General features: G+C 44.3%; 2 protein-coding genes and 1 long non-coding RNA gene across 5 annotated transcripts; 1 reads left to right on the top strand and 2 right to left on the bottom strand.

Moving 5' to 3' along the window:
• Window positions 1–16669: 16669 nt before the first annotated feature.
• On the bottom strand, window positions 16670–30623 carry LOC134628803 (transcription initiation factor IIB-like). Its single transcript, XM_063475565.1, has 3 exons — window positions 30542–30623; window positions 30356–30431; window positions 16670–17309 (listed from the first exon to the last, which is right to left on the bottom strand). Exons 1-3 carry the CDS (start codon window positions 30621–30623, stop codon window positions 16670–16672), a joined length of 798 nt encoding a protein of 265 aa, XP_063331635.1.
• Window positions 30624–37947: 7324 nt separating this feature from the next.
• Window positions 37948–39404, top strand: LOC134628864 (uncharacterized). Its single transcript, XR_010094024.1, has 3 exons — window positions 37948–38062; window positions 39037–39125; window positions 39349–39404. It is a non-coding gene; the product is annotated as an uncharacterized LOC134628864 (long non-coding RNA).
• Window positions 39405–48779: 9375 nt separating this feature from the next.
• Window positions 48780–69953, bottom strand: adissp (adipose secreted signaling protein). Of its 3 annotated transcripts, none has more exons than XM_063475626.1 (6): window positions 69827–69953; window positions 68012–68089; window positions 66267–66403; window positions 65768–65921; window positions 59892–60017; window positions 48780–53709 (listed from the first exon to the last, which is right to left on the bottom strand). In XM_063475626.1, exons 2-6 carry the CDS (start codon window positions 68028–68030, stop codon window positions 53609–53611), a joined length of 537 nt encoding a protein of 178 aa, XP_063331696.1. In that variant the 5' UTR covers window positions 68031–68089; window positions 69827–69953; the 3' UTR covers window positions 48780–53608. The 3 variants fall into 3 exon arrangements, with proteins under 3 accessions (XP_063331696.1, XP_063331698.1, XP_063331697.1); XM_063475628.1 differs by having other exon boundaries at window positions 59917–60017; XM_063475627.1 differs by lacking the exon at window positions 69827–69953 and adding an exon at window positions 69720–69822.
• Between the last annotated feature and the right edge of the window lie 1743 nt (window positions 69954–71696).

Genomic DNA, 71696 nt, shown 5'->3' with positions numbered 1-71696 from the left:
CCTCCCCCCACTTTTAACATGACAGTAGCATTCGAATACAACAATTTAATCCAAGAAATAAAAATGTTCCCAAACCCAAAAGCTGCCAAAGTGTCAAACAAATAGTGGTGAGCAACTCGATCAAAGGCCTTCTCTTGATCCAGAGATAAAAACCCCACATCCAAGTCCTTGAACTTGGCCAGATCAACAATGTCTCGAATTAAAAACAAGTTGTCCATAATAGTTCTTTCAGGGACACAGTACGCTTGATCCACATCAACAATCATGTCAATACAGGTCTTCAACCTATTAGAAAGACATTTCGCAAGAATTTTGTAGTCCGTACAAAGCAAAGAGATAGGCCTCCAATTTTTGAGCAAGCCCAGGTCCCCTTTCTTTGGCAGTAAAGTCAAGACTGCCCTTGTGTAACTTGTTGGTAAGATCCCAGTGGTCATACAGTACGTGAAAACTTCATAAATGTCCTCTCCTATCAGCGACCAGAATTTTTGGTAAAATTCCGCAGGAAGACCATCAACTCCTGATGACCGACCACCGTTGAGTTGTCGAACCGCTGAAGACATCTCCACAAAAGAAATAGCAGACTCCAACACAGCCGATTCGGCCTCATCCAGCCGTGGCAGCCCCACCAGCATCTTCGTCAGCACTAAAGAGGCCGGCATAAAAGTCAATGGCGAGCTTCCTCATTGTCGCTGGGTCAGATGTCACCTTCCCATCTGGAAGCCTTAGGTGCAACATTTGGTGTGACTCTTGAACCCTTTTCTCCAGCCTAAAAAAGAACCTAGTCGGGGCATCTATTTCCTTAATAGTAGAAATCCGAGTCCTAATAAGAGCACCCTTTGCTCTCTCGTGAAGAAACTTACCCAAAGCCTTCCTCCTACTGTCCCAGGTATTATTTGTATTGTCCGTCCCACTTATAATCTCAGTCTCCAGCCTCTTGAGCTCTCGTTCTAAGTCCTCAAAGTAGTCTTTAACAGTGGCTGTTGCATGTGATGTGTATTGTTGACAAAAAAGCTTTATCTGTGTTTTCCCCACCTCCCACCATTGAGCCAAGTTGCAAAAGTCCGTTTTCTTTAGTTTCCAGTGGCACCAGAAGTCAGAAAAAGCTCGACAGAACTCTGTGTCATGAATCAGCTGCACGCTAAAGCGCCAGTGTGAACAGACATTAGAATGCATCAATAAAGAAATATCCGCAGTCACTAAATGATGATCAGAAAAACCAACAGGTGAAATCTCTGCGTCAACTAGCCTATTATTGTACGTCTGGTTGATATATAATCTATCAAGCCTAGCTGCCTTCACATTGCTCTCAGAGACCTTTACATATGTATACTGTCTGGTTGTAGGATGGAGCTTTCTCCACACATCAGTCAAACCATTCTGAAGAATGACTGTAGACAAAAGTGAGCCCGAAGGTGGATGAGGCTCTCCTGTGTTTCTGTCAACCGAAGGGTGGGTTGTGCAATTCCAGTCCCCTCCCACCACTATTATTGAACCACTGTTTAATTTTGATAACTCATCACTAATTTTGCGAAATAATCGCACACGACCCGCAGCTGAGTTATGGGCGTATACATTCAAAAAGCAAAAGATATTCCCTTGATGGTTGCTTTTACTACCTGTGCCCTTCCCTGCTCTATCTCACAGACAGAAACATGTGACAGGTGAAGGTGCCTAGAAAATAAAATTGCTACACCCGCACTAAGGTTGGTACCATGACTTAAAAAAGCCGGCCCACTCCAACTCATTCCCCATTCTGTCTCATTATCTACAGTGCTATGTGTTTCCTGTAAAAAGAACACATCAATGTTTTTGTTCTTGCTAAGCTCCACTAAGACTGCACGCCTTTCCCTATTCCTACCCCCATTAATGTTAAGTGTACCTACTCTCAAACTTGCCATAAAAGACAGAGAGAAGAGGAGGAGAAAAAGAGAAAAGACAGTGAGACGCTTCCAGAAAGACACCCATAGTGCTCCAAACATTTTACTATGCTTTTAAAGGAGTTTTCCCTCGTTTTTCCCTCCTCAACTTAGTCAAGATCTTTTTAAGACGGAATCTTTTTTGTTTGCTCAATTGTTCATAACCAACAACTCTTCTCAGTTTCAGAACAGATTTCATAAAAAGATCAACATCCGGAAAAAACTCTGCAACTTCCACGGACTGCATACCAAAAGTCTCATCCAAAAAGCGGTTTATATCTCCTAAGGAATACGACTGCTGATGGTCCTCTTGTGAAACAACATCAGAGCATTGTGACAGGGAATCATCTTCCAACAAGTCGTCTTCCTCATTTTCTGCGCTCAAAGAACCTGAAATTACATTCGCAACACCCACCTCACTTGCCGTTACTTTGGCCTGCCCACTGTCCCGATTTTCCTCCACACTTTCCCCGTCCTGTATGTTATCAAATCCATCCTCCACCTCATTGGTCCCCTGTACTACCCCCTGGTCTTCTAGCGCAGCCTGTGGAGCACTGGCTGCGACCTCCATTCTGTCACCCTGAGCCGCTAGCGGCTCGCCGATGACAGCGCTGCTCGTAGACGGCTGCTCGTCCGCACCGCTACAAGCCGGCTGTTCCCCCGTACCGGCAGCTACAGCGCGCTCCCGCTCACTTGCCCCACTAGCATGAGCCTCTTGCTCACCTGTGTCACCACGCACCTCCCGCTCTTTATGAGGGCAGGAAGAGCGTTTATGGCCAACATCACCACACTCAAAGCACTTCATGCTACCTGCACTTGCGTAAACAGTATATAAACCATTTTCATATCTCACTTTAAAGGACACCTCCAGTGTCTGCGATTCAGGTACATGAAAGCCTGCCTTCGCAGTGACTGAACGTGCTGCAGTCTGGCGTCTTTGCAGCCAAGACGAACAACCCTGAACCCGCTAGCAAACTTGCCAAAGCGGGTCAGTTCCTTTTCAAGTAGTTCATTCGGGATGAACGGCGGGACACCGGACACGGTGACCCGCGTAGACGGCACAAACAGTGGCAAAACAGCCACAAACAAATCATCCAGAATGATCCCCCTTTCAACCAACAGGTGAACCAAGCGCTCCTCACGGAGAAAAGCCACCACAGCCTTGTTCATCCGAGAGCCATAAGTTATGTTCTCATGGCCCACCTGTTCACCGACAGCCAGCAGAACCTGCTCCACGGTGTACTGCTGGGGGGCCACCACCCTGGCCCCATGTCTGATAGACAGGGGAGGCGAACCCTCACTGGAGAGGGACGCCATAACTCAAGGAAAAAAACGGCCAATTAGCTAAAATTCTTCACTCCACACAACACAATGAAATAAACTTGCCTTACCTGTTAACCACCCATAAAGCCCAAAGTTTCCCGGAAAAAAACAGTCCAAACGTCCCAAACTCACTCAGCGGCTCCACGCACTCACCACACACATTCACACACCCACTCACTCACACTCCCAGCATGCAGTGCAGGAAGGAGAGGAACAGAGAGAGAGAGAGAGAGGAACAGAGAGAGAGAGAGAGGGAGAGAGGAACAGAGAGAGAGAGAGAGAGGAACAGAGAGAGAGAGAGGAACAGAGAGAGAGAGAGAGGGAGAGAGAGGAACAGAGAGGGAGAGAGAGGAACAGAGAGGGAGGGAGAGGAGCAGAGAGGGAGAGAGAGGAACAGAGAGGGAGGGAGAGGAACAGAGAGGGAGAGAGAGGAGCAGAGAGGGAGAGAGAGGAACAGAGAGGGAGGGAGAGGAACAGAGAGGGAGAGAGAGGAACAGAGAGGGAGGGAGAGGAACAGAGAGGGAGAGAGAGGGAGAGAGGAACAGAGAGGGAGGGAGAGGAACAGAGAGGGAGAGAGAGGAGCAGAGAGGGAGAGAGAGGAACAGAGAGGGAGAGAGAGGAACAGAGAGGGAGGGAGAGGAACAGAGAGGGAGAGAGAGGAACAGAGAGGGAGGGAGAGGAACAGAGAGGGAGAGAGAGGGAGAGAGGAACAGAGAGAGAGAGAGAGAGGAACAGAGAGAGAGAGAGAGGGAGAGAGAGGAACAGAGAGGGAGAGAGAGGAACAGAGAGGGAGGGAGAGGGAGAGAGAGGAACAGAGAGGGAGGGAGAGGAGCAGAGAGGGAGGGAGAGGAACAGAAAGGGAGAGAGAGGAACAGAGAGGGAGAGAGAGGAACAGAGAGGGAGAGAGAGGAACAGAGAGAGAGAGGGAGAGAGAGGAACAGAGAGGGAGAGAGAGGAACAGAGAGGGAGAGAGAGGATCAGAGAGGGAGAGAGAGGAACAGAGAGGGAGAGAGAGGAGCAGAGAGGGAGAGAGAGGGAGAGAGAGAGAGAGAGGAGCAGAGAGGGAGAGAGAGGAGCAGAGAGGGAGAGAGAGGAACAGAGAGGGAGAGAGAGAGGAACAGAGAGAGAGAGAGAGGAGCAGAGAGGGAGGGAGAGGAACAGAGAGGGAGGGAGAGGAACAGAGAGGGAGAGAGAGGAACAGAGAGGGAGAGAGAGGAACAGAGAGGGAGAGAGGAACAGAGGAACAGAGAGAGAGAGGAACAGAGAGAGAGAGAGGGGAACAGAGAGAGAGAGAGAGAGAGAGAGAGAGGAACAGAGGAACAGAGAGAGAGAGGAACAGAGAGAGAGAGAGGGGAACAGAGAGAGAGAGAGAGAGGAACAGAGAGAGAGAGAGAGGGAGAGAGGAACAGAGAGAGAGAGAGAGAGGAACAGAGAGAGAGAGAGGAACAGAGAGAGAGAGAGAGAGGAACAGAGAGAGAGAGGGGGGAACAGAGAGAGAGAGAGAGAGGAACAGAGAGAGAGAGAGAGGAACAGAGAGAGAGAGAGAGAGAAACAGAGAGAGAGAGAGAGAGAGAGGAACAGAGAGAGAGAGAGAGGAACAGAGAGAGAGAGAGAGAGGAACAGAGAGAGAGAGAGAGGGAGAGAGAGAGAGAGAGGAACAGAGAGAGAGAGAGGGGAACAGAGAGAGAGAGAGGAACAGAGAGAGTGAGAGGGGAACAGAGAGGGAGAGAGGAACAGAGCGAGAGAGAGGGGAACAGAGAGAGAGAGAGAGGAACAGAGAGAGAGAGAGAGAGGAACAGAGAGGGAGAGAGAGAGGAACAGAGAGGGAGAGAGAGGAACAGAGAGAGAGAGAGAGGAACAGAGAGAGAGAGAGAGGGAGAGAGGAACAGAGAGAGCGAGAGAGAGGAACAGAGAGGGAGAGAGAGAGGAACAGAGAGGGAGAGAGAGGAACAGAGAGAGAGAGAGAGGGAGAGAGGAACAGAGAGAGTGAGAGAGGAACAGAGCGAGAGAGAGGAACAGAGAGAGAGAGAGGGGAACAGAGCGAGAGAGAGAGGAACAGAGAGGGAGAGAGAGAGGAACAGAGAGGGAGAGAGAGAGGAACAGAGAGGAAGAGAGAGGGAGAGAGAGGAACAGAGAGGGAGGGAGAGGAACAGAGAGGGAGAGAGAGGAACAGAGAGGGAGAGAGAGGAACAGAGAGGGAGAGAGAGGAACAGAGAGGGAGAGAGAGGAACAGAGAGGGAGAGAGAGGAACAGAGAGGGAGAGAGGAACAGAGGAACAGAGAGAGAGAGGAACAGAGAGAGAGAGAGGGGAACAGAGAGAGAGAGAGAGAGAGAGAGAGAGGAACAGAGGAACAGAGAGAGAGAGGAACAGAGAGAGAGAGAGGGGAACAGAGCGAGAGAGAGAGGAACAGAGAGAGAGAGAGAGAGGAACAGAGAGGGAGAGAGAGAGGAACAGAGAGGAAGAGAGAGGGAGAGAGAGGAACAGAGAGGGAGGGAGAGGAGCAGAGAGGGAGAGAGAGGAACAGAGAGGGAGAGAGAGGAACAGAGAGGGAGAGAGGAACAGAGGAACAGAGAGAGAGAGAGGGGAACAGAGAGAGAGAGAGAGAGAGAGAGAGAGGAACAGAGGAACAGAGAGAGAGAGGAACAGAGAGAGAGAGAGGGGAACAGAGAGAGAGAGAGAGAGGAACAGAGAGAGAGAGAGAGGGAGAGAGGAACAGAGAGAGAGAGAGAGAGGAACAGAGAGAGAGAGAGGAACAGAGAGAGAGAGAGAGAGGAACAGAGAGAGAGAGGGGGGAACAGAGAGAGAGAGAGAGAGGAACAGAGAGAGAGAGAGAGGAACAGAGAGAGAGAGAGAGAGAAACAGAGAGAGAGAGAGAGAGAGAGGAACAGAGAGAGAGAGAGGAACAGAGAGAGAGAGAGAGGAACAGAGAGAGAGAGAGAGAGGAACAGAGAGAGAGAGAGAGGGAGAGAGAGAGAGAGAGGAACAGAGAGAGAGAGAGGGGAACAGAGAGAGAGAGAGGAACAGAGAGAGTGAGAGGGGAACAGAGAGGGAGAGAGGAACAGAGCGAGAGAGAGGGGAACAGAGAGAGAGAGAGAGGAACAGAGAGAGAGAGAGAGAGGAACAGAGAGGGAGAGAGAGAGGAACAGAGAGGGAGAGAGAGGAACAGAGAGAGAGAGAGAGGGAGAGAGGAACAGAGAGAGCGAGAGAGAGGAACAGAGAGGGAGAGAGAGAGGAACAGAGAGGGAGAGAGAGGAACAGAGAGAGAGAGAGAGGGAGAGAGGAACAGAGAGAGTGAGAGAGGAACAGAGCGAGAGAGAGGAACAGAGAGAGAGAGAGGGGAACAGAGCGAGAGAGAGAGGAACAGAGAGGGAGAGAGGAACAGAGCGAGAGAGAGGAACAGAGAGAGTGAGAGAGGAACAGAGCGAGAGAGAGGAACAGAGAGAGTGAGAGAGGAACAGAGCGAGAGAGAGAGGAACAGAGAGGGAGAGAGGAACAGAGAGAGAGAGAGAGAGGAACAGAGAGAGAGAGAGAGGGAGAGAGGAACAGAGAGGGAGAGAGAGAGGAACAGAGAGGGAGAGAGAGGAACAGAGAGAGAGAGAGAGGAACAGAGAGAGAGAGAGAGGGAGAGAGGAACAGAGAGAGCGAGAGAGAGGAACAGAGAGGGAGAGAGAGGAACAGAGAGAGAGAGAGAGGGAGAGAGGAACAGAGAGGGAGAGAGAGGAACAGAGAGAGAGAGAGAGGGAGAGAGGAACAGAGAGAGAGGGAGAGAGGAACAGAGAGAGAGGGAGAGAGGAACAGAGAGAGTGAGAGAGGAACAGAGAGAGAGGGAGAGAGGAACAGAGAGAGAGGGAGAGAGGAACAGAGAGAGTGAGAGAGGAACAGAGCGAGAGAGAGAGGAACAGAGAGAGTGAGAGGGGAACAGAGAGGGAGAGAGAGGAACAGAGAGGGAGAGAGAGAGGAACAGAGAGGGAGAGAGAGGAACAGAGAGAGAGAGAGAGAGGAACAGAGAGAGAGAGAGAGGGAGAGAGAGAGAGAGAGAGGAACAGAGAGAGAGAGAGAGGGAGAGAGGAACAGAGAGGGAGAGAGAGGAACAGAGAGAGAGAGAGAGGAACAGAGAGAGAGAGAGAGGGAGAGAGGAACAGAGAGGGAGAGAGAGGAACAGAGAGAGAGAGAGAGGAACAGAGAGAGAGAGAGAGGGAGAGAGGAACAGAGAGAGCGAGAGAGAGGAACAGAGAGGGAGAGAGAGGAACAGAGAGAGAGAGAGAGGGAGAGAGGAACAGAGAGGGAGAGAGAGGAACAGAGAGAGAGAGAGAGGGAGAGAGGAACAGAGAGAGCGAGAGAGAGGAACAGAGAGGGAGAGAGAGAGGAACAGAGAGGGAGAGAGAGGAACAGAGAGAGAGAGAGGGAGAGAGGAACAGAGAGAGAGAGAGAGAGGAACAGAGAGAGAGAGGGGAACAGAGAGGGAGAGAGAGGAACAGAGAGAGAGAGAGGAACAGAGAGAGAGAGAGAGGAACAGAGAGAGAGAGAAAGAGGAACAGAGAGAGAGAGAGAGGGAGAGAGAGAGAGAGAGAGGAACAGAGAGAGTGAGAGGGGAACAGAGCGAGAGAGAGGAACAGAGAGAGTGAGAGGGGAACAGAGAGGGAGAGAGGAACAGAGAGAGTGAGAGAGGAACAGAGAGAGAGAGGGGGGAACAGAGAGAGAGAGAGGGGAACAGAGAGAGAGAGAGGAACAGAGAGAGTGAGAGGGGAACAGAGAGGGAGAGAGGAACAGAGAGAGTGAGAGAGGAACAGAGAGAGAGAGGGGGGAACAGAGAGAGAGAGAGGGGAACAGAGAGAGAGAGAGGAACAGAGAGAGTGAGAGGGGAACAGAGAGGGAGAGAGAGGAACAGAGAGAGAGAGGGGGGAACAGAGAGAGAGAGAGGGGAACAGAGAGAGAGAGAGGAACAGAGAGAGTGAGAGGGGAACAGAGAGGGAGAGAGAGGAACAGAGAGAGAGAGAGAGAGGAACAGAGAGAGAGAGAGGGGAACAGAGAGAGAGAGAGGAACAGAGAGAGTGAGAGGGGAACAGAGAGGGAGAGAGGAACAGAGAGAGTGAGAGAGGAACAGAGAGAGAGAGGGGGGAACAGAGAGAGAGAGAGGGGAACAGAGAGAGAGAGAGGAACAGAGAGAGTGAGAGGGGAACAGAGAGGGAGAGAGGAACAGAGAGAGTGAGAGAGGAACAGAGAGAGAGAGGGGGGAACAGAGAGAGAGAGAGGGGAACAGAGAGAGAGAGAGGAACAGAGAGAGTGAGAGGGGAACAGAGAGGGAGAGAGAGGAACAGAGAGAGAGAGAGAGAGGAACAGAGAGAGAGAGGGGGGAACAGAGAGAGAGAGGGGAACAGATGTTGATTTTTAAAAACACATTTATTCACTCAATAGTGAGCCATACAAACAGTCAGCTCAAACCAACACATTGCTAAACACAAGTTCAGAGTTGTTTAAAGCAAACAGACTGCCTTTATAATCCCAAAGATTTCGAAAAGCATCCAACCCATCCATATTGAAATAATATTTATATTCTAACATCACTCTGGCTCTCGACAAACCTCTGAAGAGCTCAACACAATCAGTATTTCGTCCATTATCAATGTTATACTTTCTACTCAAATAAATTGCCAACTTCGCTTGGCCCAAGAAAAAATTCAGCAATCGTCCCTTTTTCTTCTTCCCTTTATCATATGAAAACCCAAAAATAAAACACTGTTGTGTAAAACATTCTCCAAAGGATTCCCAAATACCAGTAAGTACCGAAAATAAATCAATCAACCTGAAGCATCGTACAAAACAATGAAAAACAGTTTCTCTCATTGAACAAAAAGGACATGCATCTGAAGACCCAGGCTTAATGATGGACACAAAAGCATTTACCGCAATGATACCAAGTAAAATCCGCCACTGTAAATCACCAGCGTTCTTGGTCAATGGTGGCTTGTACAGTGACCCCCATGCAGGGCCCACATCAAAACCAACCTTAAAATGTTCCCTCCAAGGCGTATCAGTTTTACCATTTAACTTTGCTTTGTTTATTGCCTTAACACGGCTTTTATACAACACCTTCCCGATTATAGAGTAATATCAAACAAGTCTACAAAGCAACACACCTCCTTCACCTAAGACAATCTGATAATTCTCTCTGCTCCTTATCCCTGCCGACACCCCCCTCAGGAAACTCCTCCAAGCACCCGGGTCGCTAAAACATGACCTGATGTTAGGTACCCAGGGTCCACTACTGAGAATAGGAAGGCTGCACAGAGGGTAATTAACACTGAAAAAAACAGGGGTGCCCTCTGTCACCCCTGGAGGCCATCACCAGCTCCTCCTGTCTTAGGAAAACCATGCCCATCACAGGTGACCCCTTGCACCCAGCCCACAACCTGTTTCATTTTCAGTTTCAATTTTATTTCTATAGCCCATTTAAAAGACCAAGGTACATCAAAGTGCTTCACACAAGTGCCACATTGCAGGATTACAACAATAGAAGAACAAAGAAAATACAGTTATCATTACAGAAAAGTTACAGGTAGTTGCGTGGCACAAGCGTGAACCGGGTAGAAGTTAAAATCTAATTTGTCTCGAAGGCTAGCTTAAACAGGTGCGTTTGTTAACGTGATTTGAAAGATTGAATGGACTCCGACGCACGGACTATTCCAAAGTTTAGGTGCGGCAATAGCAAAAGCACAATCCCCCCTAATCTTCCGTCGGGACATTGGTTGCACTATGAGCCATTGATTAGAGGATCTAAGTGCTCTCATGGGGGTATATAGGTCAAGGAGGTTGATTAAGTAGCTGGGCACCAAGTTATTTCAAATTTTAAAAGTGTAAAAACGATACGGTTTTTGACAGGAAGCCAGTGAAGGTTGGCTAAGACAGGTGTAATATGATCATGTTTTCTGGTGCTGCTTAAAATACGTGCTGCGGCATTTTAGACTAGTTGCAGGCGTTGGATGAGGGAAAGTTGGAGGCCTAGATAAGGAGATTTGCAATAGTCCAATCTCGAAGTAATAAGAGCATGAATTAGCTTTCCTAGGTCTTTATGTCGTATAAAGGGCTTTGCCTCGGAAATCTGGCGTTGGTAAAAGCTGGTTCTCACCACTGCAGCCACTTGCTTGTCTAATTTTATTGAGCTATCCAGAACTACTCCAAGATTTCTAACAGTATAGGAGAGATGACTGGCATGACTGTTTGACCTGTAATCTAATTTTGTTCACCCAATAGTAAAATTTAAAAGTCTCTGTTAAATGGCATAACACAGACTAAACTTGCTTACTCTGGGGTCGAACCCTAATGTCCCAATCAGTAATACATTAATTATATATTACACATACAAATAAAATTGATTAACTTAAGATAAAATAAGATAAGACTTTACTGATCCCACGGTGGGGAAATTTGTGCGTTACCTCAGCTCAGGTAGAGATAGCAGAAGAAACAAGTACAAAATAAATAAGATAATGCAATATAACAGTTTATTAATAATTTTGATTAGTCATTGGTTCTGTTGTTGATGATATTATTATAACAATATATGTTAAATAGGAATACTTTGAGCCCTTGAGTCACAGATTAACGGTCACAGGTTAAAATCTGACCACGCTTTGAACTCACTGATGGTGACTTTGGTGACGAGATCGACGGTCATGTTTCCTCCAGCCTTCCCCTCCAGCTTCAGAACCCGGTTCCACTTCAGCCCTTATCTTACTCGCTCTCCTTCCCTGTTCACACAGAAACCACCACACTATGGGTCAGCTGACACGGAGCAAACATCTGCAGCCACAGCTGCATGGAGAGCTGAATGTTTTCTGTCAGGACATTTCATGATCATATTGGATAATCAGATGGCCAGAGTCTCATCACGAGAAAAACAAAGACTTCCCCAGAGGTTTGAACGGCGCCCGGGGCACCGATGATAACGTACCTGTGATGAACTGCTGGCTTCTGCTTAACAGCTGAAGGTTTTCTCAGGTTCACAGCAGCACCAGCTCCACCTTCCAAAAGTCCATCACGCCGCCTCCATTCAACTCCTGGATGGCAACCCTTCAAACCCATTATCTCCAACCAGCTCTGTAAATTATATTTTATTATTTATTCTGTAGATATATTCCTGAAGGGAAATTGCACACACTGTGCTCGTCAAATAAGACTGTGTACTAAAAGCAAGCCACTTTACTACGTCTTAAAAAAAGTCCAGATCAACAAAATCCCAGCAAGGTTGCTATAGTTACCAAAAAGGTAACTGACATTAAAAAATGAAGAGCTGAATAAAATTAAAACTAACCTAAACAATTTTGTGAACTTGGAAAAGTAAAATCAAATGAAAACAGAGGAAAGCCTTTGGCTCTGTTGGTAAAATTTGTTATCACAACTTCCCTGATGAGGCGTGGACGGACATGTTTATTGAGTGTTTATTCTGTGTTTTTATTCTAATGTCTGAACTGATGTTACTGAACATTGCCTCCATATGCTGGAAAACTAACACTGAACTTTTTCAAATAAAACTACACTGAAATGAGCACATCGGAAAGTAAATGAAACAACGGCATTATTCCAAACATTTTTTACCACCTGCCCTCAGTATGTGAGGATCCAGAACTATGTGCCTGCCAGGGTCATCGGCAGTACAGGCACACAGTGAACGTTCCTGGCTCCATTTCTATTCACCATATACTCTGCAGACTTCTACAGCTCTGCTGACTGCTCCCTGCAAAAGTTCTCTTGTTCAGAAATTGTTGGCCTCATTGCCAATGGGAATAATGGGGAGAACTGGCTGACAACTTTGCCAGTTGATACCAACTGAATCACCTCCAGATAAACACTAAGATAAACAAGGAGCTGGTGGTGGACTTTCACATACAAAAACACCCACCACCTACACCATTAAACATCCAGGGCTTGAACATTGAGACAGTGGACTCATTTAAGTACCTGGGTCTTTATCTGACCAATAAAATGGACTAGACTAACAATTCAATTCAAATATGGGCCTGGAGCAAATTCTCTCATGACAACCTTCCCAAAGTGTAGGCTCATAAAGTATTCAGTTTCATTTTTCGCTGGGCTTGGACCTTGTTCAGTTTTCTTTAATAAGGTCCTATCTTACTGAATGAATCGTGGACTTTAAAGTTTTATTCAGCCGCAAATGGCAAATTATTCCATATTTTAGGAGGCAAAGACAGAAAAGGCTCCACCCCCTCTGAGCTTCCTCCTGGATCTCGGTACCTCCAGGAGCAGCTGGTCAGCTGACCTGAGAGACCGACAGGGTGTGTAGGGATGAAGAAGCTCAGAGAGGTAAGGCGGGGCAAGATTGTGAAAGCATTTAAAAACAAACAGAATTTTAAAATTAACTCTAAAAGACACAGGCAGCCAGTGCAGTGAGGCCAGCACAGGGGTTATATGCTGTCTTTACGAGTTCCTGTTTAACAGTCGTGCAGCTGCATTTTGAACCAGCTGCAGACGTGAGAGCAGCGACTGACTGACCCCCACATAAAGTGAGTTACAGTTGTCCAGATGGGAAGAAATAAAAGCATCACTGTTTCAAAGTGCTGCCTAGAAAGAAAAGATTTCACTCTCACCAGTCACCTTAAATGAGAAAACCTGGACTTGACCACTGCTCTGATTTGGCTGTCCAATTTAAAATCAACATCCAACTTAAAACCAAGGTCAGTAATAACAGGTTTAAAATAAAATTCCAGGGGTCCCAAATCTACAGAGGAGCACTCACATGGACCACTGGGTCCAAACAACAATATCTCTGTTTTCTTTTCATTACAATTTAAGTAGTTCAAAGCCAACCAAGCTTGAATGTCATCTAGAGCAGCGGTCCCCAACCTTTGTTGCTCCACGAACCGGTTTAATGTCAGACAGTATTTTCACGGACCGGCCTTTAACCCTAGAACACTATCGCTATAAATAGTAACACAATCACTAATGGCGGGTGATTTTTACCCGATATAATATGACCAACAAAAAGTACTTTTCATCAAAATATATCAAACACATGACAAATCAGAGTGGTCAGCTTTTACTTTCAACTGTGCCATGTCTAACAAAATGAAAAAAAGTGTCATGGGGGGATGCTAAAATAATGCTCCAAAATTACAGAAAAATCTGGAATTCAAGAACAAAAAATTTCAAAAAAAAAAAAAAATGACGCTGGAAAGCTGGTCTTTGATACACCCATTCCTGGGACATTTGAGACTTCCCTGGTGAAGGCACAATCTCCTCGACACACTAACAGCTGCAGGAGAGAGAAATCATGTAAATGTATTTGCTCGGGTGAAAATCACCCAGCGATAGTGTTCTAGGGTTAAGGTGTGGCGGATAAATACAACAAAATAAAGTGATACGACAGAAACTGTGGTATTTTGTAAATATAACAATAAACGTGAATTAACTGTGTAATTGTGTGACTTTATTAGCAGCGTCCTCCTGCAATGCGCCAACAACCTTGAGAGTAACATCCTCCTCTCTGCCCCTTAATGCTCTCTGGTCGCTATGGTAACGCGTAAACATTTCTTTCAAAATAAGACACACAACTACAACACAGGAAAAGACCCAGGGAAACTGAGTTAATGATAAAATCCCTGAAAACCATCAATTTCACACCTGAGCTTCAACTCTCACGGCCCGGTACCAAACGACTCACGGACTATGAAGGGTTTTAAAAACTGATTGAGAAACCTCAAGGATGCCGTTATCATCTAGAAAATATTCCAGGTGATGAAAAACAATTTTCTCTAAGCCCTTTGGAAGTAAAGGGAGTTTGGAAATAGGCCTATAATTTGCTAATACTGTGTGATCAAGGCCAGGTCTCTTAAGTAGTGGCTGCACTGCTGCATGTTTGAAATTTGCAGACACCACACCAGAGGACAGACTGTTGTTAATAATGTCAAGGACAGACTGCACTACACTAGGAAAAATCTCTTTAAAAAAATCATGGAGGAAAAGAATCCCGGGGGGAACCTGCAGGCATAATATGGCGAACCGCATCCTCTAAAGTGGAGAAGGTGACAAGATCAAACTGAGCAAAAACAGCAGTGCGAGGGACAGAGCCAGAGGGGTTGGAGTCAGGAGCTGTGATAAGAGCCCTGGTGGTGACAACTTTTTCAATAAAAAAGCTCAGAAAATTAGCCTGGGAGCGCATGGACAGAGCATCATCGAAGCCGACCATGGGCACCAAGCAGGCACCAACAGGATCCAGGAAACGCCGAGACAAAAACGATGATGCTTTCGCTGGGAAGGTAGCGCGGGAACCCAGTACAGGTAAGCCAGGATTTCCGATACAACTGGGGGCAAGGGTTGCTGCCCACCAGCTCCAAACGCCACAATATTTTCAACCAAAGGTTGGAGTTCCAGTAGTGTCTGGCGATCATACCTCAGGAGAGACTTTGTTTCATGAATGACGGAGGTCAGAAATAATACAAACAGAAACAAACTTGGGAGTGACAGACGAGCAGCGACAGACAAGCTGAGTGTGCAAGACATGAACAATGTGCCCTGGTCAGTCAGTATTTCTTTCGGAAACTGAACTCAAGAGAACACCTGAAATGGCAAAACGCTCTTTGCAGAAATGTCAATCTGGGGAGTAGTTACCCAAACTAAACTGGCAAAAGTGGAAAAGCGTTTTAGTTAACTGAGATAAAAAACTAGACTTCTGTCTTAAGTCTAGTTTTTTCGATATTATCCAATAAAACTACATGGATATTGGACTACCTCACTGACCAACCAAAGTATTTGAGAACTCGGGCTGTGTGTCAGACAGGGTCGTCTGGAGTACAGGGGACCCCACAGGGAACGGTTCTGGCACCGTTCCTCTTCACTATCTACACTGCAGACTTCTCCCACAACTCCACCCAGTGCTCCCTGCAGAAGTTCTCTGATGACTCTGCAATAGTCGGCCTCATCACTGATGGGGACGACAGGGAGTACAGAGAACTGACCCAAGACTTTGTGGACTGGTGCCAGCTGAACTACCTCCAGATCAACACTAGTAAAACCAAGGAGCTGGTGGTAGACTTCCACTGGAAGTCTACCACCAGCCTCCACTGCAACCACTAAACATTCAAGGTATGGACATTGAGGCTGAGGACAGCTACAGGTACCTTGGTGTTTATCTGAACAATAAACTGGACTAGACTCATAATTCAGGCGCCCTCTACAGGAAAGGGCAGAGCAGGCTGTACCTGCTGCAAGGACTCAGGTCTTTTGGAGTGAAGGGCCCTGTTGAGTCTGTTTCCACAGGCCCCGCTAGTTTAGAGACTTATTCCTCATGAAGAACGAAACCAAGACAGAACATCTTCAACCGGTCTTTAACTCGCTAACCAGGGAAGTTTTGGTCAGAAACAGGTGGTGGAGCATAATGCTCATCACCTGTCTCTAGCCCAAATCCTTCAAAGAGCAGCTCTCCTCGCAGCTATTTATTCCCATGACAGTTACAGTTTACACAATACAACACAACAGAAGCCCCTCCCAACGTAAAACCCCCCTTGGTTACAAAGACAAGGCACTGTGTGTGTGTGTGTGCATGTGTGTGCACGAACATGTGTGTGTGTGTGTGTGTGTGTGTGTGTGTGTGTGTGTGTGTGTGTATGGAGGTGCGTTTGTGTGACCTCCTGCTCACCAAAAGGATCATAAAAGCAGGAAGCTTACAACACAAGAAACAGATCTTTCAGATAGGATGTATCTACAATAAAACCCACATCAGCCTCCCCCAGCACCAAATTGGCTGGAGAGGTGGTCAGAGACAAAGGAAGGTCTTTGATCCTATAGTCTGAACTAAGACTTTACAAATTTAAGAAACACAATGACAACATTTGACAATTTGACAACATAAATGGTAAATGGACTGGTTCTTATATAGCGCTTTTCTACTCTTCTGAGCACTCATAGCGCTTTTTACAACTTGTGCATTCACCCATTCACACCCATTCGCACAAGCACATTTTTCCTAGGTGCTTTCTAACTGACATTCACACACATTCACACTCAGATGGATGCATCGGAGAGCAATTTGGGGTTAGTATCTTGCCCAAGGATATTTGGCATGCAAACTAGAGGAAGCCAGGAATCGAACCACCAACCTTCCAATCAGTAGATGACCTGCTCCTACCACCTGCAAATTGCAAGTATCAGTTACACTTCCCACTTGGACATATATACATTGTACAGTATATACACTCAAATGAAATACTGTAAGTGCAGTCTGCAAGCTGTTTATTTAAGCATTGGAATGTGTGTCCATTGCACCTGTCAGACTTTGGTGTCGTCCAAGGCAGGACAAGAAAAATCTTCCAAATCCAACACGCACCATTAAAAAAAAAAGAAAAAACAGCAATAATAATGGTGGTGATCTCGTAGGTACAGCCAAAATTTTTGTGCTGTACGAGAGGAGTATTCTTCACAGTTGGGGCAGTTTATCAACAGGTGTATCAAAATTTAAATCTGGGGGGAAAAGCTCTGCAGCATGTGGGTAGATGAGTCGATATGACTTTCTGATCGTCACATTTGCAACACCGGCGATGTCTCCGATTTCTTTCTGGGTCTTCTTCTTTGCAGAAGCGTTGGAAGCCATGTAGATGGCAGCTGCAGCTACAGAGATGGGGCTCCTGCCAGGCACCAAGTTGAGCTTCACAGCCTTCCTGGCGATGAAGGTGGCTGCCATTTGCACCTGTTTGGGTAAGCCGAGGTTGGAGCAGAAGCGGGGCATTAAGTCCCCGGGGGTGAGGAGGTCTACGCTGATCTCCAGTGCTTTCAGAATCAGCTTGGAGCACCTACCGATCTCTTTCTTTGAGATCCCGGACACAGCGCAGATCTCTTTAAAGGTTCGCGGCACACCCTCTTGTCTGCAGGCGATGTAGAGACAGGCTGACGCAATGGCATCATTGGCTCGGCCCTTCAGGCTCTTCTGTTCATAAACCTGCTTAAATAAGTTGTTTGTTCTGTCTACGATGATCCTCGGCAGGTGGATGCGATCCGCCATGGTGCTGATCTCATTGAAGGCGTTGAGCATGGCCCGGTCAGAGCTGCTCATGGTTCTCCTAGGAATGGAAAAAATGCATACAGCATACATAATTTTAATTTAAAAAAATGTATTCAAACCCGACGACAACATTGAAAAGATGAATAAAAATACTTAACAAAAAAATCCTGATTGAGGTTGTCATAATTCATGCATGAAAGGGTTAAATAACAATCATTACAATGAAACACGTCATACATCTATAGTAACATTAAACGACCAGTGGGTGGCAGAGTGTGGAGTGACACATCAGTGTTCAATGTAGTGGTTTATGTGCAAGTATACCATCAACACTGACACAAATACAAGAAAACAGCCTTTGAATCGCTGTCCACATAGTGACCACTATGTGTGAAAGAGTTAACTGGGTACTAAAAATGGAGAAGTTCCAAATTCCTGGAGGGAGGCTTTTATTTCAGTTATCCCCAAAGAAGGAAAGAATAAACTGGACTGCACAAATTACAGACAAATTAGCATCCTTAATAGGGCTGGGCCATATTATACCGTTCACGGTAATGCCGGTACAATGTTAGGGTAAAATATGGGTAAAACGCGCATGCGCAGTGCCTTTGTTTTCATACGCACATGGCTGAAAAAGCATGGCGGGAACGGAGAATGAGAAGGGGGAAAGCGGATTGTTGAGTGAAACGGATGAACCAGAATTGTTTTTTAAAAATGGTGCAACTTCACTGGTTTGGTGTTTGTCCGTCAGATACACAATAAAGCACATTTTTTTTGTAGAACATGCAAGCGGGCCGTTATTGCCGTATTTGTCGGACTAAGGTGCTCGTAAATCTGGGAGTAATCTGGGTCCTAAACTCTGTCTGCAGAGGTTAAAACTGTCTAAATTATTTCATCTTTAATAAAAAGATCAGCATTGGTGCTTTACCAGGTGTAACTATGAAATTTAACATCCAGGCATCCATGAAAACTGAATTTATTACATTTAACGGAGTTAGAACTTAGCAGGAAGTTAGCAGAAGTTAGCTCGATAGTTTCGCTAGTTACCTAAGCATGATATAGCATGTTCTGACTGAGACTGAAAAAATTCAAACGTACAGCTCTGCTATCACTTCCAACATAAATGAAGACAGGAAACTAAACAGCAGTGACATTTGTAGGGTTACTGAAGTTGGGCTAGGTGATATATAATGATGTGCTACGTTGTTGGGTCTGTATGGGTGAGTTTAGAGACTTATTCTCATTAACGACAAAAACAAGAAGAACATCTTTTACTTGCTAGCAAGGGAGGCCCCAGCCGGTGTCTCAGAAAGCATTCTGAATCCTACCGCAGACTGACCCCAACGACGGCCTCCGCTTGCTGCCTTTTATTGGGAAAACAGTTCACACAATACACATCACGAGAGCAGATGCTGCTGGTGCAATAAGCTGTACGTTTTACGTCCAATGGATGCATGATCTGATTAGTCGACTATCAAAATAATCGTTTGTGGCAGCCCTATTAGCGACACAGCTATGTCAACATAACTTAAACAGTGAAGCTGGAGGATGAACGCTAACACGTTTCCACTCAATAAAAGTTAACATGAAGGTTCCTGATGGTTAGAAATAGAGTTGGGCGATAGAACGATAACGATATGTATTGCGAAATAACTTTTTCTCGATAGAAAAATTAAACTATTGCGATAGGCCTCATCTCTCTTGTCCTCTTAAAAAAAAAAAAAAAAGAACAACCAATCCAAATTAAGTAGCGCAGAGCCGAACCAATCACAGCCGCAGCGTCACGTCACGTGACTTGTTACGTACAGCACAAGTGCCAAGGCGCACATGTGTATTTGTTTTTGCAGCCGGGCTGCCCGGGTAATGGAGGAAATGAGTTTGCCGACTAGAGAAAAATCAACCGAGAGCGTGAGCGAAGGTTACCGAAGAAAAAACCGATGATGGTTCCAATGCCGGAGAGATTGTCGAACGGAAGGGCCATAGAAGTTCTGTAGTGTGAAGGTATTTCGGCTATTTCAAGTCTGACAAAAAACAGAGTAGCGCGCACTGTAAATTGTGCTGAAAGCAAGTCTGGAAAGACAATAAACCGGTGCATGCTCAATCTCTGACTGAAAGCGCTAATTCGTCATTCGGCTTTTGTCAGACTAAAGTCACTGTTAAAACTGCTTGAAAAGCTAAGCTATACAACAAGGAGAGATTGAGAATTTCCTTTTAGTTCTCAGTTTATTTGATATTGACAAAAGTTAGTCAATTTTGTCTGTTCTTCTGTAAAACGAACTAAGATTTATTTTTAGAATTAAAATTTTGTTTCTAAGTGGAATTGACAATTTAGTAGTCTGTTTTGTTTGTTCTATTTTGAAACTTAAACGCTTTAGCAGCTGCCTTTTGTGTAGTTTGCAATATTTGCCTTTATTTATCTGAAACTGAAGTCTCATGTTCCTTAAGTACATCTACCCTGTTGAACTTATTATGGGAAATAAATATTTAAATCAAAACAAGCTGCTGATTATTTCACATTTTACTTGTGAGCAACGGCACATTTAAATCTTACAAATATAGTTATTTGGCTTATATCGTGATATATATCGTTATCGCCTGAAATGAAAAAAACATATCGTGATATGAAAAAATCTTATATCGCCCAGCTCTAGTTAGAAACAAATGCAATCGCATGGCAGGATGCTGTAAACGGACCAAACTTCAGTCAGGAGAACAACTGAGATAATCCATCCACAATACCAGGTTAGTCCCAACATGGGAATAGAGCAGCTGTGATAGAATACAGCATTAATGAATCAATGGTACAGAAGTGGAAGAGGCAAGAAGAATGAGTTGAGTAAAGTTTGATTTATCTGACTGCTTTGTTTTGCTTAATGTGTCTTATAATCCCGTGCACCTTATGGTCCGAAAAATACGTATTTGACTTTTTTATTTGGCACACTGCAGTTTAATGTTGCAAAGCACCTCTTTTTAACTTCAGTGGATATTATACATGGTTATGCTCAGGATATGTCAGCCCATTTCTACTGGAAATCCCTTTTGGTTAAACTTTCAGCAAGGAATTTGCATTTGCACTGTTAAATGTTTATATAGCTTTAATGCACATAAAAAAACAGCTGCTTGTTTAAGTGAAAATAAATGGATGGGGGCGGTTTTTTTGCGCTAGTAAAGTTGTGGAGTTATATTTTGTCTCGCAAATTTTCAAATATATATTGTGATATATATTTTTGGCCATATCGCCCTGCTCTAGTTAGGTGATATGTAAAAATTTTCCAATCGACAATCCTAAGTCCAATAATCAACGATGGGCGAAATATTCACACATGCACAGACTTTTTGGTGGGTGGAGCAATGTAATCATGCACGGACTGATTTGCGCGTTTACAACAGAAGAAGTCTAAACATGGACGAACTAATTGCCAAAAAAAAATATAGTCGACAATTTTGGATTTCTTTGGCTTTAAACCAGATGAAAGAAGTAAACCCAAGGATGTAACCAAAGCGGTGTGCCACTTGTGCAGACGTATAGTGCAAGCAAAGGACTCAAACTGTCAGGGTCATGGTTCTGAGCGACCCAGGGTCTCTGGGGAGTTCAGGACAAGTGTATTTTTGGTGCTGCGTTCCTGGTTTGTGGGTTTGTGTGTGTGTGTGTGGGTATGTGTGCTGAGCACTGGTCTACAGGAATCTTCAGGACTGGTGGGTGTGTCCTGACAGGTGGCTGGCCATGCTTAAGGACCTCACACACCTGCAGGTGATCTGGTTCATCCGGGGAGCTACATAGGAGTGTAGCGGGATCATTGAGTTACCCTCCAAGTTAGTGTGTGTATACGTATAGTATCTTGTGGAGCAGAAAAGAACAGCACGCACGGGGTGTGCGGAAACACGGGAGCGGAGAGCATGAGCACAGACTTTGGAGTGAGACACGACATAGGAGTCTAGGAAGCTACGGGAATTTATTGTGTACTTGTTATTTACTTCACTGTAAATAAACACACTGCCGTCATTAAAGAGTCCAGCATTTGGGGCCTCCTTCCTCACAGCCCCACGGTTGGCCAGCGCTAACTGTGACACAAACATGACTAACTTGCATGAGCATGTATGTGTCCACCATCCGAATGTTTTCTTCTGAACATAGGCTACTGCCTTTCTTTCTTTGTATTATGAGTTTGAGTAAATGAATCACTGCAATTGGCCGCACTCTGAGGACGGTGCATTTGCTTGCAGATGAAAGCAGGTGCTGTTAAAAGAGCACTATTTAGGGCTTCCGGTGTTCTGGGAATCCATCCTACCCGATAAACCATCCGAGCTCTTGTTTCTGCGCATGCGCACAACATGAAATTAAGTGGCGAACCGTACTACCTTTGTAAATATTAGCTAGAAAAATACTCTGATGGGTAAAATTAAGTGCCAAACCATCCTACCTTTGTGAATGTGACCTACAAGCTAAAATTAAGTGTCAAATTGTCCTACCTTGGTTAATCTGAGCTAGAAGTAGGGCTGGGCGATATATCAAGTTTTTTAAAAATATCGATATATTTTTATACGAGATATAAGATGTGACAATATCGTTTATATCGATATAGTCTATGTTACGTTATAATTATACTTGTGGAGCCACAAGTTTGCCTCTCTTTCGTCCACTTTTGTCTTTACGCAACGTTACTCGGCCTCGCCTCTCCTTCACTGAACACAACTCCCCCTCCTCCCCCATCACTTCACCTGCAGGCAGCGACAAAATGAACACGGCAAATCTCCGTTAACGAGTTACTGCGCATCGCCCCGTGTGTGGGGCTGGACGGCGTCAACGTATTAACAAGCTAACTGCGCTAACGAGCTAACCACGCTAACGCTATGCAGCCCAGAGGGGCTGCACAGCCTAAAATCCTTTCATTCTCTCAAAAGTTGACTGCGCGCCTTATGTATGAATTCTGGTTGTGCTTGATGACCGCGAACCGATTTTATGTGGTACACAGCGCTCCGCAATCTGTCAAAAAATGTTTTAGTACGACTTTGGTAAGCTACGGAGCTGCGCCGCTTGATGGATTGTCGGAGCATTACGGCTACCGAGGAGCCTCACTGTCAAACTCCAGGCTGTCAGTCACGCAGTAGAAGTTGGGAACAGAGCAGCTGTGAAATCTGTCTTTGTTATTATGCTCAGCGTCTGTTAGTTTACATTTTGACTGCACAATTGTGAGTTTTTTGTTATGCACAAAAACAACATTGTTTTAGTTTATTTATGGAGCATTATTATTTAATAAATGCTCATTTATTTTTGAGTAATTTCTTCATGTACATCTATGCTGTATGTTAATAAAAGTGCCTGTGTGACATCTGGGACACAGCTTTGACTAAGAACTCTCTTTTTGTTCTTACTTTATGGCTTTAAAAAAATATCGAGATATATATCTTATATCGCCATCCAGCTAAAAAATATCGAGATATGAATTTTGGGTCATATCGCCCAGCCCTAGCTAGAAGCATACTTTAACAGCTAAAATTCAGTTGCGAACCATCCTACCTTTGTTAATAAGAGCTAGAAACTTACTCTGACAGGTAAAATTAAGTGCCAAACCATGTTACCTACAAGCATACTTTAACGGGTAAAATGAAGTGGCAAACCGTCTTGGCTTTATGAATATGAGCTACAAGCACACTCTGATGGGCAAAGTTAGGTGGCAAACCGTCATATCTACTTAAATTTGTGCTGGAATTATTCTGTGACAGCAGAAATGTGCATAAACTACTTAAGGTAGGACGTTTTCCCAAAGTAGGATGGTTTGTCAGAACACCGGTGTGATGGTAGAGCAGTATTGTCACATAAGTACAGAGCTCCCGCAAGCCAACCAGATAAACTCAGCTAAAACACGAATTAAAGCTTGAGGCAAAACAACTTTGTAATATGAGGGGAGGGACAACAAAAGCAAAGAATAAAAAATCCCCAGAAGCCCAAGGTAAAGACATAAAACACCTGAACAACGAGGACAAGCTAGCACCCAAAGCTAATATGGCTACCTCTCAAAACGGACTAGACTGTACTAGCAAACAAATTCAGTCCCTCCAAAACAACCTGAAATCAGACTTCATAACATTCAAAGAAGAAATTACCGGTCAAATGAAACACGAACTGAATAAATTCAAAGAAGACATCGACCAGAAGTTTAAGAACATAACTACTGGGGCTGCCACAAACGACTATTTAGATAGTCGACTAGTCACCGATTATTTTTGCGATTAGTCGACTAATCAGATCATGCGTCCGTTGGACGTAAAATGTACAGCTTATTGCACCAGCATGCATCTGCTCTTATATAACTATCATTAGCTTAAAGCTTGAAGTCTTTAAGGTATGTGCTAACTAGGGCTGGGCCATATCATACCGTTCACGGTAATACCGGTATAATGTTGGGCAACGATAAGAAAATGAACTATTGTGATAGAATATGGGTAAAACGCGCATGCGCAGTGCCTTTGTTTTCATACGCATATGGCGGAAAAATCATGGTGGCGACGGAGAATGAGAAGGCCAAAAGCGGATCGTTGAATGAAACGATGAACCAGAACTGGTTTGTAAAAATGCTGCAACTTCAGTGGTGTGGAACTGGTTTAGCTTTCGTCCATCAGATACACAACAAAGCACTATTTTTGGTAGAGCAGGCTAGCAGGCCGTCGTTATTACCGTGTTTTTTGGAAAATACGGCACACTTAAAATCAATCCTTTGATTTTTCTGAAAATCGACAGTGCCCCTTATAATCCTGTGTGCCTTATGTATGAATTCTGGTTGTGTTTACTGACCTCGAAACGATTTTATGTGCTACACGGCGCTCGAAAATCTGTCAAATGATTTAGTACGACTTTGCTAAGCTACAACCCGCACCGCTTGATGGACTGTCGGAGCATTACGGCTATCGTAGGCAGGAGCCTCGCGGAGTGATACGTACTGTGCTTCAACATAATATTACCGTATTATGTGTGTATAACCTCTTTTTAAGTTTTGTGGATATTATACATGGTTATGCTGAGGATCAATGTTCCCTCTAAGCTGTGCACGTGCGCAATTGCGCACTGTTGGCACGGTCTCTGCGCAGAGAAAATCTGTGTTGCGCACACAAAAAGAATTCTAACCTGAATTGAAATTAAAGTAAATATGTGCCGACACCGGTGTTTTAGCTAGCAAAGCGGCGTGGCTGATGTGGAGTGAAGCCACGTTAATGACAACGTGTACAACCATTGGAGATGTGAGCAGGACAGATGGAACAATTGACGGAAAAAGTGTGGACTTTATACCAGCTTTTAAATTGTGTTGATAGGCCACGTAAAACCAGAGTTATGATAAAAATATCTGCAATGTTTGGTTTTCTTCCTGAATACTATCGTTGTTTATATTTACTGCGGGGAGAAACGGTAAAAACGGCGTTTTATAAGGAAAACGCTCGAAAGCACTCTCCGCCTGTGAGCAAAGACGAAACCAAAACACCCCACCCTTTCCTATTGGTCGAAAAATGTACCATGTCGACCAATCAAAACATGGCATTTAGTTGTTAAGAAACGGGAAGAAGTTTTAGGAGTGACGGCGTGTTTTGAGATGTGAGAGATTTGCAACGTTTAGCTCAAATCTTGTGTAGTTAGTGTGTAGTGTAGTCAATAGTTTTGTTGTGTGTGTCAGAACAATGAGGCGACTGCTGAATGTTACAGGTGTTACAGGAGTGATACATCTCCTGTTGTCAGGCCTGCAGGTATCAGGCTGTTGTTCTCCTTTATCTCATAGTGGACGGAAATTATTTTTTGGAGTGGCACAAATAATTTGTGTGGCATCAAATTTGATGCAGAACAGCTGATTGTTCTGTAAATAGTTTGAAATGTTTGTTTAAAAAAACGCCTTGGCTGCATTTTTAGGTAAACAGCTGCAAAAAACTTTGTTGTTTGCATAACTCAGTTACTTTTTTGAAGAAGTAACTATATAATTAATTACCCAACATTGGTCTTTATATACTGTATTTTGCAGACAGAGAGTTACAGGACTCTCTCCCAGACCACAGACTCATAATACAAGTCAGAGCTTTATTTAAAAAAAAAAAAAAAAAAAAAAAGAAAGTTGTGTTTTCAAAATTGGAGTTCAAGTTATTTTTACTTCCAATAGTGTTAACATACTACACAGGACATGAACAAGATTTTTTTTTAAATTTTCATTGTAAGTGAGCTAAAGCAGTTAATTAAAAGTAGTCTAATATAAATGTAAATGCTGTAATTTGATTATTTTAATAAACCATGTAACTTGGATGGATTCGACGCTGGCGTGACCACAGTGCACACGTCTGCTGTTGCTCACAGTGATCCAAGGGATCGCTCAGGGAGTTTGTGTGTTCGCTCAGACACATGAAAAATTAGAGGGAACATTGCTGAGGATATGTCGGCCAGTTTCCACTGGAAATGCCTTTTGGTTAAACTGTCAGCAAGGAATTTGCATTTGCACTGTTACATTTTTATATAACTTTAATGCACATAAAAAACAGCTGCTTGTTTAAGTGAAAATACATTGATGGTTTTTTTTTTTTTTTGCACTAATAAAGTTGTGGAGTTATAAAGTATTTTGTCTCGTGTCAATTATATCGTCAGTTATATCGTTATGGCAAATTTTCAAATGTATATCGTGATAAATATTTTTGGTCATATCGCCCTGCTCTAGTGCTAACTAAAAAACAGACGAGATGATGATTTGTTAAACTTTTAATGAAATTTGCAGATTTTCTCGGTGGAGTTTAATAAACTCGGCCGTCTGCTCCTTGCTATCTAAAATATAACAGGACACCGGAGTATATTCTCTACCATTTCACACTTTTGATAATCAGTTCTCTGTTTGACAATTATTCAGCTGTGTAAAAACTATAACTTTAATCTCAGCCAAATTTACTGAGGAACAAATAATACACTGAAAAAAGCCAAACAATAACATTTTTAAATTATATTATAACATATTTTAAATTAATATAACCTGAGTAACAAAAGACCGCGGGGGGTTTGAAAATGATGTGCCAGGAGTTTGCTGTTCTCGCCAGCTCTAGTGAGCCTTGAACCCTCTAGCTATCGAGCCGGTGGGTCTCCGAAAACGCCGGAGCACTTTTGCAAATGTGTAATGTCTTGATAAACCGAGTAAATATTTGAAGTTTACAGAGCTACATTCTCGCCTGAAAATATGTTGAAAGTTTTATTTTGTGACCCAGAAAGATTAATAAGAGTAATATTAAAGCTAAGTAGCTGCCGCCATTGTTGAAAACTGGAATTGGCTGGGCTGCGCTATGAATTCTGAGATAGGTTGGGCCATGAAGGATACACCCGACCCATCCTTAAAATTTGGGGTAATGAAGGATGCATTTTTCGGCCATGTTTGGGGGAGTCTTCGAATTTGGACAGGCTTTGCCGCGCCGCTGTAATGTAATTGGCCTACAAATGCGGCCTCCAAAGGATGCAACCGCCAAATTTGTACACAGCTATGAAACCGGAGACTGCTTCTTCTTCTTCAACGGCAGCTGGCATCCCTGGACATGCAGTGCTGCCATCTTCTGTTTCAGTCTGTACACTCTTAAATCCTACTACTTATTCCTGCGTTTTTCGGGATCTTACAAAGTTTCAAACGACGTGTCGACTATTAAATTAGTCCTCAACGATTTTAATAGTCAACGCAATCGTGACTAGTCGACTAGTCGTGGCAGTTCTAATAACTACAATTCAATTCAATTTTTTTTATATAGTGCCAAATCACAACAAAAGTCGCCTCAAGGCGCTTTATATTTTAAAGCCTGAAGCTCTGGTGCTTCCAGTTTGGGGTATTACTCAGACTACTGTGGCCGTTGACAATGTACAAGGTCTGACTCAATCATGCCAATCGACTAGAGAGGCTAGTGAGCTGCTACGCTAAGAAGTGGTTCGGACTTCCCAAATGCCTCAGCAGCATTGGATTCTAAAGCGACGGGATACTGTCATTGCCTATCCCTAGTCTGGTAGAGGAGTTTAAATGTGCAAAAGTGAGGCTTGAGATGTCACTCACAGACTCCCGGGACCCCATAGTGAAAGACACTGCTCCCACCCTAGCAACGGGGAGGAAGTGGACCCCAGCCACATCTGTGACACAGGCCAAATCTGCTCTTCAGCATTGTGACGTGGTGGGTCACATTCAACAAGGCAGAGGAGGATTTGGTCTTGGAGCAATAACACCTCCGTGGCAACAGGCATCTTTAACACTAGAAGTCCCAGGCTTTTCTAACCCTCTGTCAGCCAAGTGGAAGCTAACTTGGCTAGTCTGTTAGCATCAATTCATATGTAAATTGGGTCGTTACCTGAGAATTGTGGAGGGGAGTGGGGGTGTGTGAATGATTGCGGATTTCTAACTGCAAACTGCCTCTTTGTTTGTGTGTGGGGAGGGGGAACTGCTAAAAGCTGTGAACTTCATTTTGTGTTCGTCTTGATGCATTCTCAATCATCCAGGAAAATAAATCTCCAAAAGATTTATTGATAAAAACAGTACAAAAAAAACCAAAAAAAATTTCTACAAAAACAACCATTTGTACACATATTTACAGATAATAATAAAAAGTGAGTGAGTACATTTCAATCACTCACAATCCTGGCACTGCCATGGTATCTGTAGTCTGCATTTACCACATGTGTATCTGTAGCAGTGAACACATCGCACAGTGGCATGATTGTTCTTGCATTTGTGTTTGACCTGACACGTGGCTCTTTTTCCAGGGCTAGGTGTGGAGGGTTGTGTCCGAAGCAACTGTTCTTTTCTTGCCTTCTTCCCAGCCATATGAGAGTTAGCCAACTCTCTTGCAAACTCCACCAGGAAGTCCACCCGTCTTTCCTGCGTCCCGTTGCATGCTTGATACAGCACATGTGCATTCAGTGCTGCCATGTCAATCATGTTATAGGACCGTGTACTCCCGCACCATCTGGTCCATCACATCCACGCCACACTTTGTGGTGTTGTAAAGGGCGACAGTGTTTGGCTTCCTTTTGGTGGTGTTATCAGTCTGAACCACGCTGTGCATGCTGCTAAGAATATAGACTGTCTTCTTCCGTTTGGCTGCATACGCCGTCAGCGTGGCAGCAGAGGTTGAAAACACCTAAGAAATAAGATAAATTGTTATTTCCATAGCACTTTTACACACAATGAAACACATAAACATAGAACCACAAAAGACCTGCAGCCTACCTGAGTGGTGAATTCATTGCGATTTGTGTATCTAGCGGATTGAGGAATTTCCCGGCGAATCTTGCTGACTGTGCCGAGGATGGTGGTTTTCCGTCTAAGAAGTTTTTGCGCAAGTGAAAGTGATGTGAAGAAATTGTCCGTGGTAACATTTCTGCCCTTGTCTAGGAATGGTTCCATCAGCCTCATCACCCAAACTTGTCAGGTTTACTTGCAATATACTGCAGGAAACAGCACCTAGTCTTTGATCTTGATCTTGATCAAAGATCTTGATCTTGCGGGGGGTTACTAGGGTTCCATCACTACGTGACTGCTGGTCAGCAAACCGGGGAAACCCACAGATCATTGGAACTATGCCGCGTAACCGCTTCCAAGACATCATGCAACACCTACGCTTTGATGACAGGTCCACCCGCAGTGATCGAGCAAAGACTGATAAGTTCGCTGCAGTTTCCAGTGTGTGGGGATCATTTGTCACCAACTGCATCACGTGCTACAACCCTGGTCTACATATCACCTTTGATGAACAGCTCTTCCCATCAAAGACTCGGTGCTGTTTCCTGCAGTATATTGCAAGTAAACCTGACAGGTTTGGGATCAAGTTTTGGGTGGCCTGCGACCTAAAATCCAAGTACATTTGCAATGTCCTCCTATATCTTGGCAAGGACCCCAATCGTCCCAGTGGGGAGAGACTGTCTGAAAATGTAGTGATGAGGCTGATGGAACCATTCCTAGACAAGGGCAGAAATGTTACCACGGACAATTTCTTCACATCGCTTTCACTTGCGCAAAAACTTCTTAGACGGAAAACCACCATCCTTGGCACAGTCAACAAGATTCGCCGGGAAATTCCTCAATCCGCTAGATACACAAATCGCAATGAATTCACCACTCAGGTAGGCTGCAGGTCTTTTGTGGTTCTATGTTTATGTGTTTCATTGTGTGTAAAAGTGCTATGGAAATAACAATTTAACTTATTTCTTAGGTATTTTCAACCACTGCTGCCACGCTGACGGCGTATGCGGCCAAACGGAAGAAGACAGTCTATATTCTTAGCAGCATGCACAGCGTGGTTCAGACTGATAACACCACCAAAAGGAAGCCAAACACTGTCGCCCTTTACAACACCACAAAGTGTGGCGTGGATGTGATGGACCAGATGGTGCGGGAGTACACGGTCCGCAGAGGAACACGGCGCTGGCCAGTTGCCGTGTTCTATAACATGATTGACATGGCAGCACTGAATGCACATGTGCTGTATCAAGCATGCAACGGGACGCAGGAAAGACGGGTGGACTTCCTGGTGGAGCTTGCAAGAGAGTTGGCTAACTCTCATATGGCTGGGAAGAAGGCAAGAAAAGAACAGTTGCTTCGGACACAACCCTCCACACCTAGCCCTGGAAAAAGAGCCACGTGTCAGGTCAAACACAAATGCAAGAACAATCATGCCACTGTGCGATGTGTTCACTGCTACAGATACACATGTGGTAAATGCAGACTACAGATACCATAGCAGTGCCAGGATTGTGAGTGATTGCTGAAAATGTTGAAATGTACTCACTCACTTTTTATTGTTATTTGTAAATATGTGTACAAATGGTTGTTTTTTTATTTTTGTTTTTTTGTACTGTTTTATCAATAAATCTCAGCAACAAAGGAAATACACCCATGTGTGTTGATTTCTCCCTAAGGCAAACTGAAACACAAGTTTCCTTGTGGCTCAGGAAACTAACCACTCCAAGTGGTTCAGCATGGCCCCACCTTATTTACATAACAAAAGCAGCTGTTCACAGGTGATTAAGGATATTAGCTAAAAGCCTACCAGCCATTTGGCTCGACGGTGGGTTTTATAGGTAGAAAAGCCAAATGGCTCTTCTCTGGGACTTCTAGTGTTAACCGAACGTCGAAAAATGGTGGTGGAGGAGGTGTGTCGACAGGCATGCCAGAGCCGTAGCGCTGGCTAAGCAGGGTCGCTGAATGAATTGGGAGAGTGTGGAAAAGAGGAAACTCTCATGGAGTGACATCTGGGGAATTGAATCTAATAGATTAAGTTTCATAATCCAAGCGACATATGATGTGCTACCTTCCCCAATAAATCTGCAGCTTTGGTTTGGAAAGGACCCATCCTGCCCCCTGTGTACAGTCCCAGCCACACTCAAGCACATCTTGGTTGGTTGTAGGACTAGCCTTACTCAGGGCAGATACACATGGAGACACAACCAGGTCCTCAGGTGTCTAGCAGAGAAAGATGAGTGCAAAAGAAAATCCATCAATGCCGGACCTAGGCCCGCTGAAGGTTGCCAGGGATTGGCAGATGCAAGTGGACTTAGATCAGAGGCTATTTTTTCCCACAAAGATCGTAACAACTACTCTGCGACCAGACCTCGTCCTATGGTCTAACTCCCACAAACTTGCGTACGTCATTGAGCTGACGGTACTATGGGAGGAAGCAATTGAGGAAACAATTGAGGAAGCATTTGAGCGTAAGAAGCTGCGGTATGCCAACTTTGCAGCTGAGGCAGAGGACAGAGGCTGGAAGATCAAGGTGCGCCAGGTGGAAGTGGGGTGTAGGGGCTTTGTTGCCAGTACAACAGCAAAACTGCTTAGAGAGATTGGGATCAGAGGACAGGCGCAACGGCAGGCTATAAGAGAACTAGCTAACACTGCTGAGAGGACCAGTCACTGGCTATGATTAAAAAGGGCTGACATCACTTGGGCAGCTAAGGCAGTCAGCTAACCGCGAGAGAAAAGAAAATATTCCACTCTTCTTCCCTTTTCTGGGAGGCAGTGGGGAGGTAGAGCGTACAGCCTGATCCGGCGGGGAGGTGTGGGAAGCCAGATCGGGTTACATGTGTATTTTTGGTGCTGCACAGGGATAACTATGTATGAGGGTTGTATATGGAGATGCATAACAACAAGTTGGATTTAAGGTTTGTCTGGTAGGATTATATGGAAACCAAGTTGGCTAGGGATGGACTGTACATAATAACAAGGACTAGTATGAGTGTGACAATCTTTCGTGAGTCTCATTACTGGAGGGGAGCCCTTTCAATATGAGAGACATACCCCCCAAAAACAAAAAGAGGAACAACAGGCGAGGAAGGTGGCTGGTACCTCTTTATGGAAGTCCTCTTAATTTGTACATAGTTAAACTAAGTTGCAGTTTGTTAATGAAAATGTTTTGTTAAAACAAGGGTTCAGTGGAGTGCCTGTGGGGGTCTCAAAAGACAGTCAATAAATCACAGAGGAATAATGCATACTACACATGAAGAAATAAAGTGTGCCCTTAAATGTTAATGGCATTGGTAACCCAGTTAAAAGAACCAAGATCATCACTAAACTCAAAAAGGAGAAGACAGATAATTTTCCTACAAGAAACTCATTCATCAAAAATAGAACACGAAAAATTAAGGAAATTTGGGTTCAAAAATACCTTCTATAGCTCTCATACAAATTCTAGTAAAAGAGGGGTTGCAATTCTCCTAACTAATTCCCTTAAGTTTGAATCTCGCAATGAAATAAAGGATAAGGAAGCTAGATATGTTATAGTATAGCTTTGCATCTGCTACGGAGGAATTATAGTCATTATTCAGCAACACATTCTGTATATTCAAGAATAGATTACTAGATTACTTCTTCATGCAAAAAAGGGAATAGAGATTAGGGCTGGGCGATATGGCCTAAAATCCATATCGCGGTATAATTTGAAGCACGTGCGGTAACGATATATATCGCGATATGGTAAATGGTAAATGGCCTGTATTTGTATAGCGCTTTACTAGTCCCTAAGGACCCCAAAGCGCTTTACACATTCAGTCATCCACCCATTCACACATATTCTTTTCTTCTGTATAACGTATTTTCCACACTATAAGGCACAGTTAAAATCCTTTAATTTTCTCAAAAATCGAGAGTGTGCCTTATGTATGAATTCTGGTTGTGCTTACTAGGGCTGCCACAAACGATTATTTTGATAGTCGACTAGTCACCGATTATTTTTGCGATTAGTCGACTAATCAGATCATGCATCCATTGGACGTAAAAGGTACAGCTTATTGCACCAGCACGCATCTGCTCTTATATAACTATCATTAGCTTACAGCTTTAAGTGTTTAAGGTATGTGCTAACTAAAAATAAAGACAAGATGATAGTTTATCACATTTTACTGAAATTTGCAGATTGTTTCAGTGAAGCTTAATAAACTCAGCCGTCTGCTCATTGCTATCTAAAAGTGTATGAATGTGAGAGTGAATGAATAGTGGTATTGTAAAGCGCTTTGAGGGGTCCCGAAAAGCGCTATATAAAATGCAATCCATTATTATTATTATTATAAAATATAACAGGACACCGGAGTATATTCTCGAGCATCTCACACTTCTAATAATCAGCTGTCTGCTTGACGTTTATTCAGCTGTGTAAAAACTATAACTTTAATCTCAGCCAAACCGATTTACTCAGGAACAAACAAAATACTGAAAAAAGGCAAACAATAACATTTTTAAATTATCTAAGTGACTCATATATCATGTTTAACCTGAGTAGCGAAAGACGGCGGTGGGTTTGAAAATGGTTTGCCCGGAATCCGGTGTTCTGACTGGCTCAAGTGAGCGTTAAACCCCGTCTAGCTATCGTTCTACTGGGTAACAGATGTCTCCGAAAATGTCGGAGCGCTTTTGAAAATATGTGGTGTCTTGATAAACTGAGCAGATATTTGAGGTTTACACAGCTACATTCTCGTCTGAAAATATGTTAAACGTTTATTTTGTGACCCAGAAAGAGTAATAAGAGAAATATGAAAACTAACTAGCTGCCGCCATTGTTGGAAACTAAACTGGGCCGCGCTATGAATTCTGGGACACAGCTTCTTCTTCTTCGGGGTTTAACGGCAGCTGGCATCCTTGTACATGCACTGCTGCCATCTTCTGTTTAAGTCCGTTATTACACTCTTAAATCCTACTACTCCGTCTTTTGGGATCTTACAAAGCTTCAAATGACGTGTCGACTATTAAATTATTCGTCGACGATTTTGATAGTCGACGTAATCGTGACTAGTCGACTAATCGTGGCAGCCCTAGTGCTTACTGACCTCGAACCAATTTTGGCGTGCAGAAATCTGTTAAAAATGTTTTAGTACAACTTTGGTAAGCCGCACTGCTTGATGGATTGTCAGAGCATTACGGCTGCCGTAGTGAGGAGCTTCGTGGAGTAATCTGGGTCCAAAACTCCGTCCGCTTCAGGTCCCAAAGTCAAACGAACACTGAGAGTTAAAAACAGTCTAAATTCTTTCATCTTTAATTAAATCATCAGCGTTGCTGCTTTACCAGGTGTAACAATTAAGTTTAACATCCATGCATCCATGAAAACAGAATTTATTAAATTTAACAGAATTAGAAGTTAACAGGAAGTTAGCTCGCTAGTTTCCACCTAAACATGACATACCATGTTTAATTACCAAACTAATTAAAACGTACAGCTCTGCTACCACTTCCGACATAAATGAAGACAGAAAACTAAACAGCAGTGGCGTTTGCAGGGTTACTGAAGTTGGACTACCTGGTATATAATGTTGTGCTACGTGATTGCTAGCGACACAGCTATGTTAGCATAACATTAGCACAGTGAAGCTGGAGGATGAACGCCAACTTTTTTTCCACTCAATAAAAGTTAACGTGAGGGATTCTGGTGGTCAGGGACAAATGCAATCGCATAGCAGGATGCTATACACGGGCCAAACTTCAGTCAGGAGAACAACTGAGATTATTCATCCACAATACGAGGTTAGTTATTAATATACTGCAACAATGTGGGAATAGAACAGCTGCGAGAGAATTCAACATTAATGAATCAATGTTACGGAAGCGCAGTTAGCGCAGTTTTTGTCTTTCCCCGTATTTCAAAAGTGCTTCATCTCTTTGCTATGACTGTCCCCCAGCATAATTTGCAGATGATAATGGTTGTAGCCGCTGCGATGCTTTCGACCAAAACAGGCGCAGCTTGATGACATCATCAACATGCGCTATCGTGGTAGAGCGGTATAGTCAAAATCTCTATCGTTGGCCAGATTTATATCGTTTCTATCGTATATCGTTTATATCGCCCACCCCTAATAGAGATATAATACGAGATTGTTGGATTGGAGTGGCAGATGTATCAGATCATAGTGCTATCTATTTAAAAATTCATTTCGAAGTTAGACCAAAAAACACAATATGGAGACTGAATGTGTGACTATTTAACAATAAATCTGTGGTAGAACAAATACAAAAAGATGTCAAAACATATGTAGAAGAAAATGACAACGGTGAAATCGATCCAGTTATTCTATGGGATTCTTTGAAGGCAGTTATACGTGGGAAACTAATTGCAATATCAAGCAACCTTAAAAGAGAAAGGATGAAGCAATATAACAAATATGTAGCTGAATTGTCACAATTGGAGAATAAACACAAACGCAAGGTAGATGTCAAAATACAACAACAAATGAAAGATATTAATAAGAAAATTAATAATCTACTCTAATATGAAACAGAAATAAAGGCAAGGTATGTAAAACAGAGCTACTATCAATCAGTCCCTAAAGCCGCACGGCTATTGCCAAGACGTTTACGAAAACAACAGGCAGAAACAACAGTCAGTAAACTGCACAATCCCAAGACAGAACAAATGACACATAACCTAGAAGAGATAGAAAGTATTTTTACAGATTATTATAAGGACCTGTATACCCAAAATGCACTTACTAATAATGACTTAAATGATATTTAAACGTTTTTAGACTCCTTAGATGTACCCTCTGTTGGAACAATACAAAATTATCACATGACAGCACGGATAACAGTAGAGGAAATTCAGAAAGCGATTGCAAAGTTAAGAACAAACAAGGCGCCAGGCAGTGATGGGTTTCCTGCTGAATGGTATAAGAAATTTGAAAAAGAACTGATACCCTTACTCCACCTGACTTTTAATTGGATTCACACTAAACATGTGATTCCCCCCTCTTGGAGGGAGGCAATTATCACGGTACTACCAAAACCACAAAAACATATAGAATACTGCCAAAATTACAGGCCTATATCAGTGTTAAATGTTGATTATAAAATCTACGATACAATCTTATCAAATAGGCTCCAGTCGTTTATACCAGACCTGATAGATGAGGACCAAGCAGGTTTTGTCAAAAACAGACAGGCACAAGATAATATTAGAAACCCTTTGATCGAGTCAGCTGGGACTTCTTGTACCTAAGCATGGCAAAGTTTGGGTTCAATACAAAATCAATTCAATGTATCAAATCTCTCTATGACAAACCGACTGCAAGAATAAAAGTTAATGGCTCATTGACAAAGAGATTCCAACAAGAGAGAGGAACTTTGCTGTCTAAGTCCAACTTAATTTGCCTTGTAAATTGAGCCACTAGCGTAAATGATTAGACAAGACTCCCTGATAACAGGAATAGAAATTCCTGTTGTTTTATTTTGAATGTCTGTGTCTCATGTCAGTATTTCTACTTTTGCTTTCCTAGTCTCATTAGCCCTGATTTGTCCCAGCTGTGGTTCCCTCCTGTCTCCTATTCCCTTATTATTCCTGTGTATTTAAACACTGTTTTCCTTGGTCTGTGTCGCCATCTCCACCTTACCATGCTGTGTGTTCTGCTTGTCAACCTGTTTATGCTTAGTTTATATTTCCAGTTTAGTTAGTTCTCTTTTTTTCCTTTCCAGCAATAAAAGTTGTTTTGAATGCACTTTGGCCTGCCTCCCGCACACTGTACATGACAAGGTTACTCAGAGTTTAAAGGTGAAGCTGTTCAAATAACCTTTTGTATATCTGATTTCTTTTCTTTTTTTTTCCTCCCCCATAAATTAAAAGAGCTTGAGTTTACAATATTCATATTTATTTATTTATTCTGTTGCTCACTAAAACCCTTTAACATAAATTTTCTTGTGTGATTAAATGCGATTAATTGAGATTAATTAGAAAGCATCATTTTTTTAATCGAGTCATACCCTATATATGAGAGAGGTGTGTGTGCGTGTTTTTTTTAATGGATCGCGTCAATCACATCGCTGCATTTGGTAAGAAGTGTGTTCATAATTCAACTTAGGCACTGGTACTGAATGTACGATGACATCGTGAAATTATTCTGCTTGACCTCAAACACAGCTAGATGCTGCTCCAGGTCAGTCGGCTTTCTGCCTACTAGGTTTGTAGCAGAGACTCTTCAAATGAGTTTCAGTCAGGTTTCAGAGCCCATCACAGCAAAGAAACAGCTTTATTTAAAGTTACAAATGATCTTCTTATGGCCTCTGACAGTGGACTCATTTCTGTGCTTGTTCTGCTAGACTTCAGCGCAACATGCATTGACAGTGATCCCAGTAGGGGAAGAGCTTCTAACTCACTGTTGCTGAAGCAGCACATGCATTTTTTGTTCATAACACTAAAACTGACGGCGAAATGTCAGTTTAAAAACAGAAGATAAAAATTAACAGCAACTCAGACTCTAATTTGAAGTCAACATTTAGCGAGCGAAAGACCTTTGGTCTTCATTAACAGCAGTGAGATACAGGCCTACTCAGGTTTGGGGACTGTTCAGAGTATTAAGGCGTAATAATCTTATCCAGCAGCAAAATGTGAGATCAAATTCAGCTAGAGGCCTCTGGGCTTTCACCGCTGCTTTCCGTCACTGACTGACGGAAATATTACAGTGACATTACTTTGTTATATGCATAAACTTATCCATGTGACCAGCGGTTTATTAGGAGAAAATCTAAACAAGCAACATGTGTAGAAAGAACAACGGACAATAAAGTTAAGAGGCGAAATTTGCGTCTTCAAACAGGTTAAATCTGTTTTTGGCTAACAGACTGACAGTAACGAAAAAAGTTAGCTTACCTAACAGGTGAAAAATATCCGCGATATTATTAAATATCAGCGAGAGCGGTTATGCTAACACTGCCAGAACACCCACAGACAATAAAAACTTTATAAATAATAAGGTCCCTACTTTTTCCCGTTTCTCGCCGGGTTTAGTGGTCCGCAGTCCCACATGCGTCTTCGGCGCCCTTCTCTGTCCGGCCTCTGCCGATCGGGAGCTTTGATGCACAGGCGTGTCCGTTTGGGATCAGAACGATGCCAGCTTGAAATGAAACCGAAAAAAAATATTGTAACTGAAATAAATATACTGAAAAATCTTGTATTGAAACTGAAAAAAAATTGATAGTGAAAAACAGTTAATTGAAACTATAATTTTTTTGTTTTCGCTTATAATTTTTTTTCAGTTTCAACCCAGTTTTTTTTTTTTTCGGTTTCAATCCATTTTTAGGTTTCACTCTGCTGGCACTGTTTTAGCGTCCGGCGGCGCGCTGGGTATGGGGGATTCCGACCCACATGTATTTGCAGACATTATAATGCTGACCAATGACTGGAGAAAACACGGACGACGCGGCTGCGGTCACGGACAAGCTTGCATGTGTCTGTTCGGGAATGGCAGATGCTGAGAGCTCTAGCGTTTACATTACCGACTATTTCAAAGTGACAGCCTGAGGTGTTCTTCAGTAAATTGGACTACCGGACAGGAGAACCTGAGGCCCCAACGCAATATTTTCGGTAAATTAAATGTGTTTCTAAACTAATCCGTAATTTAGGTCCTTAGCTAGCTAGGTAGCTAGCTAAGGACCTAAATTACTAGCTACCTAGCTAGCTAGCTAAGATGAGCACTCGGCTGTAGGGCAAACTTGTTTTGTAAAGTTCGTTTAGCTAACCCGTGCAGGTGAATGAATTTACCCTGAATAAAGAAATCAAGAGCAACGCACCGGGCTGCTCAGTGACTAACCACGGTCACTGTACTTTTATATGAGTATTATACTGTATAATACTCATGTATCCCGATCCCCGGGCTCTCTGTCCTGGTCGTTGCGTCCTTGGGCAAGACACTTTACCCTACCGCCTACTGGTGTTGGCCAGAGGGGCCGCGATACGGCAGCCTCGCTTCTGTCAGTCTGCCACAGGGCAGCTGTGGCTACAACTACAAGGCTACAACTTGAGTGAATGAATAGTGGAATTGTAAAGCGCTTTGGGTGCCTTGAAAAGCGCTATATAAATGCAATCCATTATTACACTGTAAGAGCAACAGGCTGGACTCTGCTTCTGCTCCTGTGCAGAGCTAAAATATGTGCAAACAGCAGCGTGTTTTCTGTCGCTTGCCACATGTGGAAGGACATTAACACCAACTTTTAAAAAGCTGGCACTTCAGTAACCCCTCATTAGTCAATAACTACGGATTAAATTGCAAAGCCCGATATTTATGTACTGAAACCAACTACTTCCGCTTGGCAGCTTAAGTTAAAATGTTTAATTTTTCCTCTGATTGTTTTTTTTTTTTTAGCACGGACTGTATATTTTTTTTACTGAGTTTGTTGCAAATATTCAGGTTAAAAAACAGTCCGAATTATTGTTAATGCGTTATGTTCACAAAGTCACATGTGCAGTACTCTGTACGGCTTGCATCCTTTAAGACAAATAATTTGAAGCATTAATATTTCTTGTTCACTGCTGATAACACCTCTGTATGTTGTGACCAGGATGCAGCAGCAGACTGAACCAGGACTGAAACCTGCTCCATCATCTCATCTTTGCAGATGTCCATTTATAAAGCATCAACAACTCAAAGGTAAACATGATATTAGAAAATGTGTTAGTATATAAGGCCTTAAAAAAAAATAAGGCCTTAAAAAAAAAATAAACAGCTCATATGTCAGCTGTCAGCAGAACTGTAGGACTGAACAACTTCAGATCCCGAGTGTGTGAGGACATAGAAGGATCAGCTTTACTTCAAATTTGAGAGAAACTTTATATTTCAGTTTGTGATGGTTCTGTTCTGTTTGTGATTACAGGAGCTGCCCTCAGATTCTGACCTCAGCACCACCCAGTGACAGCAGACAGATCATCCTATATCTTCACTCTTTGGAGTAACTCCAAAATTAAGTGATGAAAACAGTACAAAGGTTAAAGTGCCACATGTGCTGTAGTGAAATCTGCAGCTGTTTTATTGATAAATTAAAAGACAAAAAGTCAAAAGGATGAATCACCCCTGTAACTGTGTCACTATACATCAGCATTAACAGGACCTCAGTTTGATCTTTCAGAAAACTGCTGATCTCAGACCTGCACAGCTTCTGTTATAAACACTGAATGTACTCAGCTACATGAAGAGCACGTGATGTTTTCTCTGACACAATTAAATAAAACCTGATTTAAGTCAAATGTTGTTACTTGTTTTTGAACTAAAAACTTGTGATCTGGAATTCTTTCACTGTTTTTTGTCAATAGTGTGTTATTTATCATAAAGTAATTCAGAGTCATTCATACCAGAGTAACCAGAGAGCACAACATATATTTAACTTTCTACAGGACTTAAAGATATTATATTATGTAAAAGTCCAGACCCTCTGAGGATTATCTGAGTACTTCTAACATTACTCAAAGCAAAGGTCTCCATCAGTGTTCATGAAATGCTGGGTTTATCCTTCTTGTGAGGGAGCTGCTGGTGAAGATCACGAGCCCTGCTTGATCCCGGCGATGAGTTTCAGTCTTCCTGGTGTTTCTGAAATGATGCCTCTCACTGTGGGTCAACAGAACATCTGGCACAGCACAGCTGTAATGAAATTAAGGGAAGAAGTTTTGAAAAAAAATGTTGGAAATGCCCTATATGTGAGAAGCAGATTTTTTATTTACTTTTTTTTTGCCAATCAAGATAACTAAAAGTATAATTTTCACCATACAATTACTAACCTTGTCACTCCTGCACTGTCTGTTTTGGGCTCTGGGCTTGTCCTTCCCAGCGCTCATGAGACTGCTTTCTCTGCACTGCGGTATGAGGTGCTAACCTGTTGACAGTGTTGGGAAGGTTACCTTTAAAAATGTATTCTGAATACTTTACAACTACATGGATGTGCTATTGCTGTGTGATTTATTACTATTACTGAAGGTTACTCGCCATATGAATACCAACTAGATGTTTAAATCTTAATATAAATGAGTAACAGTAGGTGGACATTAGGTAAGGCTGCACTTTTTGCAGCGATCTCGTGTAGAAAACTATTCCGTGCGTATATAAAACAGGTCCGCAGCTCCGAACCGTAGTAAAGGGACCTCTGGCTAATACGTCGGGTTCGTGTCGGGCTCGTAGCTGAAAACTAGCTTTACTTTGTTGTCTGGGTCAACTTTGCTAGCAGAGACAGAGAGAGGCGTTGAAAGGCTGCTCCAACCGAACTTATTGTTTCAGAGGAAAACACGAACACAGTGTACAGTCGAGTCTTAATAGCTTACTTACAACTGGGCTCTAAACTTGTATTCAATCCAATACAGTCAATGAACTACAATTACGTCATTTTCAAAAATTCATTAAAAATCAGCCTGAATAGTTGATGTCAAACTTTCAACAGATTCCTCCTCTGGGACACCTACTGTACCTCTGGGCCAAGTTTCATCCAGATTCACTGTAATATTCCTCTGAAATTACAGGAAACTTGTATTCAATGCAATACAGTTAATTAACTATAATTATGTCATTTTCAAAAATTCATTACAAATCATTCTTGAATAGTTGAGGTCCAACTTTCAACACATTCTTCCTCTGGGACACCTACTGTACCTCTGTGCCAGGTTTCATCTCAGTCTGCTGCATCAATAATTGTTTAATATTAATAGATCAAAAGTGCTGCTGAGAGAGTCATGACATGGACTATAAAGAGACAGCATATTTCACCCATATTTGCTTGTCTTCACTGGCTCACTTCACTCATGGCCATTGATCAGTGGTCTTTGATCAGTGGGTTTTGGTCAGTGGTTGTTGATCAATGGTCATGAGCATTTGCATAATTAAGATTAAGGAACTGACCTCCCAGCCCATTGTTCCTTCAGTGGGCTGGTTTCAGTCATTATGCAAATGTAAATTTGCTGCTGACTGCTTCTTCTCTCTCCAGCATGGCCCTTGCCCTCCAGCAGGCCTCGGGAACCCACACTTAAGCCCCCTCCCACTAACAAAGCAGAAAAACACTGGCAAAATCCTCGTGCCCCTGGTACTCCGGGAAGTTAATTCAAACATGCCCCTGGTACACTGGGAAGAAACAATTTGCCAAACACACTCCTCGTGCGTATGGTAGGGGTTAGGGGGTTAGGGGAAATCAAATTTGGGAGCTCGGACCCCAAAGGGGGCCGGGCTCCAATGCACAGACCGTACCCGTTCCCATCTCAGGTGTCCAGGATTCCCCCAGCATGACCCAGAGGAAGTTTAAAATGGGATCCCGTGGATGGGGTTAAAAAGATGAGGGGAGGAGGGGTAAAGAGGAGCAGGGAAAGGTTAGGATTAGGGTGCAAATCCCACCTTGCACAGGGTCTACTGAGATTAGGTTTAGGGCTCATTTCAGGGATGGGGGGCTACTCAGTCCTCATGTCCAATTAGGTATTAGAGTGGTTAGGTTTAGGGCCGAAATTGATCTTTGCATAGGGCCCACTGAGGTTAGGTTTAGGGCCAGTTTCCAGGGTGGGATGCTCCCCAGTTAGTTTTCACAAGGAGCTGACATGTACAGTATCCGGGACAGTAATAGCAAACTGAGAACAATAAAACAAGAATTATATACAATCTCTGGGATTAAGTTCTTCTAAATCCCTTTTCGTTGAGGCCTTTTGGATAAACTGTATGTAATTTGGCCATCCAAATGTTCTCAGCTCTCCTCCTCTGCTGTGCTGTCCACCTCGAATTCACCTGGATTGCCGTCGCTGTGACAGATTCCCAGCCATGGAGTAAAAAGTGCTTTACCAGGTAAGTGTGAGTGTTCTTTTTTTGTATAATATTGTACCTGTACTGGGTGAATCTAGTCAAAAGCGTGTTTCCTGTTTCTCCCACATACTGAATTCCACACCTCTTACACGTAATTAAGTATATGCAGTTCTTGGACCTCGGGGTCCCTTTGCACAAAGACAGAAAAACCTTACCATTGGAGTGACTGCGCACCAATTTGCGATGCTGGAAAAATTGCCCCTGGTCTCTGCACCTAGGCCCAGAGAGAGGCCAGACTTCGGCCCTAATGAGGAGGTCACCCAAGTGTTTATGTCTCCTGAAGGCTGCAATTACCTTGTGATTCTGAAGTGCCTGTACATTCTGAGCCAGTTTCTGGAAGTTGTTCCTAATAACTCTGACCATTTTACAGGTGCAAGGAGCATACGTGATGACCACTGGGAGCAGAGGGGAAACATCAATCTGTTTGGTATGTAGGAAGGAATTGAAGCATCTCCTTAAAAAAGACAGACAGTACCCCCTAGTGGAGAGAGCAGAAAACAAGATTTTAACAGCAGCTTCAAAATCAGTCCGTTGTGTTCAGATTCTGTGGAATCTCAATATTTGGGATTTGATTATTCCTGCAAATGTATGTTTAGGATGAAAGCTTGTTTTAAACAGCAGGGCATGTGTGTCTGTAGGTTTGAAAAAAACTTTTATGTCCAATTTGTGTTCATTTAGGAAATTTGGGCCCTTCAATGTGGTCGTATCAAGAAAATCAATGGAGGTCTTACTGATGGTTGATTTTAGCTTGATAGAGGCATTGTGGTTATTTAAAGTTTTCAAAAACATCTCAAAATCTCGCTCAGAATGTTGCCAGATTCCCCAGATGTCATCTAGGAATCGGTAGTAGTGCAGTGGTTTTTTCACACACTTATTTAAAGCAGAGGTTTCCCACTCTGCCATAAAAATATTGGCATACACCGGGGCAAACTTTTTCCCCATGGCAGTTCCCTTTGTCTGCAAATAGAAATCCCCGTTAAACTCAAAATCATTCCTCATAAGATGTATTTCCAATAGTTGTAATAATTCCTTATCTGGTCTTCTTTTATCTGGATATTTTTGGAAAATTCTCCTTATGGAGTTGATTCCCTCTCTGATGTCTGTGTTTGTATATAGGCTATCGATATCAAGGGAGAATAGAAAAGAGTCAACAGGCACCTCTATTTGTTTGACCTTCTCCACAAAGTCATACGTGTCCTTTATATAGCTTGCATGTCTTATGGACAAGGGATTCAAAAAGTGGTCCAAGTACTGGAACGGGCCTCCCCAGTCCTGTTTAGGGAACTCAGAAAGAGCTTTTATTTCCTTCTCTATGCTCTCAGTATAGTAGGGCTGGGCGATATGGCCTAAAATTCATATCACGATATAATTTGAAGCATGTGCGATAACGATATATATCACGATATATTCTTTTCTTCTGTATAACGTATTTTCCAAACTATAAGGCACACTTAAAATGCTTTAATTTTCTCAAAAATCGAGAGTGTGCCTTATGTATGAATTCTGGTTGTGCTCACTGACCTTGAACCGATTTTGGCGTGTAGAAATCTGTTAAAAAATGTTTTAGTACAACTTTGGTAAGCCTGCTGATGGACTGCTTGATGGATTGTCAGAGCATTACGGCTGCCGTAGTGAGGAGTAATCTGGGTCCAAAACTCCGTCCCCTTCAGGTCCAAAAGTCAAACGAACACTGAGAGTTAAAAACAGTCTAAATTCTTTCATCTTTAATTAAATCATCAGCGTTGCTGCTTTATCGGGTGTAACAATTAAGTTTAACATCCATGCATCCATGAAAACAGAATTTATTAAATTTAACGGAGTTAGAAGTTAACAGGAAGTTAGCTCGCTAGTTTACACCTAAACATTTCATACCATGTTCTGACAGAGATTTTTGAAACTAATTAAAACGTACAGCTCTGCTACCACTTACAACATAAATGAAGACAGAAACACTAAACAGCAGTGGCATTTGCAGGGTTACCGAAGTTGGACTACCTGGTATATAATGTTGTGCTACGTGATTGCTAGCGACACAGCTATGTTAGCATAACATTAGCACAGTGAAGCTGGTGGATGAACGACAACTTTTTTTCCACTCAATAAAAGTTAACGTGAGGGATTCTGGTGGTCAGGGACAAATGCAATCGCATAGCAGGATGCTATACACGGGCCAAACTTCAGTCAGGAGAACATAATTTACTGATGATAATGGTTGTAGCCGCTGTGATACTTTCTACCAAAACAGGCGCAGCTTGATGACATCATCAACATGCGCTATCGCGATAGAGCGATATAGTCAAAATCTCTATCGTTGGCCAAATCTATATCGTTTCTATCGTATATCGTTTATATCGCCCACCCCTACAGTATAGTGATCACGAAGGATCAAAATGGTTGTGTGAGCCAAGGGCGTAGATTTGGTTTTGGCGTTGGTGGGGACGGATGATTCAACCACTGAGCCCTGCCCTGTTTCTTTTTTTCCCCCTTTTTGTCTTTGCTTCTTGATAAAAAAGGAGAAATATACTTGCCTACATATGCTATTCTACATGCTTTTAAACCATTTAAAATCACAATTCATAGTTTTATATGTGAATTATATAATGTTAAATTACTAATAAACAAATGACTGACTAAGTATTTTAGACTTTAGTTTACTTCAGCCATATTCCATATAAATCAGGTATCATACAAACATAAAAATAGCTTCAAATACAGTCATGACAATAAAAGAATATGACTTTAAGGACTTAACAACATGACTTCAGTTATAGTACACCAACATCTCTGATACATTAGCACTAAGGGAACACTCAGTGACCTGGTGGGTTTTGTCCATAAAACTACTCAAGATCTCTCAGCAAAATGATGCAACATTTTAGGCTCTATTGCCCCGATCAAGTCAGCGAGCTGGGATTTTTATTCTAAACATGAACTACTGTTACAGCAACAGACATGAACTACTGGTGTCCCACACAACAACTCAATGTCCACTATGTGAAGGAGCCAAACACATGCCTGCTCCTCTCGTTAACAGAGATAAACTGCTGGCATATTGGTTTTACATCTATACTGTCCAGTCTCTCCTGGTGGACATGGCAACACGTTATTCGTGGTTACATACAACTTTAGACTGATGTGGGCCAAAGCCCAGCACCTACTTGCCAACGTTGAGGCCTCAGAATTAGGGAGACATTCAAAAGGGCTGTTGGTGGAGGGAGTGGTATACATATATACATATATATACAAAAAAACTTGAATCTTACAGTGTTTATTTATCGGATAAAATAAGTTAAATGTCACCGTTAATATTGTCCGGCCGGAGACAGGCCGGGGGTATCCGAATTCAGAGGCTGTATCCACCTGAGGACCTTGCCTTCGCGATCTAAGTGGGCCGGGTCCTCGGACGGGAGATTTTGGGAGGAGCAGTGAAATTCGGGATTCTCCCGGAAAAATCAGGTGTTGGCATGTATGGCCTAGCATAGCCTGTAACGTTATTATGACGGACGGATTTTATGAGTTAACTTGACTATAAGTGACTTACAGGTTTCTTTAAAAATACTTTCTTATATCCAGGTTCTTCCTTTTCGCTGCCATCCTCCTCTCCTCCTCGCAGCGCAGGCTTGCCGCTGCTAAAACTAAACAGAGAGTTCCCTGAAAGGCACAGCCAATCACATTGGCCATATTTGTCACATGACGTAGGACTCCAGTAGAGAACGTAATTTAACTCTTTGTGCACCGCTGGGTGAATGAGAGCTAGAAAGATCGTTTTTTTCTTTCTATCGGGTTTGATTTTCTTTACTCGAAGAGATCAAATTATTGGTGGGGACAATTCAATAATCGCTGGATATTGGTGGGGACATGTCCCTTCCGTCCCTGCCAAATCTACGCCCTTGGTGTGAGCCCAGTTTCTAGCGTTCCCCTCAATCACAGTCTGTGGTCTTTCTGTCGGGGATGGCTGGTGTAATGACAGTCATTAGATTGTGGGCTATCTTATTTAGAGAAGGAGGATAGATGTCTCTTGCCACATTTTTCAGGTGATGCACTGCTTTAATCAGTCTGTGAAAAATGCGGACCTTAGCAGAAAAGTCTGGATCATCTGATGGTATTTTGTTAACAGGAGGTCCAGCTCGATCAATTCGGGTGGGTCTTACGTGCCAATTGTCTTGAGCTGCTCTCCGTTCAAATCGTCGGTCCCGTCCGGTCCGACTTCTCTGTCGGGCTGCATAGCGGTCTGCCGCCGGCTGCTCTCTCCTCCGGCTCCGCTGTGGTGCGTGGAAGAGATCTGCCTCACCGTTGCGGTGTCCTCCTCTCACGACCGACGCGTAGGTTCTCCGCCTGTCCCGGGATGGAAAGCTGTTGCGTCGGGGCGATCTGCGTCCGCTCGTCCCGGCCGTCCAGCCGCGATCTCCTCTCCGGTCCCTGCGCCGTCGAACCACGGTCCACTGTTCATCCGTAGCAAACGTGGGCATGGTTGTGTGTCCACTAATGGCTTTAGCTGTATCGTGTGGTCACTCTTGACCGTGCTGATGATGCTAAGCGGTTCTGTGCTAACGGATTACTCGTACTACTGACTTATGATTACTGAGCGCTTTATTTATGCTCAAACTCAATAAATCATAAAACACATACATACAATACAAACCAAAGTCACGACGCTTCGGTTCCAGATGAACCTTCTTCAGGCTGGCTTGCGAAAGAAGCAGTAATGTTTAGGTTGCAACTTTCTTTATGATTACAGTAATTACAACAGCGAAACTTCAACATTTTAGCTGTAAAAGGCCACATGCAGTAGCTAATATTAAGAAATATGTTGTGCTTTTACGTAAAAAGGTTGGTAGTGTTACAGTTAATGCTTACAAACTTTGAAGATTTTAAATACAGAAGTTACATTTGTAATGGTTCATTTTCATTTAGATGTGGTATTATTTGTGCAGTAAGAGTAATTACTGTAATCAAGTAATAAATTCATTTTAAGACAGCATGGAATAGATTATATAGCATGCTATCTTGGAAGAAAACCTTTTTTTAAATCCATTCCATCATTTTCTTTTAGGTTGAGCTTAGACCGAGAGCAGGGAAAGACACACACTGCAGCTCAACTTTACATTTTTTTAAGCAACCCAAGTCAGACAGTCACAGCCAAGAGGTTTTTATTGCATTTCATCCTCAGAAAATTCAAGTTAATCTAGAATAATATATTTTTAATACAACATCTAGTCAACATCAGCACTGTTGCTATAATTTTTATGGTTTGATAGCATAAGCCGCAATTAAAGCCTTGTAATTTAATTGCTCATGCCAAGCATTATTGTTGCCAAGTTTCCGCACACCGATTACTTTGGGCCGGGCCCAGTCAAAGTCCAGGGCTGCTTTTTAGTCCCAGTCTGTCCCTGGCAGTGAGATCAAGCAGAACCAAGAGTTTCTCACTCTTCAGGTCACTTCAGTAAGACCTTTCTGTCCTGTGATTATATTGGGTTCATTCAGTTGCTGTTTTTTATATCTAATTAAAGATTAGATATAGGTCTGTAATGTATTACCACTGGATCTGAGTAGTGATGTGATTAGAGCAGAGTTTAGAGGGCGATAGCAGCCTGCAGGGAGCTGCTGATGAAATTCTTCTTGATTTTTAGGTTTTACAGGTGAAAATGTGGACGTGGTGCTTGTGGCAGTCATTTGTATGTATGGCAGAGAAATGACTAAATATTCCCTCTAATATTATAAACTTTGTTTATAACCACTCACTGAAATTAGTTGATAGAATAATTACAATGTTTAAATAGTTTATTGATGAATGAAAATAAAAAAGCATTTAGCTTAGTGAAGCAGTAAACTGCATTTTCATAGATTTCAAAATGAATTCATTGCTCCTTCTTGTATTCTCTCTCAGCTCTCCAGCAGATTCTTCTTCCCAGATGTTCATCATTTCTCCAGGATGATTTAGGTGGACCACGTTCTGTTCTGACAGGAGCAATATGATCAATAATTCAAGAAAGTGCATTAGAGAAATCATTTCATTTTATAATAACAGTACAGGTAAAGTGGAGCTTTAAAATGTACTAATGAGCGTTTAGATGGATGAACAAGACGCTTCTGAGAAAATGCTGTAATGATAAGAAATGGCAACATTTGTGATGTGATACTGATACATCTGGAAGATCAAGACTGTGGTTTTGTAAAAGGCCACTCCTGATTGGTTATTTGAGTTTATAGGCAGAGGATTTTAGTTCTGGGACATTATGAACCTTTTTTTAGTCATTTCTATCAGTAATAATGTTTGGACAGAATTTGCAGCGTTACACGATGTGGATGAGGGCCGTAGTTCAATTCTTTCTTCTTAAATTCCTTTACTGTGATTCACTCATAATTCCCTGCTGCATGTAAATGTCCTGCTATGATTCTTACCAACATTTACATGAATTTCATGTTTGTTTTCAGAACTACACCCACTACAACAGACTGGCAACAATAATAGTGATAAAGAAATCATTGAAATGTCATTTTAATGGCATGTGAGCAGTGCTTTATTCACATAAACAGACACATGATCAGGTCACCAATGCAAAGAAAGACATCATGTTAGTGACACCACAGAGCACCATAGTGTGCACACCAGAGGCCACACATTCAAAACCAACATGTTTATACAGATCACACATGTATGTGTGCCACGAGTATCATCATATTTACGACGTTAAGAAGACCGACCTGTTCAGTCTGTTTCTCAGCTGTATGTGCTAAAATGTCTGGAGCTCATGATCTACCATTATCAGTATATTCACATCAGCAGAACTTTCTATTCCTACTCATCGTCTGCTTCCAATACTATCCAATATTACTATGAAATGTAGTAATAGTAATTTTGTATTTTGCAGACCTGATTCAAAGTTATTACACATACTTTACCACACATATTTCCAAGTAATCATCACACTTCTTGAACTCTGATGAGGTTACCACCACAAGTCAATAAACAAAAAAGTCCACAGCACAGATATTTCCTTTTTTTTTGCTAACAGGTTACAAATATGTAAGACTGCTTTCTTCCATTTGTGCAACATCTCTAAAGTTAGAAATATCCTGTCTCAGAGTGATGCTGAAAAACTAGTTCATGCATTTATTACTTCCAGGCTGGACTACTGTAATTCATTATTATCAGGAAGTCCTAAAAACTCCCTGAAAAGCCTTCAGTTAATCCAAAATGCTGCAGCAAGAGTCCTGACAGGGACTAGAAAGAGAGAGCAGATTTCTCCTGTTTTGGCTTCCCTTCATTGGCTTCCTGTTAAATCCAGAATTCAAAATTCTGCTCCTCACATACAAGGTCTTAAATAATCAGGCCCCATCTTATCTTAATGACCTTGTAGTACCATATCACCCTATTAGAGCACTTGGCTCTCACACTGCAGGCTTACTTGTTGTTCCTAGAGTATTTAAAAGTAGAATGGGAGGCAGAGCCTTCAGTTTTCAGGCCCCTCTTCTGTGGAACCAGCTTCCAGTTTGGATTCAGGAGACAGACACTATCTCTACTTTTAAGATTAGGCTTCAAACTTTCCTTTTTGCTAAAGCATATAGTTAGGGCTGGACCAGGTGACCCTGAATCCTCCCTTAGTTATGCTGCAATAGGTGTAGGCTGCTGGGTGATTCCCATGATGCATTGAACGTTGCCCTCTCTCACTTGTAGAGTCTACCTTACAATATTAGCTCCTTGACATCACTGTTGTTGTGATTTGGTGCTATAAAAATAAAACTGAATTGAATTGAACTTAATTATAATATATAACCAATATATTGCTATAATATTATCATCACTTGGTGTCACAGCCACATGTATTTCCACATTATTACACTCAGTATCTGGTCTGTTAGAACTCAGTTATAAGAATTTCAGTGTAATGTTACGCAGCTACATTCACTGTTCATACGGGCTTATTACTTGGCTGTTATTTAAATGTTACTCTGTGAGTGGTAATAACTCACATTTCCATATGATTAGCTTGTTTCTACCTTATTACACAATTATTAGCATATCATTACTGAGCTGGAATAGAAAGTGTTAGCCTAAATTAATAAATCATTGCTCCAGCATTTAGCACAGCATTTCAGTTTACAGTATGATTAAATGGAGAGACAGATATCACCCAAATTCCATAAACAAAACAAACAGATCACATCAAAGTTATAAATAGATGTGCTTGTCACTGCGTGAAATAAGTATTTGAGCAAAATATGTCTTAGTGCATATCTGGAGAAACCTTGTTGACACAGCAGCAGTTAGACACCTGTAGCTGGTCCCCAGGTTTGCACAGATCACTCTCCTCTTTAAAGAAACTCTCTTAATCTTTCAGGTTTCTTGGCTGCCACCTGGAAACTAGAAGCTCCAGTTCACTCCACAAATGTTCTGTATGAAAACTGAGGCCTGAAGACATTAATGCGCTTCTTCTGTAACCACTTGATTGTGGCCTTGGTGGTATGTTTTGTGTCACTGTATCCACCCACAAACACAAACTGTGTTCTGGCTGATGGAAGGAGGCTCCTGTCCAAGATGTGATGGTTTAATGTCCTGGTGAAGTTGTTCTGCAGCTTTAGCAGAAAAACAGCCCAAAGAATAAAGTTTCCACCTCCGTGTTTGTGGGGTTGATGTTCTTTGGGGTTGAGATCAGTATTTTCCTTCAAACATGGCGGGTTTAGTTGATACCAAAAAGTTTGACTTTGGTTTCATCTGAACTAAAAACCTGGAAAATTTAAAAAACGTGGCTTCTTCAGCAGAGACCCTTAAATCCATGAAATGGTAAATGGCCTTTTTTATACAGCACGTGCTGAGTACTACAAGCATCATTCACCCATTTAACCGCCGGTATGCACAACATTCATTTAGTGGCTTGGTTACAAAGGATCAAACTATTTCACTCAATGACATGCAAATCAATTTATAACATTTATGTAAGGATTTTTGGTTGATACTCTTCATTAAAATAAAACTACCATGAAAATGAAGAGACTGTTCATTTCTTTCTGTGATCGTTTGAGTTCAGAGAAGAAAACGTCAAACTTGAGATTTGAGATTCAAACTTGTTCAGTATGTTTAGTAGATGCACCTGCGGAGTCATTCTAACAATTCTATGCTGCCTTGTTGTCAAGTTACTGCGTTCAGGAATTTGGGTGCCCACGCTGCCCACTGGGGAAAAAAGTACATTTCACAGCGTGGCAGGGGCGTGGTCTGTGGCTCTGCTGCAGTGCAGCTGCTGGCACTCAGCAATCACAGTCTCCCCTTTTTCAGGAACGCAGCAGGAAAGCTGACTGACCCGACATCGGAACCACAAAAAGCACAAAGAAAAACACTGAAACTGGGGGTCAGGATCGCTTCACACACGTGAACTTTTTAACATATCAAAACAAAACAGTGCCACAGGAAAAGGTTACATAAGACACATGTTTATAGCAATTAGAAAAACAGGTCAGCACAAAGGAAAAGGCAGTGAGCCTCTACTTCTATTACACATGTGTATTCTCCATGTCAGAATCAGGCTTGGTGCCAGTAATGTTGGGGATTTAAAAGGTCTACAGTACACACAGCTGTATGGTTACATGGATAACTTCAGAGTCTGTCATGATACAAGAAGAGTATACAGGTGAGTCGGTTAATTAAGCTGCTGTGCAACTACATGTGGTGTAAAAGTGTAAACGGTGTGGAACAGGTGAGTCCAACCTCACCGTCACCAGTAAAGGTAAAATGTCTGTCTTATCATTCATAAACCCTGTGAGTCTATTTTGGAATTTCACTCTAATTTCAGGTTTTCTACCTCCAGGTGCTCAACTTCAAAGAAGATACAGGGAAGGTGACACCAGGCCAGCTGGCTTTGTGTTTTTGTGACAGCTCATAACACCTCATGCAAGGCTCTACAACATGGTTACTGTGGTCATTACTATTACACAAGTGTGAGACTCACGCCAGTCACATTACATTTCCCTGTGCTGCATCCTAAAGAAGGCTTTAAGGGAACAGAGCTTTGGGAACAACATGAGACAGATTTCCTGCTGCTGTGAGATGACAGCGTGTGTTACACACTGTGTGTGTGCGCGTGTGTGTGTGTGTGTGTGTCTGTGTGTGTGTGCGTGTGTCTGTGTGTCTGTGTCTGTGTGTGTGTGTGTAAATGGTAAATGGACTGATTCTTATATAGCGCTTTTCTACTCTCCCGGAGTACTCAAAGCGCTCTATACAACATGCCTCATTCACCCAATCACACCCACTCGTACAAGCACTTCTAAACACAGTGCAAACTAACCTGCATTCACACACATTCGTACTCCGATGAACGCATCGGAGGGCAATTTGGGGTTAATATCTTGCCCAAGGATACTTGACATGCAGATCGGGGAAGCCAAGAATCGAACCACAGACCTTCCGATCAGTAGCTGATCTGCTCTACCACCTGAGCCACAGCCACCCTGTGTGTCTGTGTGTGTGTGTGTGTGTTTGTGTACGTGTGTCTGTGTGTGTGTGTGTGTGCGTGTGTCTGTGTCTGTGTCTGTGTGTGTCTGTGTGTGTGTGTGTGTGTGTGTGTCTGTGTCTGTGTGTGTCTGTGTGTGTGTGTGTGTGTGCGTGTGTCTGTGTCTGTGTGTGTCTGTGTGTGTGCGTGTGTGTGCGTGTGTCTGTGTCTGTGTGTGTGTGTGCGTCTTTGTGTGTGTGTGTGCGTGTGTGTGTGCGTGTGTCTGTGTGTGTGTGTGTCTGTGTGTGTGCGTGTGTGTGCGTGTGTCTGTGTGTGTGTGTGTGTGTCTGTGTGTGTGTGTGTGTGTGTGCGCGTATCTGTGTCTGTGTGTGTCTGTGTGTGTGTGTGTCTGTGTGTGTGTCTGTGTGTCTGTGTGTGTGTGTGTGTGTGTGTGTGTGCGCGTATCTGTGTCTGTGTGTGTGTGTGTTTGTGTACGTGTGTCTGTGTGTGTGTGTGTGTGTCTGTGTGTGTGTGTGTGTGTGTGTGTGTGTCTGTGTGTCTCTGTGTGTGTGTGTGTGTGTGTGTGTGTGTCTGTGTGTCTCTGTGTGTGTGTGTGTGTGTGTGTGTGCTGTAACACTGGTTTGACTGGCCTCAGCAGCAGAGGTATTATGGCTCTCTGGTATGGCAGCCTCATTAAAGCAAATGTAACTGTGGAAGCATGACTGTGACTGTGATGAAAAGCCTCGTCCGTTTTCAGGGCAGTTTGTTTGTCCTTCAGATGAATTCTACTTATTAATGTATGGATCCATGTTTCTCCCCACTACTGCACCCTGACCCAGTCACTGAGTGTGTTCAGGAGTTACACACAGACACGAGTAAATCACTTCATCATATCTTCTTACGATCACTGCTGTGCTTTGTGTGGGCATCTTTCCTGGCACCGAGACACCTCACCCCCTCCAGCAGCATGGGGGTGCCGTGATGTGGGTCTGGACAGAGGAAAAAAGGGGAAGATGTCAGAGTAGATGGAGAGATGCCGGCAGGGAAAACCAATGTGAGGTTCCATGAAATGCTTAGACAGCGTAGCAAAGCAGGCTGTAGTTACTGAAATAACTTTAGCTATTAGTAGCATAAAAATGGTTTCTTTTCTTTATGAGAACTTAATGAGCTCTTTCTTTTTCCTTTTTTTGTCTCTCGTATCCAGCACTGTAGCAATGCTAAAGCTTTATTTTCCCAAATGGATCATTACAGCTTTTGGTATACGGGTCCAATAGATTATGACAGTTTATTCAATCTTTACTTATTTATTTATTATATTTTTAAGTTATTACAATCAGAACGGACAGCACCACAGGACGGGAAAGACAAGGACAAGAGAAGTTGTGAAGAGACTCGACAGAAGGAGAAGGAAAGAAAAACAGATGAGAATAGAGACAGAGAGAAAAGGCCTGCTGAAAAAAAACAAGCAAAAAGAAAACAACACAGCAGGAAACCACGGCAACAGCCAACATCAGCATCAGTAACAGTAAATAATAAATACTGAATGTTACTGAGCAGCACGAAGGACTGATAATGCATGATGTTTAGAGGCAGAATAACAGCTCCTCGTCACTGAGTTCATGTTTGGAACTTTGATTTCTGTTTTGGGGGTTTACAGGTTTTTTTGGAGGTGTGGTCTTAAACTTTTGATCAGCTGTAAAACAGCCTGTTTCGGTCTAAGCGTTGTTTTCATTGAACTGCATGCTCAGAAAATTGTTTTGTCTCACTCCCATTTCTCCTTGTTCCATGTTGAAGCTACTTGGAACCTTGTTAAGATCCAAACGTGCAAAATATGATTTTGTGTCATTTTTCAGGTGGTCTTAAACTTTTGATCAGGACTGTAACATCACTCCAGATAAGAATCCTTTTTTCTTTCTCATCCTCTTGCGTTAACATCTGTTTAAATATTAATATCAATTAGTTGATTCAAGGTGATGCCATAGCTATTTCCTCACCCGTGTAAGCAACACGCGCAGCGTACAACATTAGCCATACACACATAACTATGGGCACACTAAGGTCACAGCTACACACGTGTTCTCAGCCTGCTATAACTCTAGACAAAGGGGAGTAGCAATTTTAATGCATAAAAATGTTAATTTTACAGTATTCAACATGGTTATAGACCCAGAGGGTAGAAGAAGAAAACAAAAATATTCAGGAACTCAAAAAAAACCATCAAATCCTTAGAAGAAGATTACGTGTCCCAGCAAGATCAGGAAATAATTAACAAAATATGCAAAACAAAACTAGAATTAAATGAAATTATTAATTTAAAAAAACCCTCAATTCTTAGTACAAAGACTTGGCTTGCAAACTTTTGAATACGCTAACAAATCCGGTCAATTCTTAGCTAACCAGTTAAATAATAAAGAAAGAGAAAAGAACTATATGTGCTGTTAAAGATTTATCTGGGAACATAATATATGACCCTGAAAGAATAAACAAAATTTTTAGAGTCTTTATATTTTCCACAGATAAACCCATCAAAAAATTGATAACGTCCCCCTTCCGAAACTACCAGACAGGTAAGTAATAGCACTGGATTCACCGCTGACATCAGGTGAACGCCAGGAAGTATGCCCAGCAGTGTTTTTAACATTTGTAATGTGTGTTTGCACCATTCAGCCTGAAGGTGGCGCTGCCACTGGCTTTTCTTAACCTTTCTCACTTTACTGCAAACAAAATAAAGTCGAGTGCAGCCTGAAAAAAGAAAGATACCACAGCGTCATTGAAACTCGCTCGAATGTTGGAGGGTCACATTGTCACGGTCCTGGGTCTTCGTGGCCCAGCAGTTTGAGTTCTTGTATTTTTATATTATGGTTTATGTTCTAAATCCTTGGTTGCACGGTTTTGATTATTGTCATTTCCCTAGGTTTCAGTTATGGTTGTCAAGATAAGATAAGATAACCTTTATTAGTCCCACACGTGGGAAATTTGGGTTTAGTTCTTAGGTTTAGTTCTTAGGTTTTGTGTGATGGCTTCTCTGTTCCGTGTTGTGTCTACTGTGCCTTTCTGTCCCATGTTTCAGGTCCCTATGTTCTGTCTCCCCAGTCTGTTAAGTTTACATGTCTTGAGTTCAGTCAGTGTGTTTCCTGTTTTACGCTGAAGGTCTGTGTCCCATGTCAGTGTTTCTAGTTTTGCTTTCCTTGTCTCGTTCAGTCTAATCACTCCCAGCTGTGCTCTCCTTCTGTGTCTCCTTACCCTCAGTGTATTTAAGCCTTGTGTTTCTCTTTGTTAGTGTCGCGTCCTCCCTCATAGCTGTGTGTGATTCTCCCTGTGTCTCCTCGTGTATTAGTTTTTCCCAGTTTAGTTTTCATTGTTTTGTATCACCTTTATTTCTGTTCAGCAATTAAAGCTGCATTTTTGAGTTAAGTTCCCGTTCTGGTGAGTTTGGGTCCTTCTCCTGCTTGCACACAGCCGTTTTATGACACACATTTACCCAAAACTTCTTTTCAAATGGGCCCTGTTGCCAACTGATCGAAGTGAGTACTCCCGAACATTAAGCACGTCTGGGTCCGCACAAGGGTTCCATCAGCACAGTGTGCAGTGACCAGCAGCCCAACAATGGCAGCTATGCCAGCAGGAGGGTCTCTAGTGGCAGCCACCAACTACTATCAAAGGTGCATCAACTCTACGTCCAGCAGCAGCTCAGGTGGTGAGGTCATCCCTCACCATCCAGGACTGCAGCACCTGGTAGTCCAGCTTCTTCTTTGATAAGCAGCCGGGGATGACCCCACTGACTGAGGAGGCACAGCACAAGGCGGGGGTCTTGGGTGTGGTGACGAACAGTCAGATCACCTGTGTTTCCCGGGAGATGGTGATGTAGCAGCAGGCGAGTGAGAGCATTGATGCGGGTAGCCCCACCTCCTTGTGATCCTGTGGTCTCTCTTGGTCCACGCCACCACACTTGATGGGGAATTGAACCATCAGCCAATGCTAGGTGACGAGAGGAAGTCACGTTTGCAGCCTTAGTTTCTGTCTGATCTAGTATAAGAGCCAGTTCTGAGTCAATGGTTTGCCACTCTCTTTTTTCACTGGATCTGGGCCACAGAATCTGATCTTTCCTACCTTCCATCTTCCTTTCCCTTGCTGGTAGTGGTTGGCTAGATTCAGTGTTGGAAGACTCTGTTAGCTGTTTCTGGATGAGCTCTGGGCTGGTTGATGGTGTTGATTGTGGATGGCTTACATCTGTACGCAAATGTGTTGCTAGCTGTTGGTGGTTAAACTCCAAGCTAGGGGCTGATAATAAATGGCCAGGCACTGAGCTAGAATCTAATATTGGGTGTGGCTGGCTAAGCTCTAGACTGGGAACTGCTACTGGCTGGATTTAACTGAGTTCCAATCTGGAGACTATGGGGGAGTCTGTACGACAATGAACTTCGATTGGGGTGCTGATACCCTGAGGACTGTGGGGATTCTCCTGCCTCTGGGATTCACTCGACTGATTTGACTCACTTCTTAAAAAGTATGTGTCAATGCGAGGCCCCTTTCTCAGCTCACTGAGGCACTTCTTCTTGCCTTGGTGGATTTTAAGACCCATGTCAGTTGTTAGTTTTGAGATTTCTGTAGCAATAATGGGTGTACCCAAGTACGCTAAAAAGCGCTGGGTCCTGCTGGTATGAGGCACTAACCCACACCAGCCCCATTTGGGTCTATTCCCTCCTGTCAGCAGTCTTTCCAGGCTGTCATCTGGTCTTTCCCTGATTGTCAGCTGCCCGTTTGCAGCAGTCACTGGATCACTCCAGAGTTCTGATTCAGTAAAAGGACCAGATGTTGTAGTCCCTGATAATACTTTGCTTTAAAAGGAGAGAATCTTGAGGGATGGCTGTTATGAGGAAAGGCAGCCCAGAAACTTTACCAGCAGCACACATCGTTGTGTGCCTCAACTTTCGGTCTTTTACCCAGGCTAATCTGCCATTTTGGGGGGGGGGGGGGGGGATTAGAGATCTGATCTAGGTTATGGGACACATCGTCAGTAGTGGACCTTGGATTCATTGGGTGTTTCGGCCATTATCACTAGACACCCTCATCCAAGGAGGCCCTGCCAGGGCTGATCAGGCCCCGGAGTGTGTCACTGGTTTGCGTTAAATTGTTATTTCTCTTCTTCTTTCTTCTGTTTAGTTTTCTACAGTTTATTTTCTTCTATCTATTCACTGCAACTGAGAAATAATTCTTACCTCTTTAACATTTATGGAGCCTCACTTCTTCAAAATGATAGAAAAGGTGACAGAGAGAAGTAACACAAAAGGGACACGATAGGAGAAAGCAGAGAGGAGAGCCGGAAGGGGGGCGCCCGATCTGGCTTCCCACACATTCCCGCCGGATGGGGCTGTACGCTCTACCTCCCCACTGCCTCCCAGAAAAGGGAAGAAGAGCAGAGGGGAGAAGAGCGGAAGATTTTCTTTTCTCTCGTGGTTAGCTGACTGCCTTAGCTGCCCAAGTGATGTCAGCCCTTTTTAATCATAGCCAGCGACTGGTCCTCTCAGCAGTGTTAGCTAGTTCTCTTATAGCCTGCCGTTGCGCCTGTCCTCTGATCCCAATCTCTCTAAGCAGTTTTGCTGTTGTACTGGCAACAAAGCCCCTGCACCCCACTTCCACTGGGCGCACCTTAATCTTCCAGCCTCTGTCCTCTGCCTCAACTGCCAAGTTGGCATACCGCAGCTTCTTACGCTCAAATGCTTCCTCAATTGTTTCCTCAATTGCTCCCTCCCATAGTACCGTCAGCTCAATGACGTACGCAAGTTTGTGGGAATTAGACCATAGGACGAGGTCTGGTCGCAGAGTAGTTGCTACGATCTCTGTGGGAAAAAATAGCCTCTGATCTAAGTTCACCTGCATCTGCCAATCCCTGGCAACCTTCAGTGGGCCCAGGTCCGGGATTGAGGGGCTCGTCCTCCACTTGTCTCCCTCCCGGACAAATGTTGATGGAAGCCGACGGATCCTCTTGGTTCATGAAAGGTTGAGTGTTGATGGATTTTCTTTTGCACTCATCTTTCTCTGCTAGACACCTGAGGACCTGGTTGTGTCTCCATGTGTATCTGCCCGGAGTAAAGCTAGTCCTACAACCAACCAAGATGTGCTTGAGTGTGGCTGGGACTGTACACAGGGGGCAGGAGGACTTAGAGTTTAATCCTTTTTAAATTAAGGCTGTAACATGACAAAAAGTAGAAGAAGTGAAGCACTGTGAATACTTTCTAGATCTACTGTACAAATAGAAACTTTCAACTTCTCCCTCAGGAGGTCACTAACTAATTGTTTGTTTAGCTTTGTCCTTTGCTTCTCTGTTTAGCCACCACCCAGCCCTTGTCCTCACACACCAACATGTTCAGCAGATGTCTACGACCCCTGAACTAGCCTGGCTCTGCCAGAAGTCTTTTCTTGTTAAAAGGCCACCAGCGCCAGTGCTGCTCATCAGGGATTGCTTAATCATTACTGTTGCTGGTCTTTTTCTTATTATATAAAGTCCCTTAAAATGGTCTAAATTAAACTGTATGGTAAGAAACTTACAAATGTGCTGGGCTCTCCAGTATCCAGCCAGTTCAACAGATGCATTTTAACTATCTTCTAAATTGCAGAAATCCAACTATACAGACGATGACAAAATTATTAGCCCTCATTATGAAAAACAAAAAATTCCCCAAGAGCTGTAAAACATAGAAAGTTCCTCCAGGTTTGCTGGTCCTTGGTCTTCAGTTCACCCCACAGTTTTTCCATGGGGGTCAAGTCGAGGTGTTGTGAAGGCCAATCACTGATGTTTCCTTTGGTCTTCGGGATGCAGTTCTTCACCAGAAGCTGCATCAGCTTTGGACTATTGGAGGTCAAAGCAACGATCCAGACCCAGGTTTTCTTTAAAATCTCCACATATCCTTTCTTCAGGACTCCTTCCACCTTAACAAGAATCTCAGTTCCAGATGTACTGAAGCATAATACTCAGACTATAATATTTCACTGTGCTGCACTGTATCTGTGTACAGTCAACAAGGTAATAAAGATGCAGTCCTGTATGATTAGGACCTGTTTACTCTGTCTGTGTGTGTGTGTGTGTGTGTGTGTGTGTGTGTGTGTGTGTGTGTGTGTGTGTGTGTGTGTGTGTGTGTGTGTGTGTATCTGTCGGTGCACAAGCACCTACCAATGACCCTGGCCTGGAGTCTGACCTTTAGACTGCTGTCTTTTCTCCCTCTGGTTACCATGGTGATCTCCTCCTGTTGCACCCCCTCCTGGTGAGTTCTGTACTCACATGTTACCTTTACACCTCCTAAAGAGAACGAGGGAGTGAGGAAGGAGACAAGTTATTCATATGCAGTTTGTACCATGCTGAGTCCAATGAACTTTATAAACATCATCAATGCAGTTAAAGGAATACTTTAGCCCCAGATGTACCAACCCTGTGCTGCAGCATATCTATGTCTAATGTATCAAAGACTGCGTTTAACTCGAGCAGCAAAGAACAGAACATTCAGCACTTCCTAAAACATCACTCCTAACTCTAACAAGCACAGACTCAACTGTGATGCCATCTTAACCCTGAGTGAAACTTTTCAAAGACGATGCTCTAGTGTAATGCTTAAATAAGTTGTAGACAGTGTTCTTCAAACGTTTTGCTATAAAAGGAAACTTTGAGATTGGTATTCGGCTCGACGGCTGTCTGTTTTTTTTTTAGGTGTGGTTGCACAAAAGCTGTCCTGAAGTATTCTGGGACACAGCCAGAGGACAGACAGTTGGTAAGTGCAGAAACCAACAGTGACATCCAAAGCTTGAAGAACGTTTCCGTTGCACCACAGATCTTTAAAGCTCGTCCTCAGAGACTCAGTCTGTTCACTGAAAGCCATCAGTGCTTTCATTTCTTGTTATTGTACCTGAACACTCTTCTCCTTACCCCCCCCCCCCCCCCCCCCCCCCCTTGTCTTTTATGATTGAAAATGTCTTTATTCATCCAGGGTCTATTACACACTTAGCTGTGACAGTGGGTTGAACGTCCACACTCATCTGTTGGTATCTTCCCCTCTAATTACAACCCAGTTCTTGCTTATCCAGGACACTGAAGCTGTTCCTGGATGGGGAATTTCAGGAATGAGGTTGATTTTTTTTTTTTTTTTTTGTGGCTGTTCCTTTGAAGACTAGATCAATGCAGCTGCAATGAAGGAGAGCTGACTGGTTTGTTTGATTTAGCTCCTTAGTGCTAAACCAAGCCTGGGAGGTGTTGAGCTGCTGGAGAGATGAATCCAGCTGTTTCTGCTGAGACACTGGCAGCAGCAGTCAGCTGACTCTTGATCTCAAACCTGCTCGAGAGCAGAGATCTGTTATTGCAGTACTGAGATGCTTGGGTCAGGCAGAGACAGCTGTCACAGCTGTATGGAGAGCTGAGCTTTGACATATTTTTGTGAAAAATACAGACGAGAGCTCAAATACTGGGCCTGCTGACACGAGGCAGACTCGAGTTTTGCTCCACGTAGGCTTCCAGGATCGCTTTTAACCCAAGATGGCTTATGCTCAATTTATTCACACGGGCTAATCGGTGTAATGTAATACAATCATTCAGTTACTCAGGGTTTTAATTTAGGTTCGTACTTTCAAAATAGCGAGGTGTTACCAATATTCTCAGCACAGAGACGCAGAGGCTGCCACAGACAGTAGCCTGACACTAATGCCATATTTTGGTTTCGTTTTTAGGTTTTCACTTCCTGGTGTTGGGAAATGTGACCATGCATATACATTTTCCTTAGGGTGTCTTTTTTCCCCTCTTTCTCTTCTAACCCCAATCAGTCGCAGCAGATGGCCCCGCCCCTCCCTGAGCCTGGTTCTGCCGGAGGTTTCTTCCTGGTAAAAGGGAGTTTTTCCTTTTACCTTTTTTTGCTCGCTCAAAGGCGGTCATATGATTATTGTGGGGTCTTTACCTTATAATATAAAGCGCCTTGAGGCGACGGTCGCGATTTGGTGATACATAAATTTGAATTTCAAAACACATTTCTTGGTTACAGACTTGTGTTGTGTTCGTGTGAAAAGATTCCACGGAAAGAGGAAACATTAGTCCCAAAAAGTAATAACAAAAGTGAGGACGCTGCTGGACAGAGTCTAAGGAGCTCCTTAGACTAGCATGACTGGATTACTGAGAACCTACTGTCAGGGTCCTGGGACTGGGCGACCCAGGACCCCTGGGCAGTCATGGACCTATTATATTATTATGTATTTTTGGTGTTGCTCCCCCTTCTCTGTTTGTGCATATGTGTCTGTGTGTGTATGTGTCTCTGTGGGCGCCTTCAGGCCAGGTGGGTGTGGCCCTGCTGGCGGACTGGCCACACCCAAAGCCACACACCTGCTGCTGATCAGGCCTCGTCGGGGGAGCTACTTAAGAGAGTCTTGGAGCTCCCACCGACGCGGGATCATTGCGTGAGACTCCATGTTAGTCACCCAGTTTAGGTCCAGTTGTTAAGTGCATGCCTGCCATTGTTGAGTGTCCTGACAGCTGCCACTATTGTTTCCCGCAGGAGGAGCGTGGAAGGTCTGAGGAGCAGCGAGCACTGGGAGTGCAGACACGGGAGCAGAGAGCACTAGGAGAACACGACACGGGAGTCCGGGGAAAACACGGGGATTTATTGTTGTTATTTCCACCACTGTAAATAAACGCACTGTTTATACACAGAGCACCGCGCCTGGGTCCTCCTCATTCCCTACACCCCCACGGTCCGCCATGCCATACCGTGACAGAATGATCCCGCCAGACATGGACCCAGCGGTCTCTGAGGAGAGGCTCAGGAGGGAGGTATCGGACAAAGTTTACAGACTTTGTGAGTTATGGTGGGAGAAGGAGGGGTTGCGTCGCACCGTGGAGAAGCGGCTGCAGGAGACGCTGTTTAAATTCCCCTGGCTGGTGGACTCCCTAAATTCAGTAGTCCTGGACTTCTTGCTCTCAACCCTCCACCTCCACTCTCCTCCTCAGGCTGCTCACCGGCTCGGACAGCTGGTGGATTCGCAGCCTGACACGCCGGCCCCGACGTCTACACGGAATCGACGTTCGCGCCGTCGGCGTTCCTCACCGCAGCCTAATCCACGGACATCTCAAGAGCCGGCTGTGGTGAGTAGTACGGACAACTTTCCATTTCCCTCACCATCTGTGTTTGTGTCTGCAGTGGATGAGCCGTCAGCGCAGGTAACATCGCCTCGGTCAGTGGTCTCCACACCACTCGCTGCTTCACCATCTGCAGCTGTAGGACCGCCGTCGTCTCATCTGCCTGCAGCCACCACTCCGCCATCTTCTTCACCGGCTGCTACGTCGCCACCCGGACCTGCGCTGCCCGAGCAGGAGCTCAGCGTGCCAGAGGAGCTCGCGCTGCCCGAGCAGGAGCTCAGCATGCCGGAGCAGGAACTCAGAGAGCGGGAGAAGCCCGCGCCGCTGGCTGCGGAGCCCTGCGAGCCGGAGCAGCTCAGCGAGCCGGAGCCGCCCGAGCAGGAGCTCAGCGAGCCGGAGCAGCTCAGCGAGCCGGAGCCGCCCGAGCAGGAGCTCAGCGAGCCGCAGCAGCTCAGCGAGCTAGAGCCGCCCGAGCTGGAGCTCAGCGAGCCGAAGAAGCCCGCGCCGCCAGCTGCAAAGCCCTGCGAGCCGGAGCAGGAGCTCGGAGAGCGGGAGGAGCCCACGCCGCCAGCTGAGGAGCTCAGCGAGCCGCCAGCTGACGAGCCGCCAGCTGAGGAGCAGGAGCAGCTCAGCGAGCCGCCAGCTGAGGAGCAGGAGCAGCTCAGCGAGCCGCCGGCTGGGGAGCCGCCAGCTGAGGAGCAGGAGCAGCTCAGCGAGCCGCCAGCTGACGAGCCGCCAGCTGAGGAGCAGGAGCAGCTCAGCGAGCCGCCAGCTGAGGAGCAGGAGCAGCTCAGCGAGCCGCCGGCTGGGGGGCCGCCAGCTGAGGAGCAGGAGCAGCTCAGCGAGCCGCCGGCTGGGGGGCCGCCAGCTGAGGAGCAGGAGCCGGAGCTCAGCGTGCCGGAGGAGCCAGCGCCGCTGCCGGAGGAGCTCAGCGTGCCGGAGAAGCCAGCGCCACTGCCGGAGGAGCTCAGCGAGCCCGAGCTGGAGCTCAGCGGGCCGGAGGAGCCAGCACCGCTAGCTGAGGAGCTCGGCGAGCGGAAGGAGCAAGAGGAGCCGGAGCATGAGCAGCTCGGCGAGTGGGAGATCGGCGAGCGGGAGGAGCTCAGCGAGCCTGTCAAGCCCAAGCTGCCACCGGAGGAGCTCGGAGGTCCGGAGGGATCCGCTCAACCGGGACTGGAGGTCAGTGTGCCGGAGGGACCTCCACGTCTAGCGCGCCCTCTACGCCGCCCACGTCTAGCGCGCCCTCCACGCCGCCCACGTCTAGCGCGCCCTCCACGCCGCCCACGTCTAGCGCGCCCTCCACGCCGCCCACGTCTAGCGCGCCCTCCACGCCATCGACGTCCAGCGCGTCCACGTCAGCGACCAGCGCTTCGTGGGCCACATGCCACTCCTCGCTGTTGCTCATCGGAGCAACTTCGCCGTCACTGGACCCGGGGCAAGCCGCCGGAGGAGCAGCAGCAGCGCCGCCGTCACTGGACCCGGGGCAAGCCGCCGGAAGAGCAGCAGCAGCAGCGCCGCCGCCGCCGTCACTGGACCCGGGGCAAGCCGCCGGAAAAGCAGCAGCGCCGCCGCCGCCGTCACTGGACCCGGGGCAAGCCGCCGGAAGAGCAGCAGCAGCGCCGCCGTCACTGGACCCGGGGCAAGCCGCCGGAAGAGCAGCAGCAGCAGCGCCGCCGCCGCCGTCACTGGACCCGGGGCAAGCCGCCGGAAAAGCAGCAGCAGCAGCGCCGCCGTCACTGGACCCGGGGCAAGCCTCCGGAACCGTTTCGCCGCTGCTACCGGACCTGTGGCAGACCACCGGAGCTGCAGCTCCGCCGCCACTGGATCAGTGGCAGGCCCCCGGAACCGTTTTGCAGCTGCTGCCGGACCCATGGCCGTCCGCCAGAGCTGCTGTGTTTCCACCTTGGGGTTAGAGGTAGGCCACCTGAACTGTTTTGCCGCCACTGCCTAACCCACAGTAGGTCCCGCTGGTCTTGCCGTCCTCCGGGTCGGCCGCCAGAACTGTGTTTGCTGCCACCGGACCAGGGATTGGACTTTTGAACTGGGTTTTTCTTTTGTTGTTTTATGGTGGCTGTTTCACGGAGAGGTTTTGGGGCCCTCCGTCCTGGACCCCCCGCCACCCGCCCTGGGTTGGTTGTGCTGTACTTTTTGGTTTGTTTTGTTTTAGGGTCGTCAGGAGCCGACCCTTAGAGGGGGGGTACTGTCAGGGTCCTGGGACTGGGCGACCCAGGACCCCTGGGCAGTCATGGACCTATTATATTATTATGTATTTTTGGTGTTGCTCCCCCTTCTCTGTTTGTGCATATGTGTCTGTGTGTGTATGTGTCTCTGTGGGCGCCTTCAGGCCAGGTGGGTGTGGCCCTGCTGGCGGACTGGCCACACCCAAAGCCACACACCTGCTGCTGATCAGGCCTCGTCGGGGGAGCTACTTAAGAGAGTCTTGGAGCTCCCACCGACGCGGGATCATTGCGTGAGACTCCATGTTAGTCACCCAGTTTAGGTCCAGTTGTTAAGTGCATGCCTGCCATTGTTGAGTGTCCTGACAGCTGCCACTATTGTTTCCCGCAGGAGGAGCGTGGAAGGTCTGAGGAGCAGCGAGCACTGGGAGTGCAGACACGGGAGCAGAGAGCACTAGGAGAACACGACACGGGAGTCCGGGGAAAACACGGGGATTTATTGTTGTTATTTCCACCACTGTAAATAAACGCACTGTTTATACACAGAGCACCGCGCCTGGGTCCTCCTCATTCCCTACACCCCCACGGTCCGCCATGCCATACCGTGACACCTACAGACTTACTGCTGGGCAGAGAACCTATCCCACCGTGGTCACCTGCCCTGTGCAGCATTTGAAATAGCCCAACAGTCTGCTCCACAACACTGCAGGTTAGAAATATGTGCAAGCATGTCCTGAAGTATTCCTGTACACCTATACTTACCCTCCAGTGTGGAGTTAATACGCTGGACCCGCAGGCTGGGCGACCTCCGAGATGGAGAAGAGGAGGGAAGACATGAGAGCTCTTTGCCCAGTGTGGGGACATCTGGGACAGTGAAGACAATCTCATAACAGTGGTGGCTCTTCAGGAAACCAGCCTTGACAGAGGAGCGACGTGTTAGAGGCAAAGAGTAGAAAACATTGGATCAAATAGCTCAGAAGGATGTGGGCTAACACAGCTCGTGGTGTCACATTTTCATGGCTCAGTTTAATGTTGTTTTGTTGCTCCAGCATTCCTCAGTCGGACTTTACATTTTACAAATGTATCTGGATGAAACATCCATGAACACGTGGAAATCAATCAAATTGTAAACCAGGCGACTTTTTCTACTCATTCATGAAAACACCTTGTGGTCATTTTATCAACACTTCACCTGAAAAATCGCTTACAATGATGAAATCATGACGAACAACTGTGTTCGTTTGACGGTGTGCAGACACACCTTCACCAAGTAGCTGCCATCCTTCTCTGAGACAGCAATGAGCGTAGCGACGTTTGACTGGTCATCTCTCCGTGTTGGAGAGCCAGGGGGCTCGTCATCGTCAGGGAAACGCACCCCACCTGCTTTGGACGTAGAGCCTGGGGACAGACAGGTAACATGAAACCATGGCAGCCATAGAAATGAACACAACTGCTGTCAACGTGTTTGCTGTGATGGAGAAAAGTAAACCGATACAATCTGAGAGCATAACACCAACTACTGTACTGTCACATTATTAGGTACACCTGTTCCACTGCTCCTCACAGCAATCCAAACATCTAATCAGCCTTTGACATCAGCAGGAATTTAAAGCATTTAGACAAGACAGCCTGCTGGAGCTCAAACTGAGCATCAAAGTAAGGAAGAAAGATGAACGTGTCATGGTTCATGACGTCAGGCGGGCTGCTGTGAGTATTTCAGACATTGTCGATGGGCTGGGATTATCCTGCACAATCATCTCTACAATCACCAAAGTTAGACAAGAGGAGACGGAGTCCAACGGCCTCGACAGTCACCAGATTTCAGTCCAGCACAGCATCCTTAGGATGTGCATGAAAGGGAAATTTGGATGAGCAGGAATTTGATTGAAAGCATAAATGCAATGCTGGATAGTATTCAGGAAAGTGAGCGATCTGGAGCTGTGGCTGACAAAAGTACAAACTGCTCAAGTGAGAAGTGCATCAACACAGTAACAAATGAAAATCTTTAGTAGTGAAGCATGTGTAGAAACAGCAGAGGTGTGTGTGAAGACAATGAGACTGTTTAATGTGGGTGAGGAAGTGTGTTACTGATTTGAGAACCAATTAAAAGTCATGAGATTGACTTTTGTGCTGTGAGCCAGTTGAGCCAAAACAACCTAAAAAAATTTTGTAGTAAAACAATTCAGTTCCATTTTATATAGCGGCAACTCACAGCAACAGCTGCTTCAAAGAAACATCTGGATGGACCAGTGCTTCCTACAGCACAGCACCAACTGTAACTCATCAGCTGCAGAACGATGCAGCACAGACACGATGTCATATTCCCATGTCTGTTTCAGTTAGACATTACAGCTTTCTCTTTAACTACAGTTTGTGAATCACTATGAAAAATGCTTCCAAACTGGTTGTAGCTCCATAGCACACGGACCGATTGTCATGTGGTACTTTTCTACTCTGCTTAAGCACTCAGAGAACAGCTGGTAGCAGCTGTGGCTCAGCAGAACATCGACAAATCAGAAGGTAGGTGGTTTAGATTCTCCTGCTCTTAGATTGCAAAGACGAGCAGAAGGTGTGAGGCTGATGAGAATCTGTGACCAAAGCAACACAACCGACAGACTGACCAAAGGAGCCCGTCATTGTGATTCACTGATGCTAAAACTTCAGTGTTGGATGAGTTACAGCAGAGAGAATGTAAACTACATGGCATAACGCAGTCAGAACATTTTGATGAGCTGGATTGTTTTTAATGCTCATTTTCAGTGCAGACACATATTTTTAGAAACATACAGGAAAAAACAACAAACACAAACAGAGCCGTTAAAAGCACAGTGAGAAAATATCATGTGCTTTCTGCATTTGTCCTCTGGCCCTCTGCTCATTCAAATCACCTGTACTGGGAACTACTTGCCACTTTATCACTAAACAGGATACAGCGCCCCCTGGTGGTTTCAAATAAAGGCCAGTCAAAAGTAGCATTCATAAACACACAAGCAGCATCACACTCACCTTTTCTTCCTGTTGCCATGGTGATGTGGTTAGGATTTAGGTAGAGTTGGACAAAACCTGAGTAATGTCATCACTGACCTGAGTATGAGAGCACAGGGAGACAGAGCGAGCACGGTGTCACAGCTGGCTTGATAGTAACAGCTCTGTGGTTGAGATGGAACAATACACACAGTCTCTTCCTCCATGTCCTTCTTTGTCCTGTTATTCCATTTTTACTTTAGTCTATTATATCCCTTGGATATGAATACCAGTCAAATATAATCTGTCACTGATTTTTTATTTTTTCATCAGTCCAAGACCACAAATTGATTATTTGCCACTCTGATCTTTAAAGCTCAGTCACTGTAAACTGACCAGGACTGCGTCTCTAGCTCTCCTTTATGACCTGCAGCTGGTCTGATCTGGAGAACTAAGAAAAAACAGGAGCTGAAGTTCATTTTGATCAATTTCTAATTTCAGCTCAAAGCAACAGCCTTGTAAAGGAAAAGTATGTGCAGAGATAAAACTGCAGCAGTCAGATCATGGTGACAGAGAAGAGGCACAGGACGAGCCCTGGAGCCATGGGCTGGGCACAGAGAGCAGAGAGGGGAACAAGAACAAGAGCCCACAAACGTTTGCTGTTGCTTTCAGCTCTTCACAGTAGTTTTTCTACAGAGTCAGATAAACACACAACACGGAGACATGCACAGCACATGACACTGTGTGCTGTTCTGCCCCACAGACAGGTGAGCTGTCAGCTAAATTATTTGTTATAGAGCAACCATCCTCATAAAGAGTTCACTGCATCACAGGTCATGGGTTGGCTTATTTCACTGCTAGTAAAAAAAACATATATGATCCATGTATTTATTACTATTTCACTGTCATATAGGTGTTTTTATTATGGTCATTTTAGTTTTTTATTGCACATGATGGTAACAATGAAAACTCTTTGCTGCCACAGGTTTTCACTGTTGTGTGGTCTGATTACCAGCACTGATATCTCCTCTCTTCTACTATGTAAAGCTTCCCTACTTAAATTACAATAAATAAGAAATTATTATTTTAAAAAATCAGTAAAATTCAAGAAGAATAGAATAGAATAGAATAGAATAGAATAGAATAGAATAATGGTTTAATCGTCCAACAAGGGGAAATTTGGTTGTAACAGCAGCCAGAAAGACACATACACAACAAACAGGACACAGAACAGAAACATACACAATTTTTCTTACATATTTACATTAAGGACAAAGATTAAGAAATTCAACTGAGTTGAATGATGATTACTCGATATTGTAGTCTGCCCATTAAATTATCAGAGGCTTTCTTCTAATTCCAAGATCATCAGTAACAATTACAACATAGTAATCCAGTGATTATTTGTCTTGCAATACATTTAAATGGATTTTTGCTGCAGTGCTTCATAAATGAAGCTGGATCCCGTACAGCGGGCTGCTGTGTCCGCGCCACACACACAGAAATCACAAAGGTGAAAATCCTCTGTGCTGTTTTTATCACAGCGTGTCCAGAAGTCACAAAGCTTTTGGAATCACTTTAATATACGAGAGCTGAAACGTCTCAGTGTCACGGGAGCTTAAAGAGGACAACACCCATCCTGCTCAGCTGTACGGAGGGAAGCAGGCACCTGATTTCTTTGTAACACTGGATAATAATGTGCTACATAACCATTCGGGATGCATAATAATACAAGCAGGGTGCTACTTACAGGAGCTGTGTCGACCCGTCAAACACAGATCCACACCCATCCAGTCTGCATCCTGCGCCAACCTGCTGCTACAGCTAAACACACGCAGTCACATAGGAAGTACTTACCGCTTAGTTCAGATCATACGAGCTGTGCGCTTCCCACTCTGGCGTCCGTCTTTGGGAAGCTGGCAGGATGCTGCTGTGCTCTACACGCACACTCACGTGTCCCCCGCGCGCGGCCTCCTCAGCGGACACGCGCGTGGAGTGTAGCAGACAGCCACACAGCGGGCACAGATGGTCACCGTTACATAACAAGGCGCGTCAGATGGGTCCAAATGTCCAGTTTCCACCGCGGCGTTAAGGCCTCACATATGTAAGACTCAAAGCAGAGTGTTCCTGGTTAAATGTCTGTTTCTACTATTTCTATTTATTATTTCAGGATTTTACTCAGAAATGTTAACCTCACTGTACTGTACTTGTCCTAAATCTTGCCACTTACATATGATCAAATCTCCAACCTTGCCATTAGTAGATGACCTGCCCAAATCTCCTGAGACACAGCCATCCCATTTATGTAGAATGTATCATTTATGTACTTAGAGAATTTAGAGGCACGCTGAACAACCTGAAGATGTGCCAAGTGAGTCAAAAGGCACCCAAGGTAGGCACAAATCTGTCAGTGGCACAAACACAAACAATGACTTCTTTTTTCACTTCATTAAGTTGGAGAAAACTGTCTGCTATCCACCTTCTAATAGAGTCTAACCACTTATGCAAGATCTGTAGCTTAGAAATGTCTTGGGGCTTAAATATGACTGAATGTCATCTATATAGCAGTGATACAAAATGGGAGAAGTGGGTGGGTGGTGGGCCCACATAGTTTCTTTGGGCTGAGCCCAGCCGGGGCTCAGGGGCTAAGGCTCAGCCACTAGACACTCGCCCTCGAGCCTGACCAACTCTCTGTGAATGGTACTCATGGCTATTGATCAGTGGTCTTTGATCAGTGGTTGCTGATCAATGGTCATGACAATTTGCATATTAATGATCAAGGAACTGACCTCCCAGCCCATTGTTCCTTCAGTGGGCTGGTTTCAGTCATTATGCAAATGTGCTGCTTATAAGATTGGGGAAACCTGCAGTCAGCTGAGACTGAAGAAGTCAGTAGGATGAGTGACGAAACGTTTCTCCCACTGAAAACATCCAGATGAACAGAATCAGCCTTTTGGGATTTCCTGACCTGGATGATTGAGCATGCACCGAGACATTCCAGAACAGAGTTAGCTGGCTCCGGTTGCTTAGAGCAGTCCATCTCTGGTTGCTCAGGTTGTGGTGTGGGCAGAGTCTCTAGGGCAACTCCTACAGATTCAAACTGCTCCAGCTCAGTTTGTGAGGCGGCCCTGGATGGAACCATCTCAGGGACTCCCTGCTGAAAACACTCTGAAAGTCTCTTTACTTTGACCAACACTGAAACTCAAAACTAATTTTCACTGTTTGCTGGCGGAGACGTCTGAGATGGCTTGCACAAACAGTGGAAAAGCGCGAGGTAATAACTGATCTTTACTCTCAGTGGAGGTAAGTTCAGAGCATCCGGCACTGGCAGATGCAGTCCAACAGGCCGCTGCTGTGAATCATGCTTCCTTTCCATTATAGGCTGGAAGACAGTATTGTCAGTATTGTATTGGCAGTGATCCACATGAGCTCGGTTGCAGAGGTGAAGAAATGTGTTTTTCAACAAGGCTGCCGATGCTAAACAGTTCATACCCAATGATACACTTAAAAAAATACAAGAACCAGGGACTATAAAGGAAGACACATGTAATCTATGATTTACTTTAAAATAAACTGAAAGTAAAAACTAAGAATATGTGTCTCATGGGCTGTCAGAATGGGGTCATTAGGCCCAGATACAACACCGCAGCACTGTGCAAAACACACCTTAACATGAAAACACAGGGAGAGCAGACAGACATGGGGACATGACCAGGGAGAAAGATGA

This window comes from Pelmatolapia mariae, linkage group LG6, assembly GCF_036321145.2.
Source record: "Pelmatolapia mariae isolate MD_Pm_ZW linkage group LG6, Pm_UMD_F_2, whole genome shotgun sequence".
Taxonomy (NCBI): domain Eukaryota; kingdom Metazoa; phylum Chordata; class Actinopteri; order Cichliformes; family Cichlidae; genus Pelmatolapia; species Pelmatolapia mariae.
The sequence above is the reverse complement of the archived record's forward strand: the minus strand, read 5'-3'. Positions and strand labels throughout refer to the sequence as shown.

Coding starts and splice junctions, on each gene's coding strand:
- LOC134628803 (XM_063475565.1), bottom strand. CDS start 30,623: ATGTGCTTGAGTGTGGCTGGGACTGTACACAGGGGGCAGGATGGGTCC. Junction 30,432..30,541: donor CTGCAGATTTATTGGGGAAG/GTAGCACATCAT, acceptor CAATTCATTCAG/CGACCCTGCTTAGCCAGCGC. Junction 17,310..30,355: donor CCACCATTTTTCGACGTTCG/GTTAACACTAGA, acceptor TTCCATTCCTAG/GAGAACCATGAGCAGCTCTG.
- adissp (XM_063475626.1), bottom strand. Junction 65,922..66,266: donor ATGGCAGCTACTTGGTGAAG/GTGTGTCTGCAC, acceptor TCCTCTGTCAAG/GCTGGTTTCCTGAAGAGCCA. Junction 53,710..59,891: donor ACTCCAGGCCAGGGTCATTG/GTAGGTGCTTGT, acceptor TCCTCTGTCCAG/ACCCACATCACGGCACCCCC.